At 42.8% G+C, this 72,089-nt stretch overlaps 2 protein-coding genes and 1 long non-coding RNA gene across 3 annotated transcripts; 1 reads left to right on the top strand and 2 right to left on the bottom strand.

Annotated features, from left to right (window-relative positions):
• Nucleotides 1-5,157: 5,157 nt before the first annotated feature.
• On the top strand, nt 5,158-8,829 carry LOC141605985 (deSI-like protein At4g17486). Its single transcript, XM_074424941.1, has 4 exons — nt 5,158-5,740; nt 7,160-7,447; nt 8,193-8,273; nt 8,402-8,829. Exons 1-4 carry the CDS (start codon nt 5,593-5,595, stop codon nt 8,545-8,547), a joined length of 663 nt encoding a protein of 220 aa, XP_074281042.1. The 5' UTR covers nt 5,158-5,592; the 3' UTR covers nt 8,548-8,829.
• A 7,951-nt stretch (nt 8,830-16,780) lies between these two features.
• Nucleotides 16,781-18,625, bottom strand: LOC141609203 (putative receptor-like protein kinase At5g20050). The gene is made up of 2 exons (XM_074428355.1): nt 18,253-18,625; nt 16,781-17,883 (listed from the first exon to the last, which is right to left on the bottom strand). The coding sequence occupies exons 1-2, from the start codon at nt 18,623-18,625 to the stop codon at nt 16,898-16,900; spliced, it is 1,359 nt and encodes a 452-aa protein (XP_074284456.1). The 3' UTR covers nt 16,781-16,897.
• Nucleotides 18,626-36,021: 17,396 nt separating this feature from the next.
• LOC141609202 (uncharacterized) lies at nt 36,022-66,431 on the bottom strand. The gene is made up of 3 exons (XR_012527286.1): nt 66,023-66,431; nt 36,904-37,021; nt 36,022-36,339 (listed from the first exon to the last, which is right to left on the bottom strand). It is a non-coding gene; the product is annotated as an uncharacterized LOC141609202 (long non-coding RNA).
• Nucleotides 66,432-72,089: the final 5,658 nt, after the last annotated feature.

The raw sequence follows: 72,089 nt of genomic DNA, 5'->3' as shown, positions 1-72,089 counted from the left end.
TTGGTAATTTCCAAACGCGAGTAAGAAGCATGGAGCTTGGGTTGATGAATAGGTGAAGAAATGAAAGTCAAGCCCAAAAGGAAGTCCAAAGACCAATGATAGGCTATCGCACACCTATGCAAAAATAAATACCCTAGACACAAATTAATGTAGTACATAGGGGTTGAATCCACAGAGAGACGGGAGTTGTAAACTAGTTGTTATGGGGTGAATTTTATCAAGGTCGGTTATCGTATGATTGGTTGGTTGGATAATGGAGGAAAACAATAATGATAAAGAAATAGTCTAGGGAGGTTGGGTCACACATGCAAATTATGTAAATGCTTAAATTAAATATAGGAGTTGATGAATCGTTAATGGTTTAGGCTTAGAGACACTCACGTCTCGATATTAGTGTCAACCATAGACTGGGTCCTAGAGAAACACTCGTTTATGACTAGGTCGTCCTACTATACATGCTTAGTCTAATCCGATTTCGTGCCTCTCGACTTATAGAACGAATTAACAAGCTTAATCAATGAATAAGGCCTTTAAACAAAGATTATTAAACGTGGTGGTGCAAACATGTGATAGAAACAATTAGACAATATTATAACATCCTAGTTTATCATGTTACAAATACTTTTTATGCATGACCCCCTTCATTCCCTAGACAAGGTAGACTACTCTAGCATAATGTAAATGTAAACTAAACTAATGACAATTGAAATGATAAAGATAAACATACTAACTAGTGATGAATAACAAAACAATATTGGAAATAAGATTACCGTGACAATTTGGAATGAACTTGGAAATGAAGAACAAGATAGAACAAATGGAAATAACTTGAAATGTAAATTGTATATAACTTGAATAAAAATTTTTATAACAAAATGGAAATGCTAAAATGAAATCTAATCTAACCTAAACTAAGAACTAAAATGAGAGTATAAAAGTGGTGTAGGAAGTATGTAAGAAGTGTGTAAGAGGTCCCAGATCAACACCCTTTATATAGGAGTGAAGGGAGTAACGGAAACAGGCTAGAGGAGGCTAACCCCAATCGGCGCCACTCGGCCCCGATCGGGGTCGTGGGTTTTCTCAATTTTCTCTTAATTTCGTCTTAACTTTGCACTTAATGTTGATGTGGAATCCGATGCTTATGTCTTAATGCGTCCGTCTAAGGAATCTTAGGCATCCTTTGACACCCAATGCAAACTCTTATCATGGGCTTTCATTTGGATTTCATTTCTTTACATATCCACCAACTAAGATTGGTTTCCTCTTGCCCGGGTTTTCCAATTTCTTCCCAAAATGCCCCTATACTTCCCGGAACTCCTTTGCATGATCAAGACTTGCTCTCATTAGCCCCGTGAACTCTTGTACTTGCTACTTTGACGGGAAAAAGCTACTAAAATCTTAATTTCCTACAAAACACAATGAAAAACAAGAAAACACAACTAGAACACGGAATTAGCTCACAAACACTAACATTAGTGCAAATGACATGTAAAATAGAGCTAAATTAGGGGGTTAAAATGTATATAAAATGGACCTATCAACCAAGTCAATTAGAGCAAGCTTAGGATGCTCTTTGGGTGCTAATATCACATTTAACCGGATATTAAAGATGAGTTAAGATGCATACATTGGATTCCTTGGAGTAATTAATCAAGAATTGAAGAAAAAAACCGGAAAAGCCACAACCCCGATCGGGGTGGCCAGGTCCCGATCGGGGCTCTCTTGTTCTATGGACTTTACGTTATACCCATATTTTACTATAAATAGGGGCCCTAATCCGTCATTGTAGGAGACCTTTTTACACTCTCTTACACCTTTCATATAGCCTTAAGTACAAATTCTCTCTAGTTTTCATTAGTTTACATTTGGTTAAGCTTTTGGTGTGTTAAACAATTTACATTTTTTTAAGCATTTGGTTCTTATTATAATACAATCTTTCCATTCAAAGTCATTTGAGTTTTTTTATTCAAGTTCCAAGTTCTTGTTTCGGTAATTTCGATTCTAGTTTTTTACTTTATTGCATTTTCCATCATCGTTATTTTATAATTTACATTTTAGTTATTAGCATTTCATATTAGTTTGTTATTCCATTTTATTATCAAGTTGTTATCATCACTAGTTCATCTTAGCATTTCTATTTACATTACTCATCTTAGCAATTAATTTGTAATATTTCATTTAGTTATATTCTTATTATAATATTTACTATTTCATAAAACATTAGTTTTATTTCAATCATGAGTGAGTAGTTTCTTATGTCTAGGGAATAGGGAAGCCATGCATGATTAATATTTGTAAATGTTGAATTAGGTTGATATAATATTGTTTAATTGTTTCTAACACATGTTTGCATCGATTTTATTAATCTTTGTTTAGTGGCCATAATCATTGATTAAGTTTGTTAATTCATTCTATAAGTCGAGAGCCACGGAATCGAATTAGACTAAACATGTGTTAGTAGGACGACCTAGTCATAACGAGAGTTCTCTAGGACCCCGACTATGGTTGACAATAAGGCCAAGAGGTGGTTGTCATAAGACCTAAACAATTAACAGTGTTATTTATTACGAGTTTAACATGAACATCTATATACAATTGCATGTGTGACCCGACTCCCCTAGACTCTTTTATCATATATATTTACATCATTTTATTTAGAAGTTTTCAAACCAACCAAACAACCAATTGTAATCGACCTTGATAGAACTCTATTCATAGCATTTCATAGTGCAATTCCCGTCTTCTTGTGTTCGACCCCTTGTACTACATTCATTTGTGTCTAGGGAATTTTTATCTTTGATTAGGTACACGACAAGCCTATCAGTTGGATTGAGATTGGTTGAGTAATATTGTGATTGGTATTGTTATGATGGGACCATGTTCGAAAGATGGTTTCAACCCCATGTCCGCCTTTTGTGGCTCCCGTCACAAGGGGCATGTGCACATTAATAATCTGGGTGCGCTCGTTGCGATTAGCGGGGCTTAGGTGGGAACGACTGCGCCCCCCACTGGCGGTGAGGGTTACCTGTTGCGATGGGTAATCTGGCAGGAGCACACATTTAAGTGTGTAGTCGGTTATTGATTAGTCATGGAGTTTGGAGAAGGATATTACAATTGGATTGGTTGTATTGTTTGTGTTATGAATTCTTATCTTGATTATACAGTTGACTGACCCCGTTATTGTTTTCAAAACTGTGGTAATCCATTCGGGGATGGTGAGAATTTGATTGAGCAGGTATAGCTATGGATAGCTTGCGGGTTTGGATGGGGTCAAGTCATCATCGATCGCTTAGCTAGCTTCCGCTGACAGTTTTTACTTTAGTCTTTTGGCTGTTTTGTTATAAACAATTTGGCTACATTTCAGTTGTATTTTGATAAACAGTTGTTATCTTTTAATAAACGTTCTTGGATGGTATATTTGATATACTTTACCCCGGGCAACCGAAATGGTATCACCTTGATATGCTAGGGTGGTCTTGGTAAGACACCTTGGTGTATGAGGGTGTTGCAAACCCGACTCGGCAAAAACCGAGAATATTGCAACCCGAAACCAACCGGACCAGACTCAATGACGACCTGTAACCCGACATGACCCGATGATCAGTGACCCGAAACCGACCTAGACCTGACCCAATATTGACCTGACCCGATACTGACCATATTAAATTTATCATCCTACAATTATTAAGCTTAATATTGATAAAAACGAAAGTGATTTTGTGTTTGATTGATACGTTTGATTTAATAATGAAATAATTAAACCAAATAATGGTTAAAAACTAAATTTAATGGTAAAAAATTGAAGTAATGTGATTAAGTAACCGGACGCGTTAATGGCCTGACCCAAACCCGACCCAACCCGGTACATCATTTGACCCGAAGTAACCCAACCTAATAACGACCTGAAAGAGTTATCCGACCCGATATGATCCGAACCCGATAGGACCCGACCCGATCCAAACCCGACCTGACTGACTCGATTGCCACTTCTCTTGTAGGAACATTGGAAATGGAGGTAGAAAAATAGTTAAAGTGGTAACAAAAAAAAAGATGGGCCAAAAGGTAGAAACATGATGGAGAATCCTTAATGCAAAGGTTTTATTTGAGTTGGATTTCGGGTTCTTTTGAATTAGGTCATCTTCGGGGTTAGCTAGCGGGTCAGTTTCGGGTTATCATTTGGGTTGAGTCAACAATCAGAACAAGAGGGGTCGGTGCATGAATCAGGCCGACTTGGGTTACTGGTCATCTCAGATCGGCCTTAATGGAATTAGGGGTCAATTATCGGGTCGGGTTTGGGTCGAGTTAGACTTGCCCACTCTAATTGTGAGTCTATTGGATCACTTCGGGTCAGATCAATTTGAGTTGGGTTACTTTCATATCAAGTTAGTTTGCGTCTATCAGGTCAAGTTTGGTTCACATGTTTAAGTCATTTAGATCTCGGTTCAACATTATCGGATCGATCGGTCATTTAAGACCGGCTTTGACATATTTACTTTTAATTACCACCGCATGTAATTGAGATCTCTTTTGCACAACATTATGAATATTCACAAAATCTCATTGAAGACGGCGATATCCGTCACAAGCTGAAGACGGATACCATTTTCTCTCACAAAATACTCATGAAAGGTAAGTGGGGAAGCACATGGGGGATGCTCCACCTTATCCCCTCTCCCTTTTTGTGAGAGGTCTTCAACTTGTGACGGGATTAGCCCGTCACAAGCAAGACGCTTTGATATTCACAAAATCTCATTGAAGACGGCGATTATGATGATTTTAGTATCAACAAAATAAATTCGACTTGCAAAACACTAATTACACATTCAAGTATTAGTAACAACAATTAGTCTTGCTGAAGACGGGTTGGAGCAAGTGGTGGATAATGCCACTCATAAAACGGATAGGGGGGACAAGGTGGGGGCACCCCCATGTACTTCCCTCTCTCCTCTATTTGGGTCATTTGTGAGGGAAAATGGTATCCGTCACTCTAAAGTGACGGATACGTGGCGTCACATGAGATTTTGTGCAGTAACAATCAAGATTTTCCACCTAATCCAAATGATGAATATTCGAATTTGAGGCTGGAACCTTAAAGTGAGGGCCCCAACACAAAATAATTGGCATACATAAAGTACACTTTTTGTAGGTCCATCATCCATTACCATCAAGCATCCTTCAATTATTTCAATTTCAATCTAAAAAAAAAGCCCAATTTGATACATCTCCTTAATTCGTTTCATAATTAGAAAATAAATTTACGTACTTTTTTAAACTTTTTTTTTATTTTTTTGTTCTCTCTCCTTTCCCCTAAAATTCTTACAATATACAATTCCGGATCATATTTTCTGGGGATTTTGCACATCCCCTTTTTAATATACCAAGTTTTGATCTCTACCTTAAAAAAAGGTTTTAAAATATTGATTCAAGATCTGGGTTATTGTTAGTTTATCCTAAAGTTTTGATCTTGGGGTATAATTATTGTTATTTGGTGAAAATTTCATCAATTTTTGGGATTTTTGGGACAGTTTTTTTTTTTTATTAATAGGGAAGAAAGATTGAATCTTCAAGAGAAGGGTAATTTCATTGAATGAAATGGGTAATGAGGAAACAAAAATGGTATCAAAAAAGGATAAGAATGGAGGAGTTGAGACACAAGTAGTATTGAATGTGTATGATCTTACCCCTCTTAATCATTACACCTATTGGTTCGGTTTTGGCATTTTTCATTCCGGAATCGAAGGTTATTTCTATTCTTTTTGTTCTTCATTTCATTCCTTTTGTTATTATCATTCCAAGGTTTATTCGGGGCACTCGGAAATAGCCTCTTTGTGTTGCTAGTGTTACGATCTCGCAATGCGGGAGTCATTGTGGCATTGGGGTAATGTGGTGGTTTAATTTTTATGTTTTTTTTTTTTTGGTATTTTATTGTGTAATTGTACTTGCCTTTGTGTTGGTTGAATGTTGATCGATTGATTTGTTTGTTTGTTTGTCATTCTATCGTGTATCTATCTTATAAGGTTTATTTGATTTGTTGTAAATTGGTTTAGTTAGATGGTGAAAATGCATATAATGTAATGCATTATCATTATATTAGCATTAATTATTATGATAACCAACAATGCTTTAAAGAGGTTACGGCTCAAAGCGGGGTAGGGTTGGTCTTACTCGTATGCATCCTTTCCCGGGCGATAATAAAGAGCTTGTTTCCAGGTGTTACGAGCCATTTTGATTTAGTCCATATTATCGATGAGTCTAGAGGATAAGAGAATAATGTATCTCTGGCTCCATTTTAGTAATGCATGTCATTAGATTGCGCTATACCGCTATTGCTAGGTATTGATTACTATTTTGCTATATGTGTTGAACTGTTGACTCTGTTGAGTGATGTAGAACCTTGGAGACAAATTGAAGGAATCTTGATAAGTATAATTAATCTAGGGGTTATAGAGGCTACTATGTATATTATGGCTCCAATAGGTATACTTTGAGGAGCCTTGAGGTCACCTTTCCAGCTATAGTTCTTTATCATATACGGAGTAATGCGTTTGATTATCTTGAACCTTTTTACCTTTTACTGAGCTCGAGTTGTAACCTTTTACCTTTTACTGTGGCCATACAAAAATAATGGAAGATAGGACATTATCTTTACTCGGGCCTTAAAATATAGAGCCATTGATTTTGGTCCATTCCAATTTCCAACGTGAAGCGCATCATATACCTGAAATTACCCGATTCAGTTTGACTCAACATGTACTTGCCTCGAATAACCAGCAAATGAGTATTGTTTTTGATATTTCTAAATTCTGATGCAGGGCTTATATTGTTAGTTTTCTGGAAATCTATACTGCGCATTTTGTTTATTATCAAACTTAGGTGGGGAGGAGGAGGATGGCTAGGGAAATCAAACTTAAGTATTACGTATGAAGTGATTTGTAGGAGGCTTCTAAAGCATGAGCCTTTTGACCCCTCAAAAAAATAGTTATATAACTTTATTTGATATGCCATGATAATTGGTTTATGTAATTAATTAAAAGAGTTGGCTGTTGTCTAAAAATTAAAAGAGTTGGCTTTTTTGACTAAAAATTTATAATGATGTTGATGGATGTAGTTGCTTGTGAGTTGCTCCTTAATTAACACCTAATTGCATTGTCACAAACAGTACATGGCATGGAGTATGGTTTTGGAGCCCATGACTTTGCCGCCAGTGGAGTTTTTGAAGTGGAACCGAGGAGCTGCCCTGGCTTTATATATAGAAGCTCTATCCCACTTGGTCGTATTACTATGTCCCAGACAGAGTTTCGAACTTTTATTGAAGGAGTTGCTTCTGAGTATCATGGAGATACATATCATCTCATCACCAAAAACTGCAACCATTTCACAGATGACATGGCTAGTAGATTAACCGGAAAACGAATCCCTGGATGGGTTAACCGCCTTGCTAGAGCTGGTATGCATTGAACTTTCTATATTTGGTCTACTTATATTCCTAGGATCAATTATTACTAAACTCGACTAATGGGTGGCTGGGTGTACAGTTTGGATCAAATATGGTTTGGATCAGTATGGGATCGGGTTGGGTCATACACTCATACTATGGTCAACAATATCTTCTCACTCCCTATTTTTTGGTTAGGATTGTTGTGAATCGGGTCAATAACGTAGTACCTTTGAAAATGTATTCATGCATATTTTTTGGTTATTATTGTTCCACAACTTGCTTGGTTTTCTTGAGAAGGCCCTAGTTCGAGGATATCTTATTAGCTTACTGTACCATGGAATGAATCTTGGGATGTTGCATGAGTAGCAATTACGGGATAATGTATACTGAAAACCAACTCGTGTTAGAAATTCAGGGCCACTATCGAGAATGTGTAATCCAAAATCAATGCTCTCATAAAACCGGGATAATGAACTATAAATCAGTACTCGACAATAACAATAATCCAGTGGATATCTCACAAATGAACTGCTTTACAGAATTACGGTACAGTCAGCGCAGTTGCGCAGTCAGTTCAATGACTCATTGTGCTTTATGCATTCATGTTCCCGATAACGTTTTTTTAGTTCCTAGAAAACATGGAACTTTGAAGTGTAATTAGTTTCGTGATCCAATAATATCAGGGTCGAGCTTTGCAATTTTTTCCATTCTTTTTCATTCATGCTAACCCAATCACATCTGGATGGGATTTCAGGCTCGGTGTGTAGCTGCCTGCTCCCAGAGAGTCTGCAAGTAACAACCGTCAAACAATTGCCCGAGTATCATGAATGTACAGGTGAGTAGACATAGGATTGACAGGAGTCTCCCGGAGATTTCTTTATCATAATTCATAGATGTGCTATAATGACCATATATTCTTGTACAACCACTAATTTCATGTGTGTTTTGATCTTACTCGTACAGAAGAAGATATGAGCGAAACATCATCAGTTGCCAGTCACCGCGACCATACCGAAAGTGAAGATGCTGAACATGATAAGGTGCTGCTCTTATCTCCAAAACCCGGAAATGCTGATATTTCCTTTATCAAGGAAGTAGAGCAAAAGTGAATTCAGTTTAGCTTTCTCGGTGGTTGTGAAGATCGACGCTTAGAAACCTGCATTTTGGATCTTCACTAGGAGCTTAAGTAGGTCCTTCAGTTTCACCTGTTTCCTTGGTTGTATTACTTCTATTTTTTCTCTATTATTTGTATATTTTGGCTGGTTTAGTCTAAGTGGTGAATTGTGGACATCTGGGTGGAAAGTTGCACCAACGTGCCTACAAATTTCTGATTGTACAAATACTTCTCCATCCCATTTTTTTTGTTATTTCAACTAATTCATCCTCACAAATTAAATAGTTTATCGCTAGGGATACCAATGGTTTGGACTACCGAAACCGGAGATAAAAATGCTCAAAGTTGTAAAATTTGGCTTCTGAAGGCGTAAATTCTACTTTTGGACGTCCTATATAATGAGACTGCCCTGACTCGTATAGTCATATGTATTGTAATTTGTAAACATATTTTCTAACGATGACATAAAAAGGAGGCTGAGTTTAGTCGAAGTTTATGATGATCACAAAGTATAATGATGGTTATTTGTTTCTTAGAAATCATAGGAACGAATGTATATGCTGTGGCCAGGCAATGGAGAAATGTTTGATTGTTTGAATTCCAGAAAATAATAGAGAAAAATCTCGTCTAAAGTGGAGCCGTAGTCATATGTTAATTAGCGTATGTAACTCGAAAACTTTGAACCATTTGGAAGTCGTTTTTTTTTTTTTTTTTTTTTTTTTTTTTTTGTCAGAGTGAAAAAGGAAGGCTTATAGCATTCCCAAAATTACATAACGTAACAAGCTACTTGACTAAATAACGCTAGAACCCCGAGTAGCAAATCCAGCGCTACAAAGCCAACTAAAGACTACATTAAAGTTTTCTGGAAATAAAATTACAACACTAAGACAAACTGGCACGACATAAGCATAAAGTGAAAAGGCAGAAGCTTGGTCACGAGCGTTGGTAGCATCATCACTAGCACGGAAGACCTCCAGATACCGTGGGTACATACAAGCAACAGAGTGACCAAAACAAGGTGTACTTAATTACGCTCTTGCGAAAAGAACGTAGGAAGAAAAGAGGAAAGGCAAGACGACGAAGTCTGCCCTCGGCGGAGAGAAATCTCCTACACCTTAGAAAAGGCACCCTTAGATCATAAGACGAACGGACTGAGAAATCCAGCATGCAAAAACTAGTACGAACCCACAGAGACACCGAGACCACACCACCCCAACCAGATATTTGACTTAGCTTATTATTACATAAACAAACATAAAAACTCCAACCAACGGAGATTATTAGATAATAAAAGTGTGGACAAGGCCCTCGGGAACTGCGTCCGCGGGATCCACACTAGGCATAATCGACTCGAGGTTCTTTCGAATCGAATTAAGACAAATTAGAGTCGCCACCAAGTTTTTTGGGAACTTGGAACCGTTCAAGTCAACTTTACACCTTTCATCGAAAAGCATAAAGCCAATCGACTACGAGTGATTAAAGATAAAGACTTGTACCCTATATCACTCGATTTGAATGACTCTCGTAATCCAATGGTATTTAGACGGATCCACAAACCATAGATCTTGAGTAAGGGGTGAGGGTACGTGTTAGGAAGCCCATAAGGACACCTAACCCCGCCCGTCAATAACGGCCTCTACTAAGTCAAGTATCGGATTTCAAACAAGGTCATAGCTACTACGATATATGATATGCAAACATCGTTTTCAAAACCCTAACATGTGAAGTTTCTATGTCGATTTAGATGCAACTAAACTAACTTTGTCAAAGTTGTAATTCAGCATGTGGGTTGATTGATCTAACAACATATAAACGAAACAAACAAGGCTTGATGGGAATGGGGGAGCCGTTGGGATCTACCCTATTACAACCCAGGCATTTCATGCCGACACAACGAGAAATTAAAGATACAACTCGATCTAAATACAATTGCTATATACAACACCATACACGACACATGGCCATTCGGCCTAGGAAAACGTGCACAAAGGGGTGGCCCACGACTTACATGACTCACGGCCTTGGGTCACTCCTCGTGATGCGTGCTTTCACTTAATCTTATCGAATTAGACATAGGGCCACACACCAAAGCATGCATTAGCATAAATCGGGCCATGTTGCTTTAAACAACATGCGATTTACTACGCTCCTACATGCATTGGGGCACAACCATCTAACCAAACAAGACTAAGGTTTTGAAAGAGGTTTTGACTCGATAAAAGAAAGCTAACTCGAAAATTACAACTCGATAACAAACGATAAATTACAAGCGACAAAACAAATAAAGAACGAACGTTGTAAAACAAACGAAACAAGAAAAAACAAAGGACACGGCCAAGCCTCACGGCCTAAAGCCACGTCCAACCCTAGGTCCTAGGTCAGGTTCATTAGTTAGATAGATTTACGAAGCGATGCGGGACGTACATTAGAAAACGACGATAAAAGAGGTCAGAAAGCTCTGCTTAAAACCGGGTGCTCTACACGGCCTAAAGGGTCGAATTAGGTCAAGTTCGCTAATTAATTTAACTCATCGAGTGTTGATAAGACGGTGCTAATCACGCACCCTTATACTAGCGAAAAATTAGGTGAAAGAGAGAGATGCATTCAATTATTTACAGAATTGTTAATCGGTTTTAAAAGCTATGTCGATGTACCCTAAAGTGTCTAATTAGGTTATTAAACTGATCTAATATCATCTAAACGAGTTATATGTTAACAATCAGAGGTCATACTAACATGTAAATGGTCCAGGGGTAGGTCGAATCACACGAGAGAAGAGAGGGGTCAAAAGCGAAGAGCGAAGTCAGAATCCGTTTTATTAATGCCCTACCTTGAACACGAGGATATGTAAATGAGACGGGGGTGTACGACCGACTGATGTAGCGGTTTATTTCCCATCTCAAGTCAACGCGGGTGTTCATGGTGGTACTTTAACTCATACTCGGACTAAAATAGTTTCATAGTTAATAAGAGCAATCGATAAACAAAAACGATAAACAAACAAAAACGAACTATAAAAAACAAACATAAAAAACGAAATAAAAGGGAGAAAGAGGAGGATTTGATGCACCCTCAACCTACATGTATCGTTGACACCGTCTTGGGTCGTAATCGATGGTAGATTTTATCTCGAGAGGCCGTCGTCGACGAAGAAACAAAGCAAACAACACGTTTTTTTGCAAATCTGGACAGCGACTTTCAAACAGCGATTTCTCTCTCGTTTCACGGTGAAAATTCGATTTAAAAGATGTTTTGAAAACTAGAAAGAGAGGAGAACAGGGATCTTAAAACAATCCCTGCTCGTTTTGGGTTATTGGGCACGAAAAACGAGCACAAACAGAACTGGACAGACAGGAAAAGCCGCGAAAACAGAGTGTATAACACTCTGTTTTTCGAGGGAATTCGTGTACTCAAAAGCGCAATTTGGCTCGTAAATCTTTGTCTAATGTGTAGATGGATGTTGTATGGTTAATTTGGAATAAGAAACTCGAATTTTGATGGAGGTTTGAAGGGAGAACGAAGGGTTTCTAAGAGGACACACAAACTGATTCTCAGTTTGTATGTCGGTTTTGTGGAGGGTTTTTGAGAGGCAATTAGGGTTTGTTTCTGGAGTTTATGGCTTGTGAGTGACGGTAGGATGTGCGGAGAACTTAGAGGAATGAATTTATGGTGAAGGGAGGGTATTTATAAGGAGTTAAAGTAGGGTAAAAGGGAGGAGAGGCAGACGGGCTCCTCTGAGCATAGCTGCTGTCCAGTAGCTTTTGTGGGGTTTTCTAGGGTTTGTATGGGGGGTTTTCTTGGGGGTTAAGGTAAGGTAATATGGGTAGGATACTAGGGTATGGGTTAGGGTTAATGGGTACGGGTTTTGGTGGTATTTGGAGCGGGTTTTGGGCTCGGGATTTGAGCTGCAAAACAGGGGGGCTGCTTTGTGTATGCGGGCTGTTTGGGGGTGATTTGGGGCATGATTTGGGCCGTGGTTATGGGGTTCGAACTGGGGTTGGATGGGTAGTGGTCTAGGTTGGTTAGTGTACTCGAGATTCGTGCCAACTCGTAAATAAAACGGGCCCAAAAACCGAGCTATAATCGAGCTCTAAAACACGTGTTTAAAACGAGTTCTTTTCGATTTTTAAATCGATTTTTCAAAACAATTAACACATTAAAATAAATGATTTTTCAAATCAAATACACTCATAAAATGATTTTTCAAATCAATTATTTATTTTATTTTCAATAAAATAAACTTGAGAAAATAAATTCAAAATAAAGTAAAATGAATTCACCTTAAAAAAGCTTTAATTTAAATATCATTTAAATTAATAAAATACTCCGTCGACAACGCTCATTCTACATCGTAAAACGAACCCAAATAATGACAATGACAACTAATAAATACATGTGTCCTATCATCATCGGGTGTTTGTCGGGTTCTCTATAAATTCCAATATCGACGGATACGGGTATCTACAGAGCCCCCACTTTGACTGAGGCTTGGACAAGGCGAAAGTCAAAGTATACCCCAGTCCCTCTCGACCGAGGATTCTCGGGTCGTTTATAGTCCATTAGACTTGCGTATATAAGCTCGCCAGCCATAAGAAGAGATCATACCTGAAACTTCGTCGGGGATTAACTCTTGCTTCTGTTGCGTCAAATTATAATCATTGGTCGTCGACCCATAAATTGCATATATGGTGGGTTGAGCCTTATCCTCGGGCGCCTACGTATCCGTTTCTGACGGAATCAAACCCGCGTCGTAGTTCGACAACTGCTGACACATGCCCAAAGTTTATCATCTGCTGGCGTTTGTCCAAAACTCATCATCTGCTGACATTTGCCCAAAATTTATCATCTGCTGGCACTTGTCCGAATGGGACGGGACTTTCCGAGGAGGTTGCCGCCGCTTTCATCATTTGCTTTCAGCTACGGAATTCTTCCATTTCATACTCTTGTATTGAATTGAATTCCGAGTGGATGTCATCCTTTTCATCTTGATAATGGTCTCTAAAGCCAACGGCTTCAGAGCCCCCAGTTTGCAATGGCTCTAAAGTCGAAGACTTTAGAGCCCCCAGTTGAAACATATCCTGCTATATTTGAAACACAAAAAATGTACGAGTAATAATCATCACTTAAGCACATTTGGATCATCGATCTTGAAATTGGATTATTTGAAAGATTGGGTCATCGACCCGAAAATTGAATTTGAACATTTTGAATAATTGGGCCATCGACCCGAAGTTTAAATTTGACATCACTTGGTATGTTGAGCCATCGACCCTTCAAAAATTGATTTTGAAATTTTGAATTTCGAAAGATTGGGGTCATCGACCCGAAAAGATTCCACTACTTGGATCATCTATCCATAATTCGCAAAAAGTTTTTGGAATTTTGAAATTTTGAAATTTTTTGAGATCGAACCTTGATGGGTGAGCATGAAATACGACTCAGACACTCTGTATGACTTGTAAACAACGTGGGCGTAGCCCGCTACCGTAAAACAAAAAAGGAAAATAAAACCGTAAGTGTGCACGGGTTTTAATTCAATTATTGACTTATTGGGGGTAGAAATGTAAATTGGCCATTCTGGTGCCAAAAGATGACAAATGGGAATCACAAGGTCGTCGGACCTGGGACGGAGATATCGTATGTCATGGGCGTGCTCCCGAGGGCACATGGGAATCAAGATCACTTGGCATTGACAAGGAGGATTAAACTCACAGAGCAACAACGTTGGCTTCGCCCAGACACCAAACACAGACTGATTTTATGAGAACAATTGAACATCACACATCACTCTTGTTGGGAACATCCTGTCACTCTTCTCCTCGCCTCCTTTCTTTTCAGCGAGTTTCATCATTTCTTGCCACCGCCTTCTTTCTTTTCAGCGGGCTTTTACTATTTTTCTTCCACGCCTTCTTTCTTTTCAGCGGGTTTTTCATATTTTCTGTTCCCAACACAAACCTACATCTATATGACTCGGCATCTTTGCCTAAACCGTTCGATAAAGCTCATTCTGAGACTTGACACTACTCATCTGAACCTATATCCTTATCCTAGCCTACATCGAGTGCTAAGACTGACTCAAACAAAGGTGGCTTCATTTGGACTTGGTTAAGACCCGTAAGAAACCGACAAGATGACAACTTGGTTGATGAGTGGATTGAATCCCTTATTCTGAAGGATTGCCTACGTATTCGCGTGGAGCGAAATCAAATCCGACGTAGTTCGATCTTGGTGCATAAACTTGGCATTTTAATTGTGTGTACACACTCGAAGGTTTCACCTAAGGTATCATGTCGTATCCCATTCTAGCCTGTAAGGTACTGTTAAATCCCGTGTCTAGGGTTGGTACAAAAGGCTATGGTTCTTTGGGATGTGGAGCTTGGTAAAAATAGGTTCGCAAGGTAAACCATCATTCTGAAGGTTCGCTTTGTGGTGCTAAGGCCAACGGGTTATGGCTTAGCTGCTGTCCAGCAGCTTTTGTGGGGTTTTCTAGGGTTTGTATGGGGGGTTTTCTTGGGGGTTAAGGTAAGGTAATATGGGTAGGATACTAGGGTATGGGTTAGGGTTAATGGGTACGGGTTTTGGTGGTATTTGGAGCGGGTTTCGGGCTCGGGATTTGAGCTGCAAAACAGGGGGGCTGCTTTGTGTATGCGGGCTGTTTGGAGGTGATTTGGGGCATGATTTGGGCCGTGGTTATGGGGTTCGAACTGGGGTTGGATGGGTAGTGGTCTAGGTTGGTTAGTGTACTCGAGATTCGTGCCAACTCGTAAAGAAAACGTGCCCAAAAACCGAGTTATAATCGAGCTCTAAAACACGTGTTTAAAACGAGTTCTTTTCGATTTTTAAATCGATTTTTCAAAACAATTAACACATTAAAATAAATGATTTTTCAAATCAAATACACTCATAAAATGATTTTTCAAATCAATTATTTATTTTATTTTCAATAAAATAAACTTGAGAAAATAAATTCAAAATAAAGTAAAATGAATTCACCTTAAAAAAGCTTTAATTTAAATATCATTTAAATTAATAAAATACTCCGTCGACAACGCTCATTCTACATCGTAAAACGAACCCAAATAATGACAATGACAACTAATAAATACATGTGTCCTATCATCATCGGGTGTTTGTCGGGTTCTCTATAAATTCCAATATCGACGGATACGGGTATCTATAAAAAGCAAGACGAGAAATAAGACATAAATTTTAAAATAACCACCACCTCTGATCCATCCAACCCCACCGAAAACCCAACTCAAGCCAACTCCAAACCTCGAATCACACCTTAAATCGACCAGCACCCAGCCTCACCCAACCGAAAAGAACGATAGACCCGACCAACACCAAGAGGGCCAGCAAAGAACCCACAAACCCAGGAGCTACCATCACTTCTTGTCCCAAGGACTCACACAGCGACGGGATCGACACCAACGGAGACACACATGCATGCAACAAAGTGGTAAATGAGAGTCAAAACAACAACCACCAGGCGGTGAAAGACACAAGCCGAAAGGCAGGGGAGGGGGCGAGGGGAAGGGGAACGCCAAATCGACCGGACTGCCAACGACAGACCTGACCCATAAACAAGACTCAAAGACAGACTCACCATCAACCAGATCTATCTCAACAACCAGGAGATAGATCAAACCAAAGGGACGGGGGAAATGGGGGAAGGGGCAAGGGGCAAGGGGAGGGGGGAACATTTCCCTTGATGCATGCATGTCCAGAAACCGTCGACGACAGACAAACGACGGACGACGTGAGAAGGGAACCGGAGAAAGCAGCGCCACATCATAAACAAACAGGATCCCCAAAGATTCAAACGCAAGATCCACAAAGCGATCGGAACAAAACGAGATCAAATCGAAAAAAAAGGGAGGAAATGGGTAAAGATTTAATGTGTAATAAAGAGGGATAAATCATCACCGGAGATAGGCCAAAACGAGCCAATCTCCGGCGACGAAGCAGGCAGAGAAGGGGGGTTGGGAGGATGGGGAGGCGGAGGAAACAAGGTTGATTTTTTGGGGGTTTTCTTTTTAGAGAGAAGAGAGTGTTTAGAGAGAGAGAAGTTTTTATGAACCATTTGGAAGTTGGAACACATATAATACAGAAGTTCAACTAAATTAACATGGTTGTATAATGCTCTTGTACATCCGGATATATCATCCTTTTTGTGGATACTTACAAGTGTTATGACCACATCTCAATGTTTTGTTCAAGGTAATCTCAATTCTTGTTCAAAATTGAAAACCAAATACATTGTAATGTACAAAAAAAATTAGAAAATCAAACAAATAAACCTGCAAAAGAAATGAATAAAAAGCTCTACAATTAATCCTCAGCTATCTACCTGATAAAACGCTAGAACCCTCAAATGATGATGAACCACCCGTTTTAGTAATCTTAGTATTAACGTCCGATAAATAAACTCCGGTTGCCTTCATCCTCACCTGACCCGCAACTTTCTCGTTCCCAATCGCCAACAAATCAACGATAATCATCTCCGTCTCGGGTGGGTCGTCCACCCGTAAATGCCCTTCGAACATATCCACCACTTGGGCCATAGTGGGTCGACGACGGACCTTCTCTTGGATGCACCATAATGCAATGTGGGCCATTTTCCGTACCTGATTCTCGTCAACCCGTTTTCCCTCTAATAACCTTGGGTCGAGAACGGACATTAGTTTCCCGGCTTTCATTTTCTCGACAACAATCTTAGGAAAATACTCGTATTTTCGAAGAGATCGATCCTTCGAATCATCGTCAATTACTCGTACATTTCTCTTCCCGCCTATCATCTCGAGAAGAACCATCCCGTAGCTATAAACATCGGATTTTCCGGAAATGCCATTTTCTAAAAGCCATTCCGGGGCTAAATACCCTTTGGTCCCTCGAATGTTGGTCACGAGACGACTTTGGTCTCGACCCATTAATTTCGCAAGCCCAAAATCCGAAACCACAGCTCGATAACTATCGTCTAGGAGAATGTTTTCAGGTTTTACATCGAGGTGAAGGATTCTCGAGCGACAATCATGATGAAGGTACGACAAGGCCTTTGCCACGTCGATTGCAACACTCCATCTTATATGCCACGGTAGACAACCACCTGGACGATTTCTTCGATCTCGTCGTGGGAAGATCCACCCGTCTAATGAACCTTTTTGGATGAACTCGTACACCAAGAATCGCGGCCCTGATGGAACGACACAGTAACCGTATAATCTTACTAGATTAATGTGTTGAATACTGCCAATTGCTGCAACTTCTGACAGGAATTCCTTCTCGCCTCGTTCCTGGCCTTCGATCCTCTTTACAGCCACACATGTACCTGATCAAAATCAAATGTTACGCTCGAAAAACGACATAATACCTCAATTGACCCTGATATATAACTCATAGCTGAGTTAACTTTGTCTCACCGACATTGACCTGATCTAAAATGACCCGTAGTGACCACCTGACCCAAAAATGATTTGTCCCGAACTAACACACAATGTGACAAATGTGAACTATTATTTCAAAACAATGCATATAACTTTTACCTAGCAAATGACGAAACCTTAGTAAACGCAACCTAAAATGACCTGATTCAAAATTGACGGGTTCAAACCCAAAAACAAACCCAACTCAAATGACCCGATGCAAAATGGTTAACAATACAAGAACATTATGTAAGTATACAATTATCTTACAGTACCATCACTCAAGATCCCCTTGAAGACACTCCCGGAGGCTCCCCGGCCAATCAAAGCGTTGAAGTTATCTGTCGCGAGTTCAAGCTCTTTAGGCCGAAATTTAGTAGGAACTCCAGCAACTTTCCTAACAAAACTACAAGGAACAGAGAGCTCTCTGGACATTATAGGCAATTGTTTATGAGGCAAAATGTAAGCAACCTCCTTGGACCGACGTCGAATTAGCCATATAAATATGATAAATATGACTGTAATACAAGACACAAAGATACAAAAAAATTGCCAAGAAGGTCCAAGATATAAAGAAGCAACTGTAATCAATGTGATTAAAGTTACAACTAGTATGCATGCAAGTATCTTAGATCTCTTGTCATCCATCACCTAAACTTATAAAAATTGATTTAAATTGTGTTTTGAACAAGAAATTGATGTGGGTTTCTTTTAAATTTCTTCATTATTTTTGTTTAAAGACAATTTGAGGGGCTTTGATCATATCATACTATACAGCTAGCATTACAATAAACTAGATAATTAAAATGGTTATTTGTTGTGTAAGTCAAGGGTACTTTCTTATAACTTGTTTGATTTAGTCTTTAGTTTAGAAGACTAAATTCCACGTTCATTTTAGTACTTTGTGATGTTGGATAGGTGACCAAGTCATGAACTTAGTGCATCACATGAATTTTGGATTCCGATTCGAGTCTCAGAAGCTAATACTATGCCATAAGTCCCATAATTGCATTCGGTTCAAACGTTTTAGTTTAGGGGCGGAACCGGGAATTAAAATTAAGTTTGTAGGGCTTAGCCTTGTCCTTTTCAGCGGAAGATAACTAAACTGAATGAAGTTGAGCTGAGCTGAATTAAATGAACCTGAGCTGAGCTGAAATTAAGTTAGAAAGAACATGGCTTAAAAGTTAAAAGCTATAGACGATTGTGTTGGACATCATCTTCGTCATTCTCACATGAACATGAGTATCAACTATCAAGCATCAACATCAATTGTTTGATATGGAATACTCGATATCAACTATATACTCAGTCATTGAATCGCCAATAATTGACCAAAACGCAATTGGGATTAGGATCCTTACACCCCCTTCGGTCATAATTATAACACTACTCTCTTCCATTCACGGGACTCATACCATTTGATTAAAATACTATTCACATAAGTTCATTTAATGGTATGATTCCAATGAATGTCCATCTATTGTGTTAAAAATCGATTTTAATCTTGATTGATGATGCAAGACAGGGTTCAATTTGGATCACTAGTCAAAGATGTCATCGATAGTTGATACATGGTGCAACACATGAATAGTGATTGAATAGTGCGTGATATTATTTGACTTATACAAAATCCATAATCCTATTATTCTATTACCAAAAAGAGCATCAATCATCAATTACTAGTATAATATAAAAATGGGCGTCCGTCTTTCTAAAGAACACTTCTAGAGTTATCAAACGACTTTATTCCATATAATAATACGAGTAGTCGAGTACCTGAGTGGCGGAGTCAAGATTCCCCCGCGTCAGAGGAGAGGCGAAAAATCTCAGGGAGGGCGAACGAGTAATTTCATAAGACAAATTTAAAAAAACCTCAAATTTAACTAAAAACTTCGGGTTTTTTCAACTTCAGTGGGGGCGACCGTCCCTACTCTAAGACTTAGGTTGTTCGTGAATGAAATTGTATATTAATGAATGAGAGGTACAAGGATATATATAGGTTACAAGAAGATGGTAACTAGGTTAAGAAAGATAATTACAAAAGATAGTTGTAACACTACGGATTTTCTTTGGCGACTACTCGACCGAGTAGAGCCTACTCGGCCGAGTAGTGCTGTTGTTGTGAGTTGTTTTGGTTCTGCCGATGAATACTCGGCCGAGTATAGTGAATACTCGACCGAGTAGAGGATACTCGGCCGAGTATAACTTTACTCGACCGAGTATTCGGTCTGGCGAGTGTTATTTTGACGGTTTGATTAGGGAATGTTTAAGATTATTTTATATCCCGCGTCAGTTTTCAAAAACATCATTTCAACTTCACCAGTTTCTACGTTACCCTAATTACACCCTAATCATTCCCTAATCTTTCCCTTAATCATTCCGTAGCATCGTCGTGTGGGTAATCTTCGTGACTCTTGCGTATAAGTTCTCGTTGCACTGTCGGTAAGTCCTATCTTTATGATTAATTGTACTCTTTGGGGTTACTATACATATATGGAAATGGAATTTTGGGAATTGTGCAATGTGTAATTATGTTACATGATTATTGTATAGGAGAAGACTTCGTAGAGGAGCCTTTTTGATTGTCCGTGTTGCATACTACTGTTGGTTGCTAAGGTAGGGTTTCCTACTCAGTTTACTGTTATTGTAAGACATGTTGTTATGATTATGGCTATCTGTTGATCATCGGAGTATGGAGATTGTTGTAACGATGTTGGTGTAAGGGTGTTGAGATGGCTGTGTTGTATTGTGATTGTGATTGTGGTGGAGTCACTTGCGGGAGTGGCTTCACACCCTAATTCGCCCTCCGTGGAACCCGCCACGGGAGGGGATGTGCACATTAAGGGACAGGGATTATTGTCGCTCGTTGAGGAGCTGGACTAGGTGGGATCGGGTGCGGTCACCCCGGGCGGCGAGGATTACTGTTGCGATGGGTAATCTGGCGGGGATACACACTTGTGTGTAGTCGATTCTTGTGTGTGAATGGGGGATTGGGGATTGGCGATGATCAGTTGATTCCTCCGTTTGTTTGTCTTAATGTTTGAGTAATACTGACCTCGTGTTGTTTGTGGAATCTGCGGTGATCCATTCGGGGATGGTGAGCAGGCTTGACAGGTATTGCTAGTGTGAGCTTGGGGACTGTCTTGGGAGAAGTGCCATCACGAGTCATAGCATCACCGTCTGAGTCTTAGTTGGATTTCTTTTATTATCAGACTTTGAAGTTGTATTTTGTTAAAACAGTATTTGAGTTTGGTTGATGTAAACTTTACATTTTACAGTACTTTAATAAATGTGCTCAGTTCGGACGCTTTTTGATATGTACTAACCTCGGGCAACCGAGATGGTAACACACTTTCATGGTAGGGTGGTCCTGGTAAGGCACCTTGGTATGAGGGGGTGTTACAAAGTGGTATCAGAGCCGAAGATTCCGGCACCTAAACAAATGAATATAATGAACCTAGGGAGTCTAAGTAAAATGAACCCGGGAAGAGTTGTTTGGAGCTACCGCAAAGACTCGGGAGACGTCCCGGAGTCGCAAATTGGCCCTCACTAACTCGAGCCGGTAACATGGGGAAGTGTGATGAGAGCTAGGTTTTGTATGTGCATGTATGTGAAGATGCATGTTGGTAAAAGTTGATAGTTGAAAGTATGTGTGTTGAAGTTCCTAAATGTTGTGATGGGAGGAATGGTGGATGTGACGGGTTGTGAATGTTGGTCATGTTGGATTTAGCATATGTATGAATTGTATGCTGATATGATTCTAATGTGGCATTAAAGTTCTTGATATATGAATTGCATCTTTGATGTGATTATAACATGGCATTTAAACTCGTAATATTATGCGTTTGCTGCGGGGAATAGTGGGCATGATAGGGGAACTTTATATCGTATACCCGTCTATTTTGTAACTCGGCCGAAAGCGTAAGGTGCTCGACCGAGTAGGGAGCACTCGGCCGAGTAACCAAGAGCTCGACCGAGTATTGATTTACAGTGAGTAGCAGTAGCTACTGTTTGTGACAACTCGACCGAGTAAGAGGTATACTCGACCGAGTAGTGGCTACTCGGCCGAGTGTTGTTTTACTCGACCGAGTGTTGTTTTTGAGTTTTTGAAGTTCGCTTTCGGAGTCGCAATACTCGACCGAGTATCTAGGATACTCGACCGAGTAGTCGTTACTCGACCGAGTATGTTTGTATACTCGGCCGAGTGTTCTTTTGGCGGAGGTTACTACGTTTTGAGTGGTAGGCTTTTGTGTTTACGTTTCGTGTTTCTTGTCGATTCAAAAGTATGCCGCCCAAAAGAACTCCCGCGAGATCCAAGCTTCGAGATGACTCTTGATGAGGTTGCTCGCATGATCGAGCAACAAGAGGCTCTCCTTGAAGCTCTCAAAAATGTGGGAAAGGGGAATGAGAAGTCGATGGATGCAACACGACTTAGCATCAACATTGCTCGTTTCCACCCTCCCACATATGACGGGGTAGGTGAACCAAAGCTACTCGAGAAGTGGCACCGTGAGATTGAAGCTCTCATGGAAATGGTTAAGTGCCCCGAGGACATGATTGTTGAGCAGGTAGTGTACTACCTAAGAGGTGAAAGCTGCTGAGTTTGGTGGCAAAATGTCAAGGAAGATGCTAGAGCTTACTACCAGGCGGAAGGAGCTATTCCTTGGTCTGGGTTGAAGAGTGCTATGAGAGAGCAGTTTGTGCCGGAGCATATCCGACACAAGATGAGATCCGACTTTGATTCCTTCACCATGACCGAGGAGATGACATCCACGATTACTATCATCGGTTTTTGGAGCTATCTCGTTATGTTGAAGATATGCAGCTAGGACAGAGAGGTTTGGCTCTCCGTTTTGAGAGGGGTTTATCTGCTAAGATCGTGAGTCGTATGCCACCGGGGTTGCTACGACCTCAAGGAAGTGTACTTGAGAGCGGGTCAAGCCGAGAGAATGGTAGATCTCTCAAGAGAGATCGATGAGAGGATTCTTTGCGAGAAAAGAGGAAGGTGATGGCGGAAACAACGATCACCAACCAACAAGAAAGGGAATTTCAACCATGCTAAGGCTTTTTTCGGTGGAGTGGTTTCTTGGGAGGATCTCGTGGTTGGGGAAAGAATGGGGGTCGGGCTGTGAGTGACAACACCAACCTTACTTGCTTCAATTGTGGTGGGATAGGCCACAAAGACGGAAATGCACGAGCTACAAGCCGGCAATGGTTCGGGAGCTCGGTCGGGAATTTTTCTCGGGGGCCGACTCGAGTTTCGCTAGTAACCGACCGGGAGGTTCATGGGGCAACAGAAGTGGACAGGGCAAACTGGGGCGGTTACAACCGCGGTGGTGGTGGATCTTATCGGCGCCGAGAACAATAGCGTCACTCAGATTCGGCGGCCAAGCCGAGTACCTCCAATGCTTGATTCGGGGTGGAGGACAGAAAAAAAAGTGGAAAGCTCTTCATGATGGACAAGCGGGAAGCACAGGATGATGCTCATGTAGTTCCGGTACCTTTCTTCTTCATAATGTACCGTCCTTTGTTTTGTTTGATTCCAGGGCTACACATTCGTTTGTGTCTAAGAGTCATGCTGTGTCTATGGGTTTGGGAAAGTTTGAGGTTGTAAAAGATGATGTATTCATACCTTCAGGGGAGTCTGTGTCGTGTCTCAAGCTGTATAAGGGTGTATCCATGGTAGTTGGAGGGGTAGATTTACCAGTAGACCTGTTAGAGTTTCCTATGAATGGGTTCGAGGTGATTGTCGGGATGGATTGGCTGGGTAAGTATGATGCCAGGATAGATTGTCGGCAAAAGAGGGTGTCCTTAAAGGGTCCCAAGGGTGTTAGAGTGTCCTATAGAGGGTTTGTGGTAAAGCCTAAGTGTAGGTTCATAGCTGTAATGACTTTAAAGTCATGTTTGAGGAAGAAGTGTCCTTTGATTCTCTGTCATGTGAGAGATCACCGAGTAGAGTCACCGATGCCTTCCGAGATATCCGTGGTGAGAGAGTTTGAAGATGTTTTTCCTGAGGAAATACCGAGTTTGCCTCCCAAGAGGGATGTTGATTTCAGCGTGGAGCTTAAGCCGGGAACAGGTCCTATATCTAAAGCACCTTACCGTATGGCACCTAAGGAGTTGGCAGAGTTGAAAAAGCAGATACATGAGTTGCTAGGCAAGGGTTACATCAGGCCTAGTGTGTCACCGTGGGGAGCTCCAGTTCTTTTTGTAAAGAAGAAAGATGGAAGTATGCGATTGTGCATTGATTACAGAGAGCTCAATCGTGTCACGGTGAAGAACAAGTATCCGTTGCCGAGGATTGATGACTTGTTTGATCAGCTAAGTGGAGCAGGTGTGTTTTCCAAGATTGATCTGAGGTCGGGGTATCACCAGCTGAGGATAGCAGATGAGGATATTCCCAAAACAGCGTTCCGATCTCGATATGGTCACTACGAGTACGTGGTGATGCCTTTTGGGTTGACCAATGCGCCCAGCCTTTTATGGACTTGATGAATCGGATCTTTACACCGTTTTTGGATAGGTTTGTGGTTGTTTTTATCGACGATATCTTAGTCTATTCTAAGACTAAGGAAGAGCATGAGGAGCATTTGAGAATAGTTCTGCAGACTTTGAGAGATAATCAGCTTTATGCCAAGCTATCCAAGTGTGAGTTCTGGTTAGAGGAGGTGGCTTTTCTGGGCCATGTTATATCTAAGAAAGGGGTATCCGTGGATCCTAGTAAGATTGAGGCCGTTATCAAGTGGGAATCGCCGAAGAATGTTGCTGAGATTCGGAGTTTCTTAGGCCTTGCAGGCTACTACAGAAGATTTGTGAAAGATTTCTCTACCATAGCGCGGCCTATGACATCCTTGATGAGGAAGGAAGTCAGATTTGTTTGGGATGAGAGTTGTGAGACGGCGTTTCAAACCCTAAAGGAACGCTTGACCACAGCTCCTATCCTAGCCTTGCCAGAGGGTTGTGAGAACTTTGAGGTATATACCGACGCTTCAAAGAATGGTCTTGGTTGTGTTTTGATGCAGGGAGGGAAAGTCATAGCCTATGCTTCGAGACAGCTGAAGCAATATGAGGAGAACTACCCTACTCATGATCTGGAGCTGGGTGCAGTTGTGTTCGCTCTTAAGATATGGAGACACTACCTTTATGGGGCAACTTTTAAGGTGTTCACTGATCATAAGAGTCTAAAGTATATCTACACTCAGAAGGAGCTTAATATGCGACAGAGACGGTGGATGGAGCTGATTGGAGATTATGATATGGAGATCATCTATCACGAGGGTAAGGCTAATGTTGTTGCAGATGCATTGAGTAGGAAGAGCGTTCATTCGCTATGTACACTATGTCCTTCTTTGAAGTTGAGGGATGAGATGTCTAGTTTGGGGATCTTTATGATTCGAGAGGGGGACACCATCGGGGATTTGACGGTCGAGCCAGAGTTGTATGAGAACATCAAAAGTAAACAAGAGCTTGATCCTAAGATTCAGGAGTGGAAGTCAAAAGTAGAGAGTGGAACGGCTTCCAGGTTTTCTATCCATCTAGATGGGAGTGTTCGTTTTGATGGGAGATGGTGTGTTCCTGAGGATGCAGAGTTGCGGAGAGTGATCTTGACGGAGGCTCATTGCACTCCCTATTCAGTTCACCCAGGTGGTGACAAGCTTTATAGAGACCTTAAGAAGACTTTTTGGTGGCCAAACATGAAGAGAGATGTAGCTGAGTTTGTAGCCAGATGTTTGACCTGTCAAAAGGTCAAAGGTGAACAAAGGAGACCACAAGGTAAGATCCAGTCTTTGGATGTACCAGAGTGGAAGTGGGAGTCGATCTCCATGGACTTCATTGTGGGGTTACCTAGGTCACAACAAGGTAACAACATGATTTGGGTGATTATTGATCGGTTAACCAAGTCAGCCCATTTCGTTCCCATGAAGGATACTTGGTCTAAGATGCAGCTGGCATTGGGTTACAGGAGGCATGTGGTTCGGTTACATGGTATACCTAAGGATATCGTTTCTGATCGTGATGCGAGGTTCATATCCAAGTTTTGGCAAGAGCTGCAAGAGTTGATGGGTACGACTTTAAAGATGAGTACTGACCTTTCATCCCAAGAACCGATGGTCGACAGAGCGGACCATCAAGACCTTAGAAGACATCTTTGCGGGCATGTGTTATGGACTTTGGGGGCAGTTGGGAAGACAGGCTTGATCTGATCGAGTTTTTATACAATAACAGTTATCATACAAGCATTGGGATGGCACCTTTTGAAGCTTTGTATGGCCGGAAATGCCGAAGTCTAGTTTGTTGGGATGATAGTTCTGAGACGGTGGTTTTAGGGCCACAGCTGGTTCAAGATATGGTTGAGCAAATCCAGTTGATTCGGCAAAAGATGAGAGCAGCTCAAGATCGTCAGAAGAGCTACGCCGACTTGCACCGCAAGGACATTGAGTTTATGGTAGGTGACAAGGTTCTTTTAAAAGTGTCACCTATGCGAGGTGTTATGAGGTTTGGGAAAAAGGGTAAGCTAGGTCCTTATGAGGTTTTAGACCGTGTTGGCGAGGTGGCCTATAGATTAGCGTTACCACCAGCTTTGGATAGAGTACACAATGTTTTTCATGTATCTCAACTTCGGAAGTATGTGAGCGATCCGTCGCATATCCTTGAGATGGAGAACATCGAGCTTGATGAATCCTTGTCCTACGCCGAGATTCCTAAGGAGATTCTTGATCGCAAGGTTCGTAAGACCCGGAATGGTGAGACGGTCTTACTCAAGGTCCTTTGGTCTAATCATAATGTGGAGGAAGCCACATGGGAACCCGAGGAAGCTATGCGAGAACGTTTTCCTAACCTTTTCGATCAGGTATGTTTGGTTACGGGAACGTAACCGTTGTCCTTTTAGGGGGGTAGGAGATGGTCGCGGTCGTGTTTTGTTTTGTTTGTTATTTTGCTCTGAGTTGGGGTAATGACTTTTGTGGTGACTTATATAGTTCCTTGGTGTTGTTATATGTGGTTAGTATAGTCTTGTGGTGTAGTGTTGTGTTCTGTTTTATAGTACAGTGTGAACTTCGGGACGAAGTTCTTTTTAAGGGGGGAAGATTGTAACACTACGGATTTTCTTTAGCGACTACTCGACCGAGTAGAGCCTACTCGGCCGAGTAGTGCTGTTGTTGTGAGTTGTTTTGGTTCTGCCGATGAATACTCGGCCGAGTATAGTGAATACTCGGCCGAGTAGAGGATACTCGGCCGAGTATAACTTTACTCGACCGAGTATTCGGTCTGGCGAGTGTTATTTTGACGGTGTGATTAGGGAATGTTTAAGATTATTTTATATCCCACGTCAGTTTTCAAAAACATCATTTCAACTTCACCAGTTTCTACGTTACCCTAATTACACCCTAATCATTCCCTAATCTTTCCCTTAATCATTCCGTAGCATCGTCGTGTGGGTAATCTTCGTGACTCTTGCGTATAAGTTCTCGTTGCACTGTTGGTAAGTCCTATCTTTATGATTAATTGTACTCTTTGGGGTTACTGTACATATATGGAAATGGGATTTTGGGAATTGTGCAATGTGTAATTATGTTACATGATTATTGTATAGGAGAAGACTTCGTAGAGGAGCCTTTTTTATTGTCCGTGTTGCATACTACTGTTGGTTGCTAAGGTAGGGTTTCCTACTCAGTTTACTGTTATTGTAAGACATGTTGTTATGATTATGGCTATCTGTTGATCATCGGAGTATGGAGATTGTTGTAACGATGTTGGTGTAAGGGTGTTGAGATGGCTGTGTTGTATTGTGATTGTGATTGTGGTGGAGTCACTTGCGGGAGTGGCTTCACACCCTAGTTCGCCCTCCGTGGAACCCGCCACGGGAGGGGATGTGCACATTAAGGGACAGGGATTATTGTCGCTCGTTGAGGAGCTGGACTAGGTGGGATCGGCTGCGGTCACCCACTGGCGGCGAGGATTACCTGTTGCGATGGGTAATCTGGCAGGGCTACACACTTCAGTGTGTAGTCGGTTATTGTGTGTGAATGGGGGATTGGGGATTGGCGATGATCAGTTGATTCCTCCGTTTGTGTGTCTTAATGTTTGAGTAATACTGACCTCGTGTTATTTGTGGAATCTGCGGTGATCCATTCGGGGATGGTGAGCAGGCTTGACAGGTATTGCTAGTGTGAGCTTGGGGACTGTCTTGGGAGAAGTGCCATCACGAGTCATAGCATCACCGTCTGAGTCTTAGTTGGATTTCTTTTATTATCAGACTTTGAAGTTATATTTTGTTAAAACAGTATTTGAGTTTGGTTGATGTAAACTTTACATTTTACAGTACTTTAATAAATGTGCTCAGTTCGGACGCTTTTTGATATGTACTAACCTCGGGCAACCGAGATGGTAACACACTTTCATGGTAGGGTGGTCCTGGTAAGGCATCTTGGTATGAGGGGGTGTTACAATAGTTTTCCTATTTTACAATATTTACATAATCAATTATTATATTGCCTAATGTGATGAGATATGGTTAATACGCCCCCGCAAGATGGATGTCCGATGAGTTAGGCCAATCTTGGAGCGAAGTTCTAGATATTGGGTTTTGTGAAGGGGCTTGGTTAGAATGTCAGCCAATTGATCTTTGCTGGCAACATGTTGAATGCGAACTTGACCATGAAGTAGTTGTTGTTTGACGAAGTGAAATGATAGAGCCATGTGCTTCATGCGAGAGTGGAAGATTGGGTTCTTAGCATAGAGAGTGGCGGATATATTGTCACAGAAGATGACTGGAGGAGTGGTAATAGTAATGTGAAGCACGTTGAGAAGATTGCGAAGCCAGAGGGTTTCAGTCGTGACAGAGGCAATGGCACGGAATTCAGCTTCAGTGGTGGAGAGAGCAAGACCACGTTGCTTCTTGGAAGACCAGGAGATCGGATTTCGACCTAGGTAGAGTATATAGCCCGTCGTTGATACATAAGTGTCTTTATCTCCTGCATGATCAGCATCACCAAAATGCATGAAGACGTGATGGTGAGTCTCGATATAGTTGTAGACCAACGGTTTGAGTGCCTTGTAAGTAGCGAAGTAATCGCTTAAGAGCAGTCCTATGAGTGATGGTGGGATGATGTAGAAATTGAGCAAGACGGTTTATAACAAATGTTATGTCAGGCCTGGTCAGAGATAGGTATTGTAGGTTGCCAACAATGGCACGATAGTTGGCATGTTCATGAATAGGTAGATGATCTTCACGAACTAAGGTCGGAGAAGTAGCTAAGGGTGTGGTATTTGGCTTAGCATCAATCATGTTATATTTGGTGAGAAGGTCATGAATATATTTAGATTGGTTAAGGTGGAGACCGAAGGAATTAGGTGCGACCTCGATGCCTAGAAAGTATGATAAGGGTCCTAGGTCCTTTTGCGAGAAGCGGTGGGATAGTTTATCTATAAATTGATGTAGCTGAGTAGGGTGTGGTCCAGTGACGATAATGTCATCAACATAAATAAGCATGTAAATACAGGTTGTGGTTGTATGTAGTATAAATAAGGAAGAGTCGGAAATGGATTGTTTAAAACCATAGGTGAGAAGATAGGTAGTTAATTCGTTGTACCAAGCTCGAGGAGCTTGTTTGAGGCCATAGATAGCTTTGTTTAATTTACAACCATAATCGGGTTTGGTTTGATCAACAAAGCTAGGTGGTTGAATCATAAAAACATTATCGGTCAATGTACCTTGTAGAAATGCATTGTTGACGTCTAATTGTCTTAGTGACCAAGATTTCGTGACAGGTAAGGATAAAATTAGACGAACGGTGGTGGGTTTGACAACGGGACTAAATGTTTCATTAAAATCAATACCGGGTCGCTGATGTAAGCCCTTAGACACAAGGCGTGCCTTGTGTTGTTTAAGAGTGTCATCGGGGTTAAATTTGTTCATGTAAACCCACTTACATCCTATAATATTTTGGGAAGAGGCACGAGGAACAAGGGTCCAGGTTTTATTCCGTTCAAGAGCGTTGAATTCCTCTTGCATGGCATGTCGCCATTGAGGAAGAATAAGAGCTTGCTTGACGGTGTTGGGTAGGATATCATTAGTCGGAGTGGCTCGAGCAAGGTTGTTGGCATAGCGCGGGTTCGGCTTTCGAATGTTATTATCTAGGCATGTAGTAATGGTCTTGGGAGGAGGTTACACGGCTGACTTGTGTGAGGTATGAGCTGGTGTAGATGGGGCAGCGGAGGATGAGGAATGTTCAGGTAATGAAGCAATGGAAGGAGAGGGTTCGGTGGAGGGAGGGTTGTTTGATGTAGGTGAGGAATGTGCAGTGGGTTCGGTAGTGGCAGGTTGGCGTCGAGAGTAGACTATAGTGACAGGAGGTCGTATGGAGGGGGTGGTCGTGGGAGCTGGTAAGGGTGTTGTCGGGTAAGGAATGAGGGGTATATGGAGAGAACACCAATCTTCAGTGGGAAGTGAAGGAGATGGCGTCGAATTGGACAGGCGAGATGGGTATTCATTTTCAACAAATTTTACATGTCTCGAAGTATATATCTTATGCGTTTTTGGGTCCAAACAATGATAAGCACTCTGCGAGTTCGAGTAACCAACAAAAATACATGCAATTGAGTGATCTTCTAATTTGTGTTTGGTATACGGTCGGAGCCAAGGATAACATAGACAACCGAAATTGTGAAGTTTTGCATAGTCGGGTTGAACTTTATGTAGTCTGAAGTAAGGAGACTCGCCATTTAAGGTCTTTGTGGGGAGTCTATTAATAAGGTAAGTGGTTGTACTGAATCCGAACGGTCAATAGATTGTCGGGAGTCCAGCGTGATTTAATAATGCTAGACCGGTTTCTACAATGTGTCTGTGACGTCTCTCAGCATAGCCATTATGTTCTAGCGTATAGGATGGAGAGGTATTGTGTGATATCCCGTCATTTAGGAGGGATTGATTTAATTTAATGTATTCGCCACCGTTGTCTAAAAAGAAGCGACGAATTGGTCGTTTAAAGTATTTTTCAACTAAAGCTTTAAATTGTGTAAAAACTTGAGTGGTTTCAGATTTGCGTTTGAGCGGGTATACCCAGACATATTTAGTAAAATGATCAACAAATATAACGTAATATTTTTAGTGGTCGTGAGATAAGACGGGACTAGTCCAGAGGTCGGAAAATAGTAGGTCGAGTGGTGCATCAGAAGTAAACGTGGAGGTGGAAAATGGAAGCTTTGTGCTTTTGGATATGCTATAGGCATGACAATTATCGCAACGTGTAAGCGGAAACGAAAAATTTTTATTAATAAGTTTGAGTACATCATACGTAGGATGCCCTAACTTATGGTGCCACGAAATCGGCGTGGTTCCTCTATTTTTGACGGCGACGAGACCGATGGTTGACGGTGGGCGCCATTCATACACTCCCTGGTTGGCTCAGCCCTGAAGAAGGGTCTTCGTTGCTTGAATATCCTTCACAAAAAACAAATTATTTGAGAAAACGACATAGGCATTATTGTCTTTACACAATTGCGAGATAGAAATTATGTTACGGGAAATTTTCGGAACATGAAGTACATTATTAAATTTAAGATGGTGCATTGTGAAGGAACCTGTATTCTCAATAGGAAGAGCGGAGCCATCACCGATGATTAGGTCGTCTAGGCCGTCATATGGAGAATGAAAAGCAAGGGTATCCAAGTCATGGGTGAGGTGGTGTGAGGCGCCACTGTCGAGCAAAAAATTCGGGTTTGGTGACGGGTTGCCATAATTGGCGAGGTGTGCTTGGGGTGATGCATGGTGCTGGCGGTATTATGGTTCAGGAAACACAATTGTTGGGTAGAGTTTTCTGAAGTAAGGGCAGTTTGCAATCACATGACCCGTTTCTCGACACCATTGGCATCGACCTTTAAACGGGCGTGGAGCAGCCGTGTTGGTAGGAGTATTCGGGTGAGGGGGTTGAGGGTAGTGGATGGTTTGTTGTTGGCAAGAAGTGCCACGGTTGTTATTGTGGTGGCGATAGGCCGGATTTGTTGATGGTGCGAAGTGGTTTTGAGTGGTTGGTGTTTCGTGCTTCATGAGAAGTTCATGTTACAGTAACTTCTCATGAAGTGCCTCAAAGGTGACAGGCGTGTCTCTTGCACGAGCAGTGGTTATGACGGGTTTGTAGGATGCGTAGTCGAGGCCTTTTAGAACCTGGGCTATAACATCCTCGGGGTCTAGAATTTTTCCCATGAGGGCAAGTTGGTCTACACAAACTTTGATGGAGTTCATGTAATCGGAGATGTTTTGATCCGTGGTTTTCACGATGAAATCGAATCGTTCTTTGAGTTGCATTATGTCCGCTCGTGATAGATTAGCGTAGGTGTTGGCAAGGATATCCCATGCCTCTTTTGCGGGTTTTGCCCTTACTATGAGTGGTTGTAAGGCGGATGTAAGGGTGCCCATAAGGGCTCCAAGTATGAGATCGTCTTACTTGAGCCAACTTAGGTAAGCCGGGTTTGGTTTCTCAAGCTTGTCATCACTGGCAATGGTTTGTGAAGGTTGTGTCTCGGTTCCATTAATGAAACCGAGAAGGCTGAAGCCAAAGAGTATATTCGTCAATTGAAAACGCCAAGCCGTGTAATTGAGCGCATTCAATTTGACGCAATGGTTGAGGTTGAGAGAGGTGAGGGGTGTGGTTGAGTCGTGGGGGTTTGGGACCACGAGATCAGTGTTGATGTTGTTACCTGCCATGGTGAGGAGTGGAGAGGAAGTCTGACGTTTGAAGGAGGTGCTACGGCGGGGCAGAAGCGAGTGTTTGGATCGGTGGTCGTGTGATACAATATAAGACTTAGGTTGTTTGTGAATGAAATTGTATATTAATGAATGAGAGGTACAAGGATATATATAGGTTACAAGAGGATGGCAATTAGGTTAAGAAAGATAATTACAAAAGATAGTTTTCATATTTTACAATATTTACATAATCAATTATTATATTGCCTAATGTGATGAGATATGGTTAATACCTACTAGCCCTCCTCACTCCACCACTGTAACCTCTGTTTTTTGGTCCTATTGAAGGGTAAATACCCTAACGGCCTAAGTCTAACATCACAGTACCTTTGTACTTAAATTCGTAATAAGCATTGCCATTAAGTCTAGAGTTTAGACTAATACAGAGTATTTATGTTATTATCCATATCTTTATAATTGCATCTTGTAGGAATTGTACAACACCTACCTACTAAGATCGTCATATAGAAAATGGATAATTGAGATTTTGCATCAGATATAGCGGATTTGGGTTGTGTCGGGTCAATATAACCATATTTGTCGGGTTTGAGTTATTATTGGAGTTGCTTTACATCAATTATTTTCTTTACCGTTGTCAAAAAAAATCATTTGCACTTGTTTGCTAAGTATAGTACTGGCCTGCTGGGTGAAACAGTAGGCTGAAAAAAAAAATTAATTTATACATAATCGAGTCTGAGCATGTCCGTATTACTCCTTACTTCACCTATTTGACAGTACTATTAGACCGGGTTTCGAACTCACTCGAGTACCCGACGATAGAGTTAGAGTAGTCATCGATGGTAGCACAAACACAACACCCAGTGAAAAGTCCAAGGACAAAAAATTGTAAAAATGAGATAATATTCTCTCTGTTCCAAATTCCAATCAACTTTTTACGTTCTTATTAATTCTGAGTTTCTCGGTCATTTCATTGTATTCATTTTAAGTATTTTATACATAAAAGTTATTTTTTCTTCTCATGTGCATGCTGCTTTTTCACTCTTTGAATTTCTGAAGCATATTTTTCGGAATAATTTTCATTGTACCCTTGAACTTGCATTTTCCCCCAAATGCCCCTATTTTTCTCAAAAATTACTTTAACCGCTCATATCTCTTACACACGATTTTGTAAAACCATGATTCTTTTTCTAAAGTTGTAGATCTTGGAAAGACAATCATTTTAAAAAACAAAAATTTCATTTTCTGCATATGTGATCGAAAATAAAAGTCATTCAAAGTTTTTTGAACTAATAAATAAACTTTGACAAGTCGTAACTCCGTTCTAAGATGTCGGAAAAATACGGTTTTTTTTTTCAAATTGAAGACCTCGTAAAGATGATCCACTTAGGAAGAAAATTCACGGCTTTTGGATTCATAACTAAGGTATATGACCAGCCAAACGTTTTTTTGACAAAAGTAAGAGTATTTGGAGAAACTCAAATCTTGGGGGTACCATGGGAATTATCCTTTTCTTTGAACTTTGTCAAAAGTAAATATCAAAACAAACCGCAACTAGAGTGAGAATCAGGTTAGTCGGGTCGAGTTTGGGTTATATCGGGTCGGCCTACTCTTTCAGGTCGAGTTTGGTTTGGGTCGGGTTATCTCTGGTCAAATGATGTATTGGGTCGGGTCGGGTTTGAGTCGGGTCATTATCGGGTGTAGTTATTGCATCGCATTACTTCAATTTAACCAATAAAATTAGTTTTTCGACCATTATTTGGTTTAGTTACTTCATTGTGTTGGAAAATATAGGGGCTTTTTTACCTTTGAAGTGTTTCCAATTATCCCGCATTGGTGAGGAAAAGGGAGTTTTGTGGGTTTATATGTACCCACCCTCCTTACCATATCACTAGTGGGTCAAGGGAGGTTTTTATGGAAGCCTTGCGAGGTGCTTAATTCAGCTCGCGCGCGCCGTGTCCGTGCCCGAGCCCGGCCTGGATCCGAATTTGTGATTCGGGATTTGGCAATCGCCTGCGGCGGGCTATGCCTATCTTTTTGGGCCAGGTTCATTCGAGTTTGTTTTTTGTGTTGTTTCTTTCTTTTGTTCAAAAGACGGAATCAGTCAATTATGACTGTTAACAGGTGAGGGTTATGCTCCACGTTTTGTGCCATTGACTGTAACTTATTAGGAGCACGCTTTGCTAACAAAATTGCTTCAGTTGCTTCTATTTTTGGCTATAAATAAGAGCCTGACCACTGCTAACAATACACAACAAACACACTCTCTTCTTCCTTCTCTTCTCTGCAAACTTAGAAATTCTGGGTACTGTTATTTCGATCGTTCCAAGTCTCACAGTTCCGAGTGGGCGGAACTGCGTGGGGGCTGTAGTGTTAACCTTGGGGAACTACCGGCACTAGCTGATCGCCACCACGGTCGTATCGGAGAAATAGTTTTCAAGGCAGTGGGTTCTACCACGGCACTACGAATCGGGTTATATTTCTTCTGCTTTCCTTGTTTTACATTGTTACTGCTTAGTTTACTCCAACACATTGTTAAGTTAATTATATCAAATTATACACTAAATCGCTTTCATTTTGATCAATATTAAGTTTAATAATTATCAGGTCATCAATTTAATCGGGTCAATACTGAGTCGAGTTCATTTCGAGTCGGTTGGGTTGGGTTCGGGTCACTGATTATCATGTCATGTCGGGTTACGGGTCGTCGTCGGATTGGTTTTGGTTTGCAATTTTCTCGGGTATTGACAGGTCGGATTTGTACGAATTTTGGGTCGAATCACTCAAGTTGGGTCAGACTTGCCAACTCTAACCGCAATGAAGGGAGTAAAATTAATATTGAGTGAAAGATGTAAAGACAAGTATCATTCTATATAATTAAAACAGGAAGTTTTCGAGTGATTACAAAGAGTCCAAGCTTAGTGAACGACTCACAAGCTCACACATTAAAAGTAGCACTTTACGCAATATTAAAGATCCCAAATTTTAAAAAACACTTAAGATAAATTAGTTGTTTTAGCTAAATTAGTTGTTTTAGCTAATGGAATAACTGAAAAGATAAAATATCAAATCTCCTTGTGACTTATCATTCTATATAATTAAAACAGGAAGTTTTCGAGTGATTACAAAGAGTCCAAGCTTAGTGAACGGCTCACAAGCTCACACATTAAAAGTAGCACTTTACGCAATATTAAAGATCCCAAATTTTAAAAAAAACACTTAAGATAAATTAGTTGTTTTAGCTAAATTAGTTGTTTTAGCTAATGGAATAACTGAAAAGATAAAAAATTTGACAAATCTTATACATTTAAAAAAGTTATATACGTACAAAATAGCCTGCCAAAAGTTAATGATAAAACTTCACCCCAATATACACCAATAAACAATATGCTATATCTGTCTTCTAAACTGGAAAGATAAAAGATTTGACAAATCTTATACATATAAAAAAGTCATATACGTACAAAATAGCCAGCCAAAAGTTAATGATAAAACTTCACCCCAATATACACCAATAAACAATATACTATATCTGTCTTCTAATCCTTCAACAATACATAGCCTGCCAATCTCCTTAACACTCCAACATACATATCCTGTCAGACCACCAATTCTATAAGTTGATAACCTTTGCTCAATCTGATAAACTTTGCACAATCTGATAAAGCTTGCACAATCATACATACAATAGGTTAGCTACACAATTTATTTGTATAAATATAGACATTCAAAACAGGAAATCCCACAAAATTCTCAACCTACATATCTCTACTTATCGTAACAATGGCAGGTTCTAAATCTAACTCTTTTGTAACTATCAATGAAATGAATGAAACTAAGAAAAAGGGTAAAATCAAAGTACGGGTTTCTCGCCTTTGGGAAGTACGAAACCATCTAGACAACGACGCCCTTATTTTCGTTGACATGGTCCTTATAGACGAAGAGGTATAATCAAGTAGTTTGTTTACTATACTTACTAACTTTATATACTTTTTTTTCTCTATCATTGCAGTCTGTATACACTAATACTACTTTCTTAATTTTTTAACAGGGATCGTATGTACATGCGACTATAGAAAGTGAACTCGCGGACACCTTTGTTCCAGACCTTATAGAAGGAGTTGTCTATGTAGTGAATAATTTTGCTCTTCTGCCAAATAAGTCTCCCTATCGTGTCGTAAGCGATAGTAAAATAATGCTGAAGTTTTTGTACCGCACTTACATCAAGAACATGAAGGAGGTGGATTCCTTGATTCCCAAGCACAGATCTGATTTTCTTCCATTCGACCAGCTAGAGCAACGTCGTCTCAAACCTGCTGTCGTCACTGGTATGTTCCAACCTGCATTCCCTGTTTTCACAATATGTTATCATATACAGTATTGTGAAACTGTGTAATCCTCCATTGTTGATGTGTGAGTAAGCTTCAATATAATAGTTTGTTATAGAGAGAGAAAGAATGTTTTAAGAGAGATAATTTGTATTCATGAAAAGTGAGTAATTCTGTTACAAGTAGTTGTATATATAGTGTAACTAACATATTGTAGTTCTAACTAACTAATTGATATTTAGTCAATGCTTATGTTGACTGTCATATAATTCACATCCCCCCTTCAAGCTAGACTCATCTTGTTTCCTCTGAGGCCTAGCTTGGCAACAAGAAAATTATGCTGTTGAGACCCTAATGGCTTAGTCATAATATCGGCAAGCTGCAAACCAGATCTAATATGTCGAGTATCCAAGAAACCTTGCTATAATTTGTCACGAACATAATGACAAGCAACTTCCAAGTGCTTGGTTCGCTCATGAAATACTGAGTTATGTGCTATATGTTGTGCAGCCTGATTATCACAAAAAAAAGAGGGATAAGAGTGGGAACAATGACCTGCAAATCAGCTAACAGATTGCTAACCCAAACCATCTCAGAAGTAGTAAAGGACATACTTCTATACTCGGCTTCGGCAGAACTCTTACTAACTGTCTTTTGCTTTTTTGTCTTCCAGGAAACTAAAGAATCCCCTAAGAAGATGCAATACCCACTCAAGGATTTGGCAGAAAAAGCACACTTTGCCTAATCTGAATCACTATATGCATTAACAAATAATGGAGTACCAGCAGGATAAAACAGACCCGTGTTCACAGTACCTTTCAGATATCTTACAACATGCATAGCAGCTTGCATATGAGGCACACGAGGTTACTGCGGAAATTGACTCAGATGTTGAGTAGAATAAGAGATATCTGGCCGTGTCATATTCAAGTATAATAACCTGCCAACCAGTCGTCTGTATTGTTCAGGATTGTCCAGCAGCTCACCAGAATCAATAGACAAACCCAGGCCTATAGACATTGGAAAATCAGCAGGAACACAGTCATCCATTTTCATATCTTTGATAATATCCAATGTAAATTTCCTCTGGTTAATTAATAAACCTGTATTATTTCTTGCAATTTCTAACCCAAGAAAGTATCGCATTTGTCCAAGGTCTTTGATAGTAAAGGCAATATGTAAATCTTTCTTTAGTTGTTCAATCTCTTGTATAGACTCTCATGTAAGGAGAACATCATCAACGTAAACCAATGCAACTGTGAACTTGTTAGTTGCTGGATTTAAACGTGTAAATAATGAATAATCATGCTTGGATTGCTGAAAACCTTGCTTTTGCAAAAAATTTATAAGCTCAATATTCCATTGTCTTGAGGCTTGTTTTAAGCCATATAAAGATCTTTTTAGCCTACAAACTTGCCCTTGTTCAGCCTTATCATACCTGATGGGGCATATTCTGCACCCGCTGACCGAGTCAACATATTGAGCAAGGTCAAAGATATCCACAGCAAGTCAACGTATTAGACAGCCTAACCGACGCAGCCTGTCGGCCTGTCACTTGGGTCTCGGCTGGGCAACTAGCCAGCCGGGAGGCATATCCGCATACTCACATCCAGTCCCCTCGGCATGGAGCCAACCAGGCCAGCCGGCCTGCTATAGGTCCCTCGGCCGAGGGTAGAACAGTCTTTCCACCTGCTAGCCACTTGGCCACTACGTGACAAAAGGTGAAAGTCTATAAATACTCCTCAATCCTCATTGAGAAATCGATCCACAATTCATCCTAAAACTCGCTATTAATCTGGTATAAACTCCATTATCTCTCTACAATATACTTTGCCAAGTAACACACAACTTAATCTCTTTAAGTTTACTGACTTGAGCGTCGGAGTGAGTACGCTTGGTACCAAGCCGAGCCCTCGGTTTGTTCATCTTTACAGGAGAGACCGAAAGGAAGAGTCAAGCAACGACGTCATTCATCAAGCTTACGTGGTCATAATCCTGCTCCGGAATCACACCCGGAACAATTGGCGCCGTCTGTGGGGAGCCATACTAAAAGCTGGTTACCTACCTTACAAAAAAAAAAACCAAAAACCATTCAAAGAGCTAAGAAGATGTCAAAACAACAAGAAGTAATTGTGAGTGACGAAACCGCATTCTACCAGGATGACGCGTTCCCTAATTTTGAGATCGGGCAGTCCCCCACCGGCCGAGCCATTGAGCCGGTGAAGTACGGGATGCCAAGAGAGCCAGAAACACCGATGCCGACCGGCCAAGTCACTGTCATGGGACATGTGGTCGATGCGGCCAAATTGAAGCTATTCCTGGACCTGATGGGTGGTACGCTAATTACTCCTGTCACGGCGACAGGGGCGGCAGCGCCTCCACAGGTGACCAGGGCCCACAAAGTGACTCCGAACAACTTGACCGAAGTAATACAAGGAGCTGGGCATGCAAGGACGTCGGCGGAGCCCGTGGTGCCAGTGGCAGACCAAAGTCCATCCCCCACTCGCGGGAGGACAGCGTCGCCGCGGCAACAACGAGGCCACCCCCGAAGAAATGAAGAAAGAAGTCCGACTCTCCAAAGTCGGACAACAAGAAGCCCTTCCCGCCACGGGGAGAGAAGCCGGACTAAGGTTGCGAGGAGCCGATCGCCGCGTGTCATTCGACACGTGGTCAACCAGCCCCTCAGTGCCTATGTCCTCGAAGTCCCGGTGCCGACCAAGCTGAAGCTGCCGCCCCTATCATACAAAGGGGATAGCGACCCAACCGACCATGCTGAGGCTTTCGAGTCGTACATGTCGGTGTGGGAGCAACCCGACGAGGTGTGGTGCCGAGTCTTCCCAACGACCCTGCATGGGATGGCCCAGAGTTGGTACAAGGGGCTACCTAATGGTTCGGTATACTGCTACGCCTACCTAAGGGATAACTTCATAGCCCAGTACGCCTGCAACAAGAGAAGGGCCGTGGAGACATCGGATCTCCTCACTATCCGACAGGGAGAGGACGAGTCTCTACGAAGCTACGTGAAGAGATTCGACGCAAAGGTTCAGCAGATCCGAGAGCTGAACACCAAACTGGCGGCCTTCGCACTGATGAAAGGCCTCCCGAAAGGCGAGTTCAAAAATGAGCTGATCAAATGCGAAGACCTCAACCTAGACACCGCCAGAAAGATGGCCGACCGAGCTGTGAAGGTGGAGGACTATCACAAGACCTGGGTAGGCCACAGCGAATCTGGGCACCCAAAGAGGAAGAGCCGCCGGGAGAATGTTGATGAAGGTCGTCGTGACCTGAACCGGTCACGGCCCGAGAGATTTAACAGAAGCGAGAACTCGGCGGGCGCGGGGAGTTCGGGACCATACACCCGAAGCGGTACAGCCAGTCTCACCCCCTGGTCAAATCACCGCCGAGGTCTTTGCCCTAAGCAAGAATGAAAGGCGAGAAATGGGCAAGGCCCCCAAGGCGAGGGGGACGGCGACATGAGCCGATTTTGCGACTACCATGGCCATGCCGGCCATAAGACCGACAACTGTCGGCATCTGAAGAACGCCATCAAGGAGCTGATCCGAAAGGGGGCCCTCAGCAAGTATGTAGCTGGAGGCCCAGAAACAAGCTCCGACGGGGCGAATAGAAAATCAGTATCCCAGCGAATGGGAGTGATCCAGGTTGTTATCGGGGGGAACGAGAACGGTGGGTCAGCTAATGGGCACAAACGGCACCTGAATGAGTTATACCAAGCCATCAACTTTGTGCCCAAAACAACGATCCCCGCTTCCACAATCCCCGATATAACCATTGGGAAGAAGGACTACGAGGGAGTCGTCGCTCCGCACAGCGACCCGTTCGTAGTCCACCTAGACATAGCCAACCACTTGGTCAAAAGGTGCCTGATTGACACAGGCGCCTACATAAACATCATGTTCAGGGAGTGCTTTCTCAATCTCGGTCTGAAGATTGAAGACCTGAGCCCCTGCACCAACCCGCTATACAGCTTCTCCGGGGCCGGCCTGGTACCCCTGGGGTCAATCAAACTGCGGTGATGTTTGGCCAAGCCGATGCAGCCAAGAATGTTTTATCTGAGTTCGTGGTCATTGATGGTTCGTCTGCCTACAATGTTCTCATAGGCCGAGTCACTTTGAGCGAGGCCGACGCAGTGATGTCCATCCGGGCCCTGACATTGATGTATGTCTCGGACCGGGGGGAAGCGCAAAAGCTCGTCTCAAAGGACGAAAGAGACGAAATAGTCAATGTCCAAGTATCTGCCAGGGGGTGCAACATGCAATCCCTCAAAGTGGCGAAAAATCGAGAGAAAGGGAAGAGCCCATCCTTACAACGGGAGGGTGATCCGATGAGCACCAACAACGTCAGCATGGTCGAAGGAGCCGGCACCGAGGAAGTGGAAATTGACCGGGCGCACCGAATCGCTTGTCGGTGTCGGCCTGGAGCCAAAATTCGAGCCGATCTCCCGGACTGCCGAGGAAGAACAAAGACGCCTTCGCGTACTCAGCCGCCGAGATGCCAGGCGTGAGCCGGGAGGTGATCGTTCACAAGCTGAACGTACTCTCCACCGCTCGCCCTGTCAAGCAGAAGATGAGGAACTCCTCGGCCGAGAAGGATGAGGCCATCAAGGCTGAGGTAGACAAATTGTTAGAAGCAGGCTTTATCATGCCTTGTACTTACCCAGAGTGGCTAGCAAATGTTGTAATGGTGAGGAAGTCATCAGGGGCGTGGAGGATGTGTGTTGATTTCACCAATCTTAATAAAGCGTGCCCTAAATATTGTTATCCCTTGCCTCGAATAGATAGTTTAATTGACGCAACGGCAGGCTACACTATGCTAAGCCTGCTAGACGCCTTCTCAGGGTATCATCAGGTGTTCATGGCCGAAGAAGACATGCCTAAGTGCGCATTCATCACCGGTAACGGCACATACATGTATAAAATGATGTCGTTCGGTTTGAAGAACGCTGGCGCAACTTACACTAGGCTGGTGGACAAAGTGTTTCAAGATCAAAAAGGGCGAAACATCGAGGCTTACGTCGACGATGCTATTGTAAAAAGCAAGTCTGACAGCGAGCACTTGGCCGATTTGAGCGAAACATTTTGTTCACTAAGGAAATATAAGATGAAGCTTAACCCAATGAAATGCAACTTCGGTGTCCGGGCCGGCAAGTTCCTCGGCGTGCTTGTCAGCGCCCGGGGAATTGATGCCAATCCAGAGAAAATCCAAGCAATACTAGACCTGCCGGAGCCGAGAAATCGAAAAGAGGTTATGACTCTGACCGGGAGGATGGCGGCTCTTGCCCGCTTCATTTCTCGGTCAGCCGACAAGAGCACTCCGTTCTTTACGGTGCTGAAAGGGAATAAAGACTTTAGCTGGGGGGGAGCAACAGAGCACAGCTTTCAGGCAACTGAAAGCTCACCTTCTGACACTGCCGACCCTGTCCAGGCCGACGCTGGGGAGACGGTATATCTATACTTAGCAGCGATTACCTCGGCCACGGTCAATGCCGTAATCGTCGAGAAGAAAACAAGCAAAGAACACCCAATCTACTTTATCGCCATACACACACGCCCGCCGAAAGAAATTACCCACTGATTGAAAAAGCGGCTTTCGCCGTCGTCGTTGCCGCAAGGAATTTAAAACCCTACTTCGACGCACATCCCGTGACGGTCTTAACCGACCAACCATTGGAAAAAGCATTGGAAAAATTCGAAAAATCCGGCCGACTTATCAAATGGGCAGTGGAGCTATCCGGCTTCGGCATTCAGTACAAGCCGAGGCCTTCGATAAAGGGGCATGCGCTTGCAGACTTCCTGGCCGAGTGCACTTATCAAGAAGAATCACATCCCGGTGTGTGGGAAGTATACACCGACGGGTCCTCCACGGCAAAACGGCTCAGTGCGGCATCCTTATCACCAGCCCTAACGGGGACGAGTTTGAGTACGCCTTGAAGTTTACCTTCTCGGCCTCAAACAACGAATCCGAATATGAGGCGGTGATAACGGAGTCGAGTTAGCTAGAGTCGCCGTGGCGGAGCATATTGTGTTGAAGACAGATTCACTCCTAGTGACCAATCAAATCAGAGGAGAGTATGAGGCTCGAGACGACGGGATGGTGAGATACCCGGAAAGGGTTAAACCGACACCGCAAAATTGAAATCTTTCCAAATACAATGTGTCCCAGTGCGAGAACAACCGAGCCGACGCTCTCTCAAAACTTGCCGTTCAAGCATCAAGAATGTCGGTCGAACCGTCTTTGGTGGATATCGGGAATGCTAAAAGCATCACCGAGACCGTTGGCATGGTGGGCGACATCGAGACGACGTGGATGACTCCGATAATGAAATACAAACTAACAAAAGAGTTACCGGAGGACCGCAGTCTCTCTCAGAAGATAAAGAGGATCGTCGCAAGGTACTTGGTGTTCGAAGGAGAACTATACAGAAGGTCCGTGATAAGACCACTTTTGAAATGTGTCGGCCCAGCCGACGCGGAACTCATACTGACAGAGATTCACGAAGGCATCTGTGGACATCACATGGGGGCAAGAACGCTAGCCCACAAAGCTCTCCGAGCCGGCTACTTCTGGCCTACCATGCTTGAGGATTCCAGAGCTAAGACCAAGAAGTGCAAGAATTGTCAGATGCATGCTCCGGTGATACACGCACCTTCCCGAGACTTGCAACCAGTACTTAGCCCCCTACCATTTGCACAGTGGGGGATGGATTTATTAGGGCCATTTCCGACGGCCCCCGGAGGAAGGAAGTGCCTAATCGTCGCCGTTGACTACTTCACCAAATGAGTCGAGGCTGTCGCGGTACCTGCCAAGACCACGGCGGCCGTAAGAAAGGTGATTTGGGAGAACGTCATAACTCGATTTGGGTTGCCCCAAGTCATGGTATTTGACCACGGCCGAGAGTTTTGGAGCGACATGGTGATGAATTGGTTGGAGGAGCTCGGTATCAAATTTGCATATTCATCCGTCTGCCACCCTCAGAGCAACGGGCAGGCGGAAGCAGCTAATAAAACAATCCTAAACGGGCTGAAAAAGAAAGTTGAAGATCTAAAGGGAAGGTGGGCTGATGAACTACCCGGCGTCCTGTGGTCCCTTAGAACCACGGAGAAAGAAGCAACGGGGTACAGTCCATTCCACCTTGTCTATGGGTCTGAGGTCGTCCTGCCAATTGAAGCAGCGGTGCCGACATTCAGAACGCAAACCTTTGACCCAGTTGAAAATGAGGAAGGCCTGAGACCCTCCCTAGACCTGGTCGAAGAAAGTCGAGACACGGCACGGCTTAACTTGGCAGTATATCAAAACCGAATGAGAAGAGCATACAACCGTAGGGTCCACAAAAGGGAATTAAGAGTAGGAGATATAGTCCTAAGAAAGTCGGCCGCAACAAACAAAGGAAACATCCATGGTAAAATGACGGCCAACTGGGACGAACCCTACAAAGTGGTTGAAGAAATGAGGCCGGGGACATACCGGCTGACAGACATGGAGGGTGTTCCTTTAATGAGCCACTGGAACACGAACAACCTTAGGAAATATTTTGTATAAACGGCAGAGGTAAACCGAGACCATTTGTGGACACCCAGCCGCGTAATTATACCTTATGAAGAATGATCCAAATTTTTCCATCAAGATGCCTGTCCCCTCCGTAGTCGTACCAAGGTAGACGCCGCGCCAAAGCCGGCAATCACCGCAATGGCGATTGATACTCGCGAAAGCGACCAACATGCTTAGTAGACGCCACGGCGATCACTACAAATGCGAGTTGATACTCGCGAAAGCGACCAACATGCTTAGGAACGTATAAGTACGGTTGAGAAACGCAAATCGACCGCCTCGGCCAATCCGGAGTGGCGGAAGAAGCGATCAATATGTCTCTGATATCGAACGCTGTCGAGCCGTAACCTCGATTGCCTCGGCCAAAGCCGGGAGTGACGGGGACACAACGACCGATACGCTAACATGTTCACAACGGCGGTTGGGAAGCGCAAATCTGACCGCTCCGGCTAAGACCGGGAGTGGAGGAGGAAGCGACCGACATGCACACATGTTTTAAAACGTTTAAGTACAATTGAGATGCGCCTTCTAACTGCCTCGGCCAAGCCGAAAGTAAAAACGAAAAAGCACTCAATATGTTGAAACGTAAGAAGACAACTTAATGGAGGCAAAATGAACAAACTTTATTGAAAAATGTTTACAGGTGAGGCAAAACAAAGTCGACGGCCGTCCCCATAGGGATAGCCTAAACACAACCTACCAAAGTTTAACAAAAACAAAAGGTACAACAAAAGGTTACAGACATAAGACTTGAAAGCGCCAAAAGGATGGCAGGGAGGAAAGGCTCAATAGTTGGCCCCCGAACAGCTGAAGCTGTGTGAAGGGCCGGGTGAATCTGGTGACGACCGCCCGTCTCCCTATGCTTGTTTCTGCTCGCCACCGGCAGCAGTAGCAGCATCACCATCAGTGGGAGGCCTAGAAGCCGATTTGGTAGCTTCACCTGCCTTTGCCCTCTCAGCTTCCTCCCTGGCCGCCTTCACCTTAGCATCCCGGGCCGCCTTCTCCGCAGCCTCCTCAGCGGCCTTCACCGCCTTTGCCTTCTCCGCCGCCTTTGCCTCCGCAGCAGCCGCCTTCTCATCAAGAAGCCGGTCAAAATCTTTCCACGGGAAGGAGCTTTCAGGAAGGAGCTCTTTAATTACATCCCTGGTAGCATCTTCGGCCTGGTCCCGGTACTGGGCACACATGTCAGGGATGATGGCGGTCTTCAGCGTCTCAATGTCCTTCTCCCTCAGAGCAAGGATAGCCTTGGTGTTCTTATGCTCCTTCGCCTCAGCCGAATGCAAGGTCTTCCATCTCTCCTTCTGCCCAACCACGGCGTTATAGCCGCCCTCAAATTTGTCCCGCTCCTCCCGCAGCTTAGCGACATCAGCCAATGCAGCCTCAACCTTGGCCCTCTCGGCTAGGACCGCCTTCTCAGCGTCCTCCCTAAGCTTTCGCTCAGCGAGGAAATCATTTTTGGCGGCCTGGAAGTCCTCCTTCGACCTCTCAACCTCCTTCTTAGCGGCGGAAAGATCGAGACTAAGCCGTTCAAGCGTGTTGCCAGCTCGAGCCATGACCTCTTCTTGCTCGATAATATGATTGGCGGCTAGTTCAGTCCACCTCCCCAGCCTCTTGGACAACCTTCTGCCTTCCGCCACAAGCTGAGCGGGGGAAACCTTCTGGGATGAGGAGTCAACGGTGACGTTTTTACCGCCCGTCTGCACAGGCTGCTTCTCCCATTGCCGTTCAGTGAGAACGACAGCTGTCGGCGGCTGATCTACAAAAAACGCTGACAAAGCATCCATGTCAACATTCATTGACATGTCAGAAAGTCTGTCATCAGGAATGCCCAATGAACCTGCTAAATCCGAGCCATGGGTTAGATCCGTACCAGTCTTAGCCTTCTTGGGCGAGAGGGTCGGGTGGTCCCTTTCCTTTCCCGAGCCTCGAATACAGCCCAGCGAGCGGAGCTCGGCCTCTTTTCTCTTATTTGAAGGAGGAGGACCCTCCACAACGGTGACCTCCTCTTCAACATCAACGACCACCTGCTCCTTTTGGACCACGGGGATTGCAGATTGAGCTGGAGTTGACGCCGCTGCCGCCGTAGACGTTGTCTTTGGTCTCCGGCGCGGCACGTTACAAAGCAATCTGCGCTTGAGCCGCCGCCACATCCAATGCCTTCAATCGCCGCTCCATAAGTTCGTGAGGCGCGGTCTGCGATCACGTGGCCCGGCCTTAGGATGCGGCTCAACAACTCTCCCGTTCTCGTCAAGTCCCAACCTCTTGAGGACGGAGAGGCGATTCGGGCCAAATCGGTCCGCAAAAGAAACGAAGCGGGGAGTTAAGCAAAAGAAATAAATCAAGGTTCAAATACGAAACATAAAAAGCAAAGATGGGCCTCATACCGACCCCACTCACCCGGGCCGAGGGCGGTATGAGGCCGACGTGGCAGAGCAGCTCATCCTGAAGAACGATCTGCGTCGGGGGCATCCATCCCTTCGGCGTGCCATCCTTCTCAGCCTCAAACAGCCTCATTGCCCGCGTTTCGTCCTCATTAAGATAGACCTGCTGGCATCCATCTTAAGCTTACTCCGGAGACATATTTGTCATGCTCCCCTTGATTCTCACACCGCAAATTGACGCTGCTCTGAAAGGACCGGGGCAGCGAGTAGTCCTCCGGAACCTCAACGTATACCCACCGCCCCTTCCAGTCCTTGCAAGATGTCAACTTAGAAACGGTAACATAACCCGCCTCGGTCTGTATGCTATACCACCCCGTGCCACCTAGGGTAGTCTGCCGAAGATGGTGGAGCCGGCGGAATAGGTTCACCGTTGGGGCCTCCCCTTTAAAAAGACACAACCATACAAAGCCAATAATCGTCCTGATGGCCAACGGATGCAGTTGGGCCACGGCGACATTCATGGCTTTAATTATGGCGACAACGTATTCATTCGGAGGAAACCGGAGCCCATACTCCAGGTGTCTGATGTATACGCCGATACAACCCTCGGGAGGGCAACAGACGGCCTGACCCTCCTCAAGGACAATTATTTTATACCCCCTGCCGAAGGAGTAATGATCTTCAAAAAGGTCAGAACCGGAACAACTGGCAAACTTGTTCGTCCAAGCATGATCAGGATTGATCAAACAGGCATCGCCGTGCCACGAGAAATACGGCCTCTTTACGACAGAAGGGGTCGCCTCATCATCGTCATCATCAAAACCCTCCAAAAATTGCTCATCAATTTCAGGAGAAAGCGGCTTGGGACCCCCAAACCCTATTGGGGTGACAACCAGTGCCTCCTCTTCATCAGGACGCGACGGTTCGCCCCCCGGCGCAGAGGTACTGGGTTGAGCATCCGCAGAAGACATAGTAACAACAAAAACTTAACAATTAAAAAGTTGGAAAAATTTGTTTGTTTACCTTGGAAAAAGTGCTACGCCGAGTAACGCTTTGAAGACTAGAGAGAAATTCCTTCGAAAAACTAAGAGAGGGGAAATTTTTTTGAGAAAATGAAGTTTGATGGCCAAAAAACGGGGCACACTGCTCTATTTATAGAGCAAAGCCCATGAGGCGGACCAATCAGGGCAAAGCCCATGAAACGTCCACCAATCAATGCCAAGCCACGTGTCAAGCATGCAGCCACGGAATGTCAATCGACATACAGTTACCAAACTTCTTCGACACGCTCCTTGGTATCTGCTTGCTAACGGCCAGCTGATCAACAAAGCAAAGACAAAGACCGCCGGGGCAATCAAAAGTACAAACGGCACTCTCAACCTTGGTCTCGGCCAGCGCCATTTTCTTTTCCACACAGGATGTCCATTACACATCCATGTGGAGGGGGGATATGGTACGGCCTGAACAGAACCAAGCCAAGGAAGAAGAAGCCGGGGAAGAAGTTCAACTTGCGCAGAATACGCTCAACACTCATCGAAGGTCCATACCACGGCATAGACTACACTGGGTGCAAATTGATGGGGCATATTCTGCACCCGCTGACCGAGTCAACATATTGAGCAAGGTCAAAGATATCCACAGCAAGTCAACGTATTAGATGACCCCTAACCGACGCGCTGTCGGCCTGTGTCACTGGGTCTCGGCTGGGCAACTAGCCAGCCGGGAGGCATATCCGCGTACTCACATCCAGTCCCCTCGGCATGGAGCCAACCAGGCTAGCCGGCCTGCCATGGGTCCCTCGGCCGAGGGTAGAACAGTCTTTCCACATGCTAGCCACTTGGCCACTACGTGACAAAAGGTGAAAGTCTATAAATACTCCTCAATCCTCATTGAGAAATCGATCCACAATTCATCCTAAAACTCGCTATTAATCTGGTATAAACTCCTTTATCTCTCTACAATATACTTTGCCAAGTAACACACAACTTAATCTCTTTAAGTTTACTGACTTGAGCGTCGGAGTGAGTACGCTCGGTACCAAGCCGAGCCCTCGGTTTGTTCATCTTTACAGGAGAGACCGAAAGGAAGAGTCAAGCAACGACGTCATTCATCAAGCTTACGTGGTCATAATCCTGCTCCGGAATCACACCCGGAACAATACCCTTCTGGAGGTGTCATGTATACCACTTCATCAAGGAATCCATGAAGAAAGGCATTATTTATGTCTAATTGAAATAATGGCCAATTTTTGGATGCTGCAGTAGCAAGTAACAACCTGACAGTGGCAAACTTGGCCACGGGTGAGAAAGTATGAGTGTAGTCCTTATATTTGACCTGGTTGTAGCCCTTAGCTACTAACCTTGCTTTATACCTTTCAACCGTACCATCAGCTTTGTGTTTTATTTTGTATACCCACCTTGATCCAATTGGTTTATGTTCTTTTGGCAAGGCAGTCAGATCCCAAGTACAATTATCCTCCAATGCTTTCAATTCTTGATTCATGGCAGTGACCCATCTTGGATCCTGCTTTGCTTGAGCAAAAGTGGTTGGCTCAACTTCACTGATGACATTGGCCAGTGACTGAATATAAGCATCAGAAAAATCCAGTAAATCAGCAAACATTACTGTGCTAACTTTGTTAGCCTTGTGCTTCAAACTTTTCTGTCCTGGTAGTTTATAGCCAAGATGAAAATCCTTCAACCGAGAACAAAGCTGTGTTGGTCTAGCTGACTGCCTGACAGGAACAGACTGTACCATCTAGTTTTGCTGTACAGATGGAGCTACTTCAGTAGTATGCTGATTATTAATGAATAAGGAAATGTCCTGATCAGATTCAGATGCTGTGGATGTTGTCTGATCAGGAATGGTAGTACCAGGAACATTGCCTCTCCTGAAATCTGGAGAAATATCAGCTGTATCATTATGAAACAAATCCACAAGCTCATCTGAATCTGAAATCTTGGAATCAGTAAGCTTAAAAGGAAAAATATTCTCTTAAAATATCACCTCTAGAAACAAAAGTGGTATGCTTCTGAAGATCATATAATGTGTATCCTTTTTGTCCATATGGATATCCAATAAAGACACACTTCCTTCCCTTAGCTGCAAATTTATCCTTTCCAGAGTTTGTCTTAGATACTGGTCCATAACATAAACAACCAAAGACTCTTAACTCTGAATATGAAGGTGGTTTGCCAAATAAAACTTCAAAAGGAGATGTCCAATTCAAAATAGCTGTAGGCATTTTGTTGATTAAATAAGTTGCTGCAAGTATACTATCTCCCCAGAACTTAATTGGAAGACTTGCATGTAATCTTAAAGCTCTAGCAGTTTCAACTAAATGTCTGTGTTTCCTCTCAACACGACCATTCTGTTGAGGCCTTCCCACAACACTCCTTTGATGAACTATACCATGCTGCTGAAAAATTTGAAAGCAATGTTCTTGGAAAAATCATGTCCCATTGTGGACAGCGGGCCGCCCACGGGGGCGCTTGGCGGGAAACGAGGAACAAGCGTTTGCATTTTGTATGGAGTCGCCACCAATTTTTATGGGAAATTGGAACCGTTCGAATACCTCATGTCATGTCAAGACATAAAGTAGTGACATGAACACTAAGCAATCGTTACCCTTAGCATTCTATGTCTAGAATGACTCTCGTGGATGCCAATGAACACGGGTGCTCACGGAGATCTGGAGTAAGGGGTGAGGGTACGTATTAGGAAGCTCTTTTGATCGAACACCTAATCCCGCCCGCCTCGATAGCGGCCTCTACTAATGATTAGGGAAGTTGTCTATACTCGATATATCGTCGGCTATATGCATGCAATGCAACATCCATTGTTTTAATCCTAGCACGTGAAGATTAGACTAAGTCGGTAAACACGTAATTAGCATACAATTGGGTCGAAGTAGGATTTAATGTTGATTTACATGTGGAAGCATACAAGCAAAGAAAGAAATACAATAACTATGAATTACAATAAATATAAATTACAATAATTACATTGGATTAGGCGATTTATGACGAAAATACCTTTAAAACGGATAATTTGAGAAAAGAATAAAAGAATAAAACAAAGAAATACGAACAAGTCAGAAGGTGATAATACTAATATTAGTTGATTAATACGCAAGCTAATTAAACTACGTCAGGGCAGAAAAGGAGTTCAGGGACAGAACTCATCCTGGAACAGGCGCAGCAGAAACTGCGCCCTTTGGAAGAGGCGCAGCAGTTGCTGCGTCTGTTCCAAGGGTGAGTTCTGGCTGTGAAGCCGGAACTGCAAACCGTTAATGTTAATTGGTAAATTAATGGATTAATTATGATTTTAGACTCGGATGAAAGTGATTAACATGTTATTTACATGTGAATGGGTCATAAAACAGTAAAACATGGATAAGACGGAAATAAGACGGATTAATTATGTGAAGGGTCGATGCTAATGAATGATTAAACAAACTAACTAAACGAATTATTAACTAAACATGATGAATTGATGGCGAATTAACGAATAAACAGATGAAGATATATCAACGATGAATCCCAGAAACCCAATATGAACGAATTGAATTTCTAAAACCCGAATTGAATATTAAATGACGAAAACCCGCAAATATGAATTACTTGGGATTTAAGTCGGATTAGATGAATTAAACATGTGAATGAATGATGAAATATATACATGTGATTATTATTATGCTATCATGTGAACGAAGAGTTAATCAAACGAACAAAATAAAAGCAAGACAAAAATTGCAGAGGACGAAGAAGAAGAAAAGAAGCAGGAACTGCGGCAACCTCACGAAGAGGCGCAGCAAGAACTGCGCTCCTTCGAAGAGGCGCAGCAGTTGCTGCGTCTTTTCTCGACTGTCAGTCTTCTGAAAATCCGTAAAAAAGGGTTTTAAAGACGGTTTTAGAAATCGGTTTTAATGGTATTTTCGACGTAAACCTTACGATAATGATACGATAATTAAAATACAATAAATAAATAAGAATTATACACCCTCAGACTTACATGTTGACGAAACGAGAAGGACTAAGATATCGATTAGTGAATGCTCGACGCGAATGCAAAGAGAGTGCCCTCGTAAGAGGAAAACGATTGATTAATTAAGATTGATTGAGTGTAGTTGGTCAAATTGGTCGGTCATGCAACGGAGAGGTGGTACCGGAAGATCCGAGCTTACGTGGTCGGAAGTCCAAGCACGTAGGCGCCAATTAGTAAGAACGAAGTCTAGAATGCAAAGGGAGAAGAGAAGGGCGGACACTCGCGTGAGAAATATGAGGAACGAAAGCTCCTATTTATACTAATCACGCGACGGAATTATGGTAAGACTAGGATACGGAAGGAAAGATCCGGAAATAACCGACTTAGGTTAAAACACGGAAACTTGGACAAAAAGAAAGCCCTGGGGAAGAGGCGCAGCAGAGCTGCGTCCCTTGGAAGAGGGCAAAGACTGCTGCGTCCTTTCCCGGGTAGGTTCCTCTGCGCGTAGAAAACGCGTTTGACAGCCTGTCGTATTTTAGGCATAACTTTCTCTACAAGACTCGGATTAAGGTGATTTCGGTGGCGTTGGAAAGCTAAGAAAGAGATCTAGAACTTTATGTGAAATAGGCCTGACCCAAAAAAGTCGTTATCACCTCGTAAAATGGGCCTAAAAATCGGGTTGTCATTTTAACTAAATGAAATGCACATTTTGTAATGTAAACTTTAAGTTTAACCCAAAGAAATGACATGGGACTCAAAATGAGATATAATCCCAACATTTTATGACATCCTAACCTTAGGTAGACAAACACATTGCTTTGACTCGGGATTTGACGGTTTATGGAAATGAAGACGGTTTTTGACCCGGACTCCAAATGAACTCTAATTACTGCCAAAACGACCGTATCGGGACGTAGATGACAACTAAGAGGTAGACATTAATGTTTGAGCAATCACTTGACGATAAACTTATGAACTGTCACAAATCGTTCCGCGTATCAAACATGCGGCCCAATCATCACCGGGTGGTTTGCGGGAGGTGCAGAAACGAGGTGTCTACAGAGCCCCCACTTTGACTGAGGCTTGGACAAGGCGAAAGTCAAAGTATAGCCATCAGGTCAATCGAAGATTACAACCTGACGACTATGGCGACGCGAGGCGGCTCAAGGGGTCTGAGCCAAGGACCTGTCGTCGGGAACATTTTAGAGTCTGTCGACTTCCGGGGAGGGTCGTTTAAAGTCCATTAGACTACGTAAGGAGGCTCGCCAGCCATAAGAAGAAACCATACCTGAGACTTCTTTCTCGAGATGCTTCCGGAGGTGCATAGGAGCTAAGGGTAAGCGTAAGAGCTAAGGGTAAGCGTAGGAGCTAAGGTTAAGACCTAAAGGATATATAAGGATTGTGCTAGGGTATGGGGCCCTAAAGGAAAGCATTGACGGGAAGGAGGCCTAAAGTAAGTTCAACTTAAGGGGTAAACCGAAGGCTGGGTATAGGAACTCTATTGAAGTGTGATCCTAAAGGATGTGATCCTAAAGGGAAAAGGTGACTCTAAAGGAATATGATCCTAAAGGGAAAAGGTGATCCTAAAGGAATATGATCCTAAGGGTAGAAGTGTATGAACTCTATGGAGTTTGGGAACCTAAAGAGAAGCTACGTGTGTGAACCTGGGTGTACGAACCTAAAAGGACGGCTGGTATGAGAACTTAAAGGCTTGTGAACCTAAAGGAATTGGGATCCTAGGGTTAAGTTTAGGAACTACTGGGTTACTAATTGTTGTTTTAAACGCGCGCACTTAAGCTTTCCGAGGTATCAGAACTTCAAAAGGAATTATGGGTTTATGAACCTAAGGATGTTGGGTATGGGAGATTAAAGGCTTATGAACCCATGGGAAGCCATTTTGGGATCTAAGAATCTAGGGGTAAGAATCCTAACTTTGGGTTTACGAACCTAAGGAAGGAGGCTCTGGTTTGGGAACTTCTGGAGAACGACACCTTCGCCGAACTCCGTGAGGAAACAATAAATATTTTGGGTAGCAGGACGTCGGTAGAAACTGCTGGGGAATCCGCTTGCGTCGGTCTCAAGCGAACTCTGGCAAAACTTGAGGTTGAATCTGCTTGCGTCGGTCTCAAGCGAACTCTTGTTGGGGAATATATTGACGATTAGGAACATCTTGATCGCCATGGAAGAAATCTTGAGTGAGCAATCGCAAAAAATCTGCTTTACTGGCTGGGGACAAATATTTTGACGACTAGGAACATCTTGATCGTCATGGAAGAAATCTTGAGTGAGCAATCGCAAAATATTCTTTGCTACTGGGAGAATGAAGACTTGGGTGAAGCCCCATCGGAGCGAGCACTTTACCCGCATGGTTAGTAGCCACACAAGAATGCAATCTAGTATATGCACGTAAGCGGTTATCACATGGACCTCGAATGAGGAAACACATAGGTTTTGCAAAAGTTGTTTCTTTATAAAAGTTGTTTAAAACTTGTTCAAAGAAGTTTGTCGTTTGTAATGCGCTATGCATATTCAATGGGCTTTAGACACGTGACTGACGCGACGTAGACCTTATGCGGACGTGAAAATATAGACTTAGGTTGGACTGACGCGACACTAACTTAGATTTGACGCGACACAGGGATGACTTTGACAGACTTTGTTTAAGCATGCGCAACCCCTAGCCAAGTGTGGGTGACAATGCGTATAAGTTCCCAAGGTAGGAGAATTGCAAGAATGACGAAGGCATATAAAAGGCAAGGCATGAGCCATAGACTATCTTTCTAATAGGACTTCTTTCACCACCGTTTGCTGTAAAAGAGACCCCTCTTGAGGCACGATTACTTGGAGAATCGATCTAATATCTTTGTCATCGTCCGGACCGAGCACTAGCTAGACTTAAAAGGAATAAAGGAAGGGTGGCATCTTGGAAGAGAAGCCCCCAGGATGAGAAGATGACTCTGGACTTTGGTAAAAAAGAGACTGGGTGACAATAAGGAGCCCCCAGTATAGAGATGTTGGTTGTGGAAGGGATGTTAATTGAGGTTTTAAGGTTGAATATTGTGATGGTTGAGATGGTTGTGGTTGAAAGTTGGAAGTGGGATGGTTGTGTCCTTGAGGACTGCCTACGTATTCACGCGAAGTGAAATCAAACCAGATCGTAGTTCTGAGGTTTGGTTAATTTTATTTGGGTGTTGTGGTTGTATCCTTCTTGTGTAAGAAAGGACTGCCTACGTATCCACCTGAATAGGTGAAATCAAACCAGATCGTAGTTCAGGTGTGTGCCTAAGCTATGTTGTTAGGACCTTAAAGTGCAGGGGTCACAAGGGTAATATTCCTTTGGTGACTCGAAGAGTTGATTTGAGATAACTCCCTCTGATCATAGACCAAAGAGGTATAACTAATTTGTAAAATTTCCTTGTTATGTGAGCACACATAGTGGACCCTAAGGATGATATGGGTATGTCCCGTCCTAGGTAGCAAAGTATTTGAAGACTCCGTGTCTGGGTCAAGGTGAACTGGATTGGATATTTGGAATGTGGAGCTCGGTAATAAGAGGCTTTGATGAACAAATCTCTGGAGCTTGATTTTGTGGTGTTAAGGCTTAATGGGGTTACGGCTTGTAATGTGGCTTGGAAATGGAGTCTCTTGGCTTGATGTAGCCTGAGCACATAAGGGTAGGTTGAAATGACGTGGGTTCAAGTTTCCGTGTCTTGGCCCTAAAGGATGGGTATACTTGACAAGCTTGAGAGAATTCTCAAAATTCCTAACTATCTCCCCGTAACGGTCTCGAGAAGGACTTAGGGTGTATGAAATGTGAAAGGCTAAGTGAGGGTGCTAGCTGACCATCTTCATTGATGTCTTGATTCTATATAGACTTCAGCAGTATTCTATATAGCATTTGATTTCATACTGGTTTTTGATTCAGACTCAGATTCTTGATTTAGTGTATATCTTGGATTTCTGCTCAGATTTTTGATTCGGTTTTTTGAGGATAACTTTGACTTTGGATATTGACTTGCTTGATTGAACCTCTTCTTTTGACTCTTTTGTCTTGGGCTATAGGCATAACTACGGCTTTGGATATTGATCTTGGGTTCTCTTGATTGAGCCTTTGTCTTTGATCATGGCTCCTTGGATGGACTTGGGTCAGACTAGCACCTTTGGGTGTGAAATGGGTTGGTCTTTAGTAACACGGGTTGTTTATTGTGGGGAATGGGCTTGCCTTCCGTCATGGATCGTTAACAAGGGAGATGGTCTGGATTTGTCCTAGAATCTCTTGAGATAGGCTCGTGCTAAACTAGGGTTATATTGTGGGTTCTATTGCCAGACATGGAATAGGTAAGAAAATGAACACGGAGTTTCAGGTCCTCTACAACTTTGAATGGAACATCATATAAGTGCACTCACATTGAGTGTCATGTGTTGTTGTTATTCATTTTAAAATGTCTCAAACCAATTCTTGTTGTCACAGGAAAAGGGTAGAGGAAGAGATATGATAGAAGAATATGTGGATTGAAAATTGCATTTTTATTGAAATGAATGATGAATGTATTTAACATAGACTCGAGAAGACATGTGACTCGTGGGACATCCCCCAGGTTGTCACTAGAAACGGAAATGGACACAAAGAAAGATACTATAACAAATATGGGATAGAAAGCCTAAGACTCGGACTCGGACTCGGACTTTGACGTGATCTCAGACCCAGACTCGTAATCATCGGCCCATGCTTGAACATTTTCTCTTCCAGCAACCGGCTTTGGCATCTGACTTTGAGCATTCACCCATTTGAGCACCTCATCATCATCATTGGGAACTTTGGAAGGATAACAGTCAAGAAGAGTTTCTTGATAATTGGTATATCCATGAGGATTGCCTAAGCTACCTTTTGGGTTAAAAGTTGAGAGGGACAACTTCCCGTTTTCAATCATATCTTGGATCACATGTTTTAATTTGTAGCATTTCTCTGTATCATGCCCTTTGCCTCTATGGTATTTGCAGTACGAATTCTCATCCCAGAACTTGGATTTCCTTTCTGGTTCGGGTGTAGGTCCTATAGGCTTCAACATTCGTTGTTCCATGAGTCTATGAAGGGCATCCGTGTATGTAATACCAATGTTGGTAAATTTCCTAGGAGGTGTGCCCTTATTTTCGGAAGCCTTTGTAAATGACCTTGGAGGGTTGTTAGGTTTCTTTGACGAAGGATCCATGAGGATGCCTTTATTGATTTTGATTCCCGGATGAGAAGAACTAAGAATAGATTGTCCACTTGTTGCTTTCTCCTTAGGATTTGTCAAGTTGAGGGTTTGTCGGATATCAAGCTTCTTACCCATTTCAGCAAATTGATTCTCCATTTTGGAAAGTCGAGAGTTTAGGCTATCAATAGCTCCCTCTATTTTGGAAAATTTATTGTTGAAGGTAATGGAAAGCATGAGCATTCCATTTTGGATATCTTCGTCTTCGAGGATATTGATCTCTTCATCGTCATGATGATTGAGGAGATGAGAACAATCTAGAGATGGTTCTTCATCATGTTTAATGATATTTGACCCAAGAGGGTCGGTCTTCTTAGATTGCGTGACAGAAGGTGGCTTAGGAAGCTTGCCCTCTTCGATCATATCTTGGATGGTGTGTTTCAAGAGAAAACACTCTTCAATATCATGGCCTCTACCTTGGTGATATAAGCAGTATTTGTTGCCCTTCCAGAGGTTCACCTGTTTCTCTAAAGGTGGATCCGGAGTCGGCCCTATTGGATGTAGCTTGCCTTGGGCAGAAAGTCTCTTCAAAGCATCGGCATAAGACATGCCTAAATCGGTAAGCACCCTTTGATGCCTCCCAGGTTTTCTTTCAGCTATTTTTGGCTTTCTAAGACGATGGTTATTGCAAGAGGTAAGCTTTGGACGACCTAGACTAGAGGTTTCTCTAGTTGGTGTGTTCTTTTCCACCATTCCATTCTCGAGGGTGAAGACGCGAATGCTCAAATTTTCCATCGTATCTTGCACTCGTAGGACCATGGCATAAACATCTTGGAGAGACACGGTGATTGTGGCTTGAACTTCTTCGTGACCTTGCTTTGATTGAGAACTTAACTTGCCGGATTCCTACTCGACAGAAATGACGCACATTACAACTCGATTCGACATGGGATCACGCATACTAAGGCAGCCAACAAAGGAAGGGATAAGATGACAAATCTAGACTTGACTTGTGAATTCATGAAATGTCGTGAGCGACTTCTCGTGTTTGAATCCACGGTGTTTAACCTTGACCTTTAGACTCGAGTGTTGACTTTGACGGAGTGACATTCATATGATTGACCTTATTGATGGGATTGAGGACACATGTTGATTCTAGACTCGAGGTTTGCTTATAGGCGTTAAGAAGACTGTTGTAGTTTAGACTCAAATATGAGGCCCATTGAGACTCGTGTGTTGAGCCTCGGAACGTGTGACTCGAGTGTTTTAGATCCTAACTGAATTGGGGTAGGGGGGTCCACAATGACGGCGCGACGCCTTAGGATTTGACTTGATTTTGAAAAGACCCAAAATGTAAAGGAAGACGGGTTTATGACTCGACAGAGTTTCGACTAGGACATAGTCGGTTTGAACTTTGACTCTAACTTAGCCCAATTGAATTTACATATTTACATTTACATGTTGGAAAATATTTTGAATAAAACATTTTTTTTTTTTTTTTTTTGGATTTTTTTTTTTTCGTTTTTTTTTTTTTTTTTTTTTTTAAAAAAAACGTTTTGTTTTTTTTTTGGTTTTTTTGAAATGGGTTTGAGGCCCGAAATTTGACTCGACATATGGACAGAGTTTGGACTGGTTTTGCGCTAAATCAAATGGCCTTTTTCGAAATTTTGATTAAGAAAAAGGGGTTTTGATTTTTGAAAAATCGTCATGGTTTTGTTTAGAAAATGGTGATCATGTAATGTACAAGCATTTATACAAGCATTATAACGGGGTGCTGAGTGCATTTAGAAGGGTTTTGGTTTAAAGGGTGGGTTGCCATACCGAACAATCAAACCCGAAGTCTGTGGAGAGGCTCGTACCAAACAAGAGTAAGGCCGATTCCTAGTCCATTTCCTCAAGTAGTGAAGGTCCTTGATACAAACAAGAGTAAGTATCATGGTATGGATGACGTCAATCGCTATCCATCCTTAGGCCCAAATAAGAATTAGGACCGTTTAGACGGGACGATTGGTCGAATGGGTTGGGTTGGGCCTAGGAAGGCCGAATAAAACGGTCTAGGAAGACCGAGTTATGAAAACCGACAATTGTCTTGTACAAACTTATTCCCTAACCTTGTTCAAGTTTCACCCTTGGCTACACGTAAGTGTATTATCCCCAGCGGAGTCGCCAAACTGTGGACAGCGGGCCGCCCACGGGGGCGCTTGGCGGGAAACGAGGAACAAGCGTTTGCATTTTGTATGGAGTCGCCACCAATTTTTATGGGAAATTGGAACCGTTCGAATACCTCATGTCATGTCAAGACATAAAGTAGTGACATGAACACTAAGCAATCGTTACCCTTAGCATTCTATGTCTAGAATGACTCTCGTGGATGCCAATGAACACGGGTGCTCACGGAGATCTGGAGTAAGGGGTGAGGGTACGTATTAGGAAGCTCTTTTGATCGAACACCTAATCCCGCCCGCCTCGATAGCGGCCTCTACTAATGATTAGGGAAGTTGTCTATACTCGATATATCGTCGGCTATATGCATGCAATGCAACATCCATTGTTTTAATCCTAGCACGTGAAGATTAGACTAAGTCGGTAAACACGTAATTAGCATACAATTGGGTCGAAGTAGGATTTAATGTTGATTTACATGTGGAAGCATACAAGCAAAGAAAGAAATACAATAACTATGAATTACAATAAATATAAATTACAATAATTACATTGGATTAGGCGATTTATGACGAAAATACCTTTAAAACGGATAATTTGAGAAAAGAATAAAAGAATAAAACAAAGAAATACGAACAAGTCAGAAGGTGATAATACTAATATTAGTTGATTAATACGCAAGCTAATTAAACTACGTCAGGGCAGAAAAGGAGTTCGGGACGTAACTCATCTCGAACAGCGCAAAGCTAGAAATCGCCCTTTGAAAGAGCGCGGCGATTCTTTGCGTCTGTTCCAAGGGTGAGTTCTGGCTGTGAAGCCGGAACTGCAAACCGTTAATGTTAATTGGTAAATTAATGGATTAATTATGATTTTAGACTCGGATGAAAGTGATTAACATGTTATTTACATGTGAATGGGTCATAAAACAGTAAAACATGGATAAGACGGAAATAAGACGGATTAATTATGTGAAGGGTCGATGCTAATGAATGATTAAACAAACTAACTAAACGAATTATTAACTAAACATGATGAATTGATGGCGAATTAACGAATAAACAGATGAAGATATATCAACGATGAATCCCAGAAACCCAATATGAACGAATTGAATTTCTAAAACCCGAATTGAATATTAAATGACGAAAACCCGCAAATATGAATTACTTGGGATTTAAGTCGGATTAGATGAATTAAACATGTGAATGAATGATGAAATATATACATGTGATTATTATTATGCTATCATGTGAACGAAGAGTTAATCAAACGAACAAAATAAAAGCAAGACAAAAATTACAGAGGACGAAGAAGAAGAAAAGAAGCAGGAACTGCGGCAACCTCACGAAGAGGCGCAAAGAAGAATCTGCGCTCCTTCAAGAGGCGCAGCGATTCTTTGCGTCTTTTCTCGACTGTCAGTCTTCTGAAAATCCGTAAAAAAGGGTTTTAAAGACGGTTTTAGAAATCGGTTTTAATGGTATTTTCGACGTAAACCTTACGATAATGATACGATAATTAAAATACAATAAATAAATAAGAATTATACACCCTCAGACTTACATGTTGACGAAACGAGAAGGACTAAGATATCGATTAGTGAATGCTCGACGCGAATGCAAAGAGAGTGCCCTCGTAAGAGGAAAACGATTGATTAATTAAGATTGATTGAGTGTAGTTGGTCAAATTGGTCGGTCATGCAACGGAGAGGCTGGTACCCGGAAAGATCCGAGCTTACGTGGTCGGAAGTCCAAGCACGTAGGCGCCAATTAGTAAGAACGAAGTCTAGAATGCAAAGGGAGAAGAGAAGGGCGGACACTCGCGTGAGAAATATGAGGAACGAAAGCTCCTATTTATACTAATCACGCGACGGAATTATGGTAAGACTAGGATACGGAAGGAAAGATCCGGAAATAACCGACTTAGGTTAAAACACGGAAACTTGGACAAAAAGAAAGCCCTGGGGAAGAGGCGCAGCAGAGCTGCGTCCCTTGGAAGAGCGCAAAGACCTGCTGCGTCCTTTCCGGTAGGTTCCTCTCGCGCGTAGAAAACGCGTTTGATGACTGTCGTATTTTAGGCATAACTTTCTCTACAAGACTCGGATTAAGGTGATTTCGGTGGCGTTGGAAAGCTAAGAAAGAGATCTAGAACTTTATGTGAAATAGGCCTGACCCAAAAAAGTCGTTATCACCTCGTAAAATGGGCCTAAAAATCGGGTTGTCATTTTAACTAAATGAAATGCACATTTTGTAATGTAAACTTTAAGTTTAACCCAAAGAAATGACATGGGACTCAAAATGAGATATAATCCCAACATTTTATGACATCCTAACCTTAGGTAGACAAACACATTGCTTTGACTCGGGATTTGACGGTTTATGGAAATGAAGACGGTTTTTGACCCGGACTCCAAATGAACTCTAATTACTGCCAAAACGACCGTATCGGGACGTAGATGACAACTAAGAGGTAGACATTAATGTTTGAGCAATCACTTGACGATAAACTTATGAACTGTCACAAATCGTTCCGCGTATCAAACATGCGGCCCAATCATCACCGGGTGGTTTGCGGGAGGTGCAGAAACGAGGTGTCTACACCCATTATCACTTCTGAAGGTTAATATATTAGACTTGAATTGAGTGAGCACATAATGAATAAAATTCTGTATCAATCCAGGAACTTAATACTTATTCTGAAACAAATAGACCCAAGTTACTCTAGAATGATCATCCAAAATAGTAAGAAAATACTTGGCACATGTCGTGCTTGCTGTCCTATATGGACCCCATAAGTCCAGATGCACCAGTTCAAAAATATGTTGAGCATGTGATGTACTTCTTTGAAAAGGAAGCACGTGAAATTTAGAAAGAACACATGTCTCACAAGTAAAATTCATATCATGAGAAAAATCCATTACATGCCTTATCTTGTCTAGAGATCCATGACCAAGTCTAGAATGAAACAATTCAACACTACAAGTTTTATTACAAGCACTAGAAGAAGAAACTGAACATCCTTCCAAAATAGCTAATTGTTGCACATCAGAAACCAGCTGAGAACTATTCTCTTGTTCTTTAAGCTTGAGATGCGGTTCAAACCAATACAAGCCTCCTCTCTTCACTGCTAAATCCAAAGGAACCTTACTGGAAAGGTCCTGGAAAGCACAGTATTTAGAGGTAAATAAGACAACCATAGGAGTATGTTGAATAAGTCTGCTCACAGACAATAAATTTTGCTTAAAATCTGGCACAACCAATACATTTTTCAGCTGAATATTGGGTGTTAAACTTATATTACCCATCTTGTGAACCAATTTTATAGTACCATCTGGTAACCCTATTATAATAGGTTTATGAAGCAACCTAATATCGTATAAAATATCTTCATTAGAAGTCATATGATCCGAGGCCCCTGTGTCAACAATCCAAGACACTTGACCATATTTACTAGCTACTGTACAAGCCTGTGAGTACAAGTTTGTACCTGCAAAGTTCACTGATGAAGAAGCAACTGCAGGATTAGAATTATCTGACAAAGCTTTATACACCTTCTGCATAACGTTCTTCATAATTCCATTCATCATAGTCTGATCCACCCCCTGCACTGGAGTCTGTACACCAGAGGCAGACATAGGACCTGTAGGAGAGACTTCAAGTGGATTATCCGCAAAAGTTAGTGAATCTGCATTATTAGCTCTCTTGTGATAGACATTAGCTCTACCACCAGTATTCTGAGATCGTCCTCGACCTCTGGCAGCACCACCATTGAGATCCCTCAGTCTGATAAAACAATTCAATACTGGATGACCTTTCTTGCCGCAGTAGCCACAAGGTACGACATGAAAACAATCTGCAAGAGTATGACCATCTCTTTTGCAGTGTGTACAAAATTTAGCAGGCTTGTCAGATGGAGCATCCACCTTCTGTCTCTTCCAATCACCTTGAGAAACATCAGAAGGTCGTGCAGAAGCATAAGCACTTGCCTCAGGATTAAGTGCTGCTGTTTCTGAAAGTTGTCTTTGCTTTTCAATCTTTTGCAGCAAACCAAATGCTCTATTGATGGGATAGGCTCCATTGACAAAACTGTGGTCCTAACAGTCTCAAAACCATTGTTTAGTCCCATTAAGAAATGAATCAGTTTAGAATTAGTCTCTCTATCCACGATACTCTTAAGCATTTGACATGAACAAGAAGTCATAGCACCACATGAACAATATGGAATAGGATCAATAGCATCTAAATCTTCCCAAGCTTGCTTCAACTTGCTATAATACTCAATTAAACTGTTATTTTCTTGAGAAATTTTACCTAACTCTTTCTTTAACTGGTAAATCTCAAGACCACTAGTTTGGCCATATCTTTCCAAGATTTCACTCCATAACTCTTGAGCACTACTAGCGTATTTCACAGTTTCAGCAATTTGAGGTTCCATAGAATTAGTAATCCATCGTCTAACCAGTAAATCACAGCGATTCCAGTGATGATATTTCTTATCCTTTTTATCAGTAATTCTAAAAGATCCATCAATGAACACTTCTTTATTTTTTGCAAGTAAAGCTTGATAAACTTCCCGTTTCCATTGCAAAAAATGTTCACCAGAAAACTTAACCTCAGATAAACGCAAGCTAGGTTGATCAGAATTCGAAATATACAGTGGATCATCAAAAACTTCATACGCAGCAGGAATTTCAGAAGTAACAGAATTTGCATCATCAGGCATGATTGCAGTAATGCGAAGAAAAACGCAGAGAAAAAAGAAGTATAATCGAAGGAAATGGAAGAAGAAAGAGAAGAACAATCGAAAAGATTCGAAGAATAAAGCAGAGAACGAAAGATTAAAGAAAGAAACCACACCAATTTGCAATGGAGAATAACACCAGATAATAAGAAGCGGAAGCAATGAAGATCAGATCATGAACCAGGACGTCTGATACCATGTGAAACTGTGTAATCCTCCATTGTTGATGTGTGAGTAAGCTTCAATATAATAGTTTGTTATAGAGAGAGAAAGAATGTTTTAAGAGAGATAATTTGTATTCATGAAAAGTGAGTAATTCTGTTACAAGTAGTTGTATATATAGTGTAACTAACATATTGTAGTTCTAACTAACTAATTGATATTTAGTCAATGCTTATGTTGACTGTCATATATTTCACAAGTATTAAGTCTAACGCTTATTCGGATAAATGTCTACGGGATCTTGACGAAAGAAAGCATATATGAAGACTCCACTGTCATAGAGTTGCAGGACAAGAGGTAGTTTTTATTATCTCCGTCTTTACTACGTCTATCAATTGCATATATTGCAACAATGATCCTTTTTTTTTCCTCCAGCGGTAACATTATTACAGTTAAGTTATGGGGAAATTTTGGCAATGCCTATAATAGCCAGAGAAGTCAATCCGTAAGCCATTCCAAATTAACAACTGTAATAGTCACCTCAACATTGGTAAAAGGATCCTCAGCTGGTAAGCTTAACTTAACCTTTATTTTTTACAGCTCCCTAATGCTCTTTTATTTAGAATAGGGACTAATATATTGGAAGTAAGGGGCCATTAGATGTTAAAACAGTAGTAGACCATATATACCCGGATTTTCAAGCAAATCACAAAAACACAGAATACCTGAAGGAGAGGGCGATATTAACACCACTGAATGACACAGCTGATTTGATAAATGCACATATCGCAGCTACATTACCGGGGAAAGAAGTGGTGTATTTAAGTTCTGATGAGGTATGTACGACGTCGGTAGATAGTTCAGACCAATTTGACTCTTACCCGGCCGAGTATTTGAATAGCCTAAACTTTCAGGGCTTGCCGCACCATGAGTTAAAACTAAAGCTTGGGATGCCGGTCATGTTACTCAGGAACATAAATCCGTCACAGGGACTGTGCAATGGAACAAGGCTGATCGTCACCCGGTTGGGTAAATTGATAATAGAGGCAAAGATAATGATCGGGTCAAAGGTTGGGGATAATGTCCTTATACCAAGGATAGTGATGACAACGACGGATCAAAAGATACCATTTGTACTAAAAAGAAGGCAATACCCTCTTAAAGCCTGTTATGCCATGACAATTAATAAAAGCCAAGGCCAGTCGCTAACAAACGTGGGAGTATATTTACCGAAACCCATATTCAGCCATGGCCAGCTTTATGTAGCTGCTTCAAGAACTACGTTACCGGAAGGCCTAAAGTTCTTTATTGATGATACAAAACAGAAATACAAAGGACACACAAGAAATATTGTATACAATGAAGTGTTCTCTAATTTGCTGGGCATTCAGTAAATGTAAAAAAAAAGAAGCAAAAACATCATTTCGATTTCAGAATCATGCAAAAACTAAGACAAGATTCTTTGTCTATACTTAGCTTTAATACCAAACTTGAATAATCTATCAAATATCCGTCAGATTCTATGGGATATATATTTAGTCGAAATTTCCCTCTTCGATTTTTTGGGACAGTTCCCTCTAGCATTTTAAAGGAGATTCAACAAAAAAGGGAAAAAACCGTGAATTGAAAAGTGCGAACCAACTAATTAATGGATAAAAGGGCATCATAAACAATAAGATCCCAATAATCAACTCTAGAATTCATATTCATAGAAATCCAAATGTAAATTAAAAAACAATAACAGTACCTATTTTAGACGGAGAAACAAAAAAATGCAACGGAGTCACGAGGCAATTACGGAGTATATAGATAGAGTTGTTTACCTTTCAGCAAAAAGCCAACAAACAGGACATAGAACGTCTTCTAGATTGAGGAAAAAGCAGCAAACATGTCGTCATACAGCCGTGACGATACACAACCACGACTTTGCAGGGCTCGATGTTGCAGATCGGCGATGAAGGCAGACGGACCATGAATAATGCCAAACGGATACCCCTGATTACTTGAAGACACAAAGAGGAGAAAATGAAGAGAGAAATGGAGAGGGAGAATAAGAGGATTAAATTCAATCAGTGAAAATGAAAAGGGGATTGGAAATGAACTTGATGGGGACAAAGACACGGGGGCATAAATTGGACTTATAGATGAATGATGACTGGCAATAAATTGGTATTATGATAAGAAATAGAAAAAAACATTTACGCATAATATTATGTACAACTTTTATATAATCTTTAAATTATCGTACCAAAGAATATTACAATAATAACCGAACCGATTAAAAACGATCGTACAAAATGCCCCGTGCGTAGCACGGGCATTCCACCTAGTCAATATATTGTTTGAAGAAAATGCAAAACCTAATCATGTCTCACCCTTTCACTTGTGCTAAGTGTCAGCTTGGGCCATGATATAGTGCTGTGCCAAGCCCAGAAGTATTCGAAAACTCACGGCCGCACTTAGTCAGCGGCTCATCATACAATATCCTGTGTTCTGTAGTGGCAATCGAGTCAGTAATGCGTTAGTAAAATGGGTCAATTCATATCGAGTTCAAGTTTTGCTTATCAATATCTGATTGCTGTCGACTTGTCGGCTCATGTCCTCTGTTTTAAGTAATTGAATGCGTTTTTCACAAAATAGACGGCACGTATCCGTCACTTGGAAGTGACGGATATCTTTTCCTCTCATAAATGACCCAAATAGAGGAGAGAGTGAAGCACATGGGGTGATCCCACCTTGTCCCCCATATCCGTTTTGTGAGTAGCATTACCCGTCACTTGCTCCGACCCATCTTTACCAAGAGTAACTGTGCATTTTTTAAAATTAACTTAACATATGAAAAAGATATACTCCCTCTTTCTTCTCATTTCTCCATTATATATGGGTAGTATTATAATGAAATGGAAAGAATATAAAAATGTGAAGGGAGTACAATTGATTGAAAAAGAATATAATTTATCCTACATTACAAATTGGGTCAACAGTTTCAAGTTAGACTGTATTTTATATTAAGTTAAAATATTTGATGAATGTTAACTAAACTTTAAATTATTAAGCTATTAAGTTGTTATTTCATCTATCGAATTGAATTGAGTTAGTGCCTAGAGTGGAATTAGAAAGGAACAAATATGTTAATTGGTTTTCCCTCCGGGGTTGAGTCAGTTTTGAATCACTTTTTTGTGTTCTATCGAGATAAAATAACGGACTTAAGAGCATCCACATTGAAGAGGATACACCATTCTCTTAGGACTCTCTCTCATCTAAGAGGATGTCCTCTTCAATGTGGATACATCCTCTTAGTATCCTCTTTGAAGAAGAAGAGGAAGACTTCCTCTATTTATGGAGTATGTCCTTGTTTTGGCCCTTGTGTCATATAAGAGAGAAAAAGTGCGATGAGATCCTACTTTAAAGGTGGAAAGGAGATGAACACAACATCCTCTTTTGATGTGGAGAAAAAGAGAGGAAGAGGATGAGAAATTGGAAAATGTGGCAAAAAATAAGAGAAAATATTGTACCCAATGAAAAAATTAGAAAAAATAAAGAAGAGGAAGAAAACCTCATCTTCAATGTGGATGCTCTAAGGACCGATTCAATGGATCAATCAACTTTTCTGAACAATAATCCGATCTATCGAAAAATTATTGCACTTGAATCATGTTCCAACCTTGATCATGCCAAGTTTTCAACCCACTGAACTCCGGACAATATCCCACCCTTAAGCAGAACCAAGCCGAGGTAGAAGAAGCCGGGAGAGAAAATTTTTACTTGCGCAGAATACGCTCAACACTCATCGAAGGTCCATACCACGACATAGACTACGCTGGGGGCAAATTGATGGGGCATATTCTGCACCCGCTGACCAAGTCAACATATTGAGCAAGGTCAAAGATATCCACAGCAAGTCAACGACTTAGACAGCCTAACCGACGCAGCCTGTCGGCATGTCTCTTGTGCCTCGGCTAGGACAACTAGCCAGCCGGGGCACATATCCGCGTACTCATATCCAAGACCCCTCGGCGGCGAGTCAACAGGGCCCGCCGGCCTGCCATGGGTCCCTCGGCCGAGGGTAGATCAGTCTTTCCACCTGCTAGCCACTTGGCCACTTGGCCACTACGTGACAAAAGGTGAAAGTCTATAAATACTCCTCAACCCTCATTGAGGAAAGGATCGAGAATTTAACCTAAACACCTCATAATCTGGTAATATCTTCCTTATCTCTCTACAACATATACTTCGCCAAGTAACACACAACTTATCTCTTTAAATTCACTGACTTGAGCGTCGGAGTGAGTACGCTCGGCCAAAGCCGAGCCCTCAGTTTGTTCATTGTTTCAGGAGAGGCCGAAAGAAGGATTCAACCAAAGACGTCATTCTACAAGCCACGAGTGGTAACAAATAACTGCTTCGGAATTACACCCGGAACAATTGGCGCCGTCTGTGGGGAAAGGTACTAGAAGCTAGTCAAATCCCTTACAAAAAAACACAAAAACAAAACCCACCCAACAAGATAAGAAGATGTCAAAAAGCGGAAGCAATTGTGATCGACGAAACCGAATTCTCGCCAAGATGATACCGTCCACAATTGCGGGGTTGTGCAGACCCTTCACCGGCCGAGTAATTCAACCGGCGCGACGGGATGCCAATAATACAGATACGCCGCTGCCCGCCGACCAAGTCACCATCATGGGACATGTGGTTGATGCAACTAAACCGAAGCTACTCCTGGACCTAATGGGTGGCACGCCGACTCACATTGTCACAACGACAAGAGCGGCGGCACCCGCACAGAAGACCAGGGCCCAAGATGTGACTCCGAGAAACTTGAACGAAGCATTGGAGGAAGCTGACCCTGTCAAGACGCCGGGGGAGCCCAGAGTGCTAGTGGTAGACCTAAGTCCTTCTCGCACTCGCGGGAGGACAGCGTCGCCCGCAAAGACCGACGAGGCCCGCCCTGCAGGAGTGAAAGAAGTCCGACTCACCGAGTCGGAGAAGGAGTCCGACTCACCGAGTCGGAGAAGAAGCCCGACTCACCGAGTCGGAGAAGAAGCCCTTCCCGCCACGGGGAGAGGAGCCGGACTAAGGATGCGAGGAGCCGATCGCCGCGTGTCATTCGACACGTGGTCGACACCCCTCGATGCCTATGTCCTAGAGGAGGTCCCTGCCGACTAAGCTAAAGTTGCCACCCATATCATACAAAGGAGAAGGCGACCCAACCGACCACGCCGAGGCTTTCGAGTCTTACATGTCGGTATGGGAGCAACCTGATGAGGTTTGGTGCCGAGTCTTCCCAACGACTCTGCATGGGATGGCACAAAGTTGGTACAAGGGGCTACCCGATGGGTCGGTATACTGTTATGCCGACCTAAGGGACACATTTTTGGCCCGATATTCTTGCAATAAGAGGAGGGCCGTCGAGACATCGGACCTCCCGACTATCGACAGAGGGAGGCGAGTCTCTCCGGAGTTATGTGAAGAGGTTCGACGCCAAGGTTCAGCAGATTCGTGAGTGAGCAATGAACGGCGGCCTTCGTGATCGATGAAAGGCCTCCCGAGAGGAGACTTAAAAAACGAGCTCATCAAGTGCGGCGGCCTAAACCTAGACTCCGCCAGGAAGATGGCCGACCAAGCCATAAAGGTGGAGGACTACCACAAAACCTGGGTAGGCCCCAGCGAGGCCGGGCACTCAGAGAGAAAGAGCCGCCAGGAGGACAACCCGGATGAAGGACGCCGTGACAATAATAGGTCACGATCTGACAAATCCGCCAGGAAACAGAACTCGGCGGGCGCCGGGGGGAGTTCAGGACCGTACTACCAAAAGCGGTTCAATGGTCACACCCCCTTGGTCGTATCTGCTGCCGAGGTCTTTGCCCTGAGCAAGAACGAGGGTCAGAAGTGGGAAAGGCCTCCCAAGGCGAGGGGGGACGGTGACACGAGCCGATCGTGAGTACCACGCCACACCGGCCACTTAATCGACAACCGCCGCATCGAAGAATGCCATTGAAGAGCTGATCCGGAAGGGGAGCCTCAGCAAGTATGTTGCCGGAGGCCAAAAGAAGGATACCGGCGGCTCAAATAAAAAGTCCGTCTTTGAACGGATAGGAGTAATCCATGTTGTCATCGGGGGCAACGAGAACGGTGGGTCTGCTCATGGGCACAAACGGCACCTGAACGAACTATATCAGGCCATCAACTTTGTGCCCAAAACAGCGATCCCCGCTTCCAACATCCCCGACATAACTATTGGGAAGAAGGACTACGAAGGAGTCATCGCCCCGCACAGCGACCCACTAGTAGTCCACTTGGACATATCCAACCACCTGGTCAAGAGGTGCCGGATTGACACAGGCGCCTACACGAACATCATGTTCAGGGAGTGCTTTCTCAACCTCGGTCTGAAGGTTGAGGACTTGAGCCCCTGCACCAATCCGTTGTACGCTTTTTCCGGGCCGGCCTGGTACCCCCGGGGTCAATCAGCCGCCGGTGATGTTCGGCGAGGGGAATGCGGCTAAGAACGTCCTGTCCGAGTTCGTAGTCATTGACGGCTCGTCCGCCTACAACGTCCTCATAGGCCGAGTCACTCTGAGCGAGGCCGATGCGCAAGATGTCCATCCGGGCCTTGACAACGATGTATGTCTCGGACCGGGGGAAGTGCATAAACTCGTCTCAAAGGATGAAAAAGACGAAGTAGTCAACGTCCGGATATCCGCGAGAGGGTGCAACATGCAATCCCTCAAAGTGGCGAAGAAGTCGAAGAAGGGGAAAAGCCCATCCTTACAACGGGGGAGGGCGACCTCATGGATGCCCTTTGTCGGCATGGTCGAAGGAGCGGAGACCGAAGAAGTGGAAATTGACCCAAGGCGCACCGAATCTGTCGGTGTCAACCTGGAGCCAAAATTCGGGGCCGCTCTCCTAGACTGCGAGGAAGAACAAAGACGTCTTCGCTTACTCAGCCGAGATGCCAGGGGGTGAGCCGGGAGGTAATTGTTCACAAGCTGAACGTGCTCTCCACCGCTCGCCCTGTCAAGCAGAAGATGAGGAACTCCTCAGCCGAGAAAGATGAGGCCATCAAAGTCGAGGTAGATAAATTACTAGCGGAGGGCTTTATCATGCCTTGTACTTATCCTGAGTGGTTAGCTAATGTTGTAATGGTGAAGAAATCATCGGGGGCGTGGAGGATGTGTGTAGATTTTACCAACCTTAATAAAGCGTGCCCCAAAGATTGTTATCCCTTGCCTCGAATAGATAGCTTAATCGACGCCACGGCAGGCTACACTATGCTGAGCCTGCTGGACGCCTTCTCAGGGTATCATCAGGTATTCATGGCCGAAGAAGACATGCCTAAATGCGCATTCATCACCGGTAACGGCACATACATGTATAAAATGATGCCGTTCGGTTTGAAGAACGCCGGCGCGACTTACACAAGACTGGTGGACAAAGTGTTCCAGAATAAAAAAGAGCGAAACATTGAGGCTTACGTTGACGATGCTATTGTAAAAAGCAAGTCTGACAGCGAGCACTTAGCCGATTTACACGAGACATTTCGTTCACTAAGGAAATACAAGATGAAACTTAACCCAATGAAATGCAACTTCGGTGTCCGGTCAGGTAAGTTCCTCGGCGTGCTTGTCAGCGCCAGGGGAATTGATGCCAATCCAGAGAAAGTCCAAGCAATCCTGGACCTGCCGGAGCCGAGGAATCGAAAAGAGGTTATGATGTTGACCGGGAGAATGGCGGATCTGGCCCGTTTTATCTCTCGCTCAGCCGACAAGAGCACCCCATTCTTCAAAGTGTTGAAGGGAAATAAGGACAAGTGGGGGGGAGGAACAGAGCACGGCTTTCAAGCAACCGAAAGCTCATCTTCAAACTCTCCCAACCCTGTCCGGCCGA

The sequence above is a fragment of the Silene latifolia genome, chromosome 10, assembly GCF_048544455.1.
Source record: "Silene latifolia isolate original U9 population chromosome 10, ASM4854445v1, whole genome shotgun sequence".
NCBI lineage: Eukaryota > Viridiplantae > Streptophyta > Magnoliopsida > Caryophyllales > Caryophyllaceae > Silene > Silene latifolia.
Note: the sequence above shows the minus strand (reverse complement) of the source record. Positions and strands in the feature narration are given on the sequence as shown.

Bases quoted from the DNA above. Each gene is read 5' to 3' on its own strand.
- LOC141605985 (XM_074424941.1), top strand. From the start codon at position 5,593: ATGGGTAATGAGGAAACAAAAATGGTATCAAAAAAGGATAAGAATGGA. The intron at 5,741-7,159 runs GTTATTTCTATT...TGTCACAAACAG, and splicing joins TTTTCATTCCGGAATCGAAG to TACATGGCATGGAGTATGGT. The intron at 8,274-8,401 runs GTGAGTAGACAT...TTACTCGTACAG, and splicing joins CGAGTATCATGAATGTACAG to AAGAAGATATGAGCGAAACA.
- LOC141609203 (XM_074428355.1), bottom strand. From the start codon at position 18,625: ATGGATGACAAGAGATCTAAGATACTTGCATGCATACTAGTTGTAACT. The intron at 17,884-18,252 runs GTACTGTAAGAT...GATTTTGATCAG, and splicing joins CAAGGGGATCTTGAGTGATG to GTACATGTGTGGCTGTAAAG.